The 72,089-nt window shown below is 33.7% G+C and overlaps 3 pseudogenes; 1 reads left to right on the top strand and 2 right to left on the bottom strand.

Annotated features, from left to right (window-relative positions):
- Positions 1-20,653: 20,653 nt before the first annotated feature.
- LOC107019804 lies at positions 20,654-22,764 on the bottom strand (annotated as a pseudogene).
- Positions 22,765-24,863: 2,099 nt separating this feature from the next.
- On the top strand, positions 24,864-37,931 carry LOC107019813 (annotated as a pseudogene).
- A 24,815-nt stretch (positions 37,932-62,746) lies between these two features.
- LOC107019823 lies at positions 62,747-64,978 on the bottom strand (annotated as a pseudogene).
- Positions 64,979-72,089: the final 7,111 nt, after the last annotated feature.

Raw genomic sequence — 72,089 nt, forward strand, 5'->3', positions numbered from 1 at the left:
TCTTGCTCCATTGGGGTTCAAACCTAGGTGGAAGCAATGAATTAAATTATTTTTCATTTAAGTTGGTAAATTAATGTAATTAATTTATATTTATTATTTATAGTTGATTTAAAATAAAAGGAAATCATTTTTTTTAATAATTAAATAAAAACCTTATTTGACTAAATCCTAAACTAGACTCCTAATCATAAGAAAACTCTTCTCTCCCACGCTCATCTCTATCACTGTCACTCACGATTATCTCTACCAAATAAATTCAAAAAATAGTAGGTAAACCAAAGTTCTTCACACTTGAAGAACTCACAACGAAAATATAAGTAAACAAACGAAATCAATCACGTAGGCAAAGAGAAGTTTGAGGGGATTTGGACGTGATTTTCGGAGAAGATTTTGGGCAGAAAGTCGACGTTTGAACGTCATAAATGGTATGGGTTTTCTTACTCTTGGTCCCTTTCCCAAGAGAACCTTAAGGCTCAGATGAATCTACTTGATAACTAGGGTTGTTCCCGTTCTTGTCGAACTCCTTGTCCCTAGTATCCGTTCGATCTCAATGTGAAATAGGTTAGAGATCATGTTGTTGGTATTTTTGTTGGTAGTTTAAGTATGAAGTTTGATTTTCGTGATAATGTGTTCTTGATCATGTGTTTGGAATTGTAAGCATGTTAAGTCATGTCAATCGAAAGTATGTGAAATTATTTTTATGGTTGAATTTTATGTACGAATGTTTGTGTAAATCAAGAGGTATAAAATTGTTGTAATTTTGCTGGATGAAATGATAATTTTTGACTGAATATAATCATAAAAACATTAAACTTAAAGATACACCAAATGATTTAAGAAAAGCCTTAAGAATTAACGTATGAATGATGATAAAAAGAAGCTGGAAATAGGGAACAAATTTCCAACATTTGGTAGGTTGGGTTCGGCCAAACAAAATGGTACAAAATGCAATGAAAATGAATTTAAAATAAGTTAGATCACTAATGATATAACCCAAGACATCATTACATGGAAGGTACAGAAAAAATCAACAAAAGATTAAGACAAAAAATGGATTGGAAGAGAATAAATTTCCAGCCAGCTGGAAATTGTAGTCTCGGCCAACTTTTAAAAAAATAAGCTTCGTTTAAATTTTTAAAAAAATGTGAGGTCATTGGGAATTTAAACCATGACCTCACTAAATAAAAATTTCATTAAAATTTCGTGAGAAAAATGCAAGGAAAAATAGATGTGGTGAGTGGGGATTGAACCCACAACCTCTTGAATCAATTAAAGAGTTAGGAGAAAAATAAAGGAGAAAATAAATGTGGAGAGTGGGGATTGAACCCACAACCTCTTGGATAGGTGAGAAATTTAAGAGATAAAATAAAACAAAAATAATGAGCTTGTGGGGGATTGAACCCACAACCTCCTGACTTAAACGAAAAAGGAGAGGAGAAAAAGGAAGGAAATATTATGGGGTTGATCGGGATCGAACTAGGGTCCCCCAAATCTGAAAAATGCGATTATAAACTTTAGAATAAGATTAAGTGTTGTCAAAGGGATTCAAAATCGGGTTCCCTTACCCAATACTTTATTGACACATAAGTCATACGTAAGAAAATATTTAATCAATGCTACCTTTAAAGATCGAAATCAATATCTTGGCATATCTACAAGATACATAAGTCTTGTACCACATAATCTTGGGTAAATATGAATCACTTAGACAAACTATGAATGAAGCCCCATGACTTGTATTTATTGACCCATAAGTCTATCATATATTTAAAAGTAAGTGAACCTAAGATGTATGTAATGATATAATGAAACCCTAGAAGGGTTAAGTACGAGTGTAAGATACACTAAATGGACAAGTGAATTGGCATATGATAAAATAAACAATGAAATGAACAATAAAATAATGAAATGATGAAACCCTAGATGGTTTAAGTAAGAGTGTGAAACACACCAAATGGCCAAGTGCATTGGCATATGATGAATTAAACATTCGCGTAAAAAGGGGTGAGTAACTATGAAGAGCAAATGTGCTAATGATAATGAATGTGGTGACAACATAATATGACGCTACTATAAAGGATGAGAGCAATCTCAAATGAGCCTAAGTAAATGTTACCAAAACATACTCACCTATGAGAGTGTAAAGTTAATGAAGAGACCCGTCTCTACGAACACTCTAATGAAAGTATTGAGATTCACACACTTAATAATAATGATGAGATGAGAAATAATCTATTGAGATATGATTTCCTCATACTAGAAGCCAGCTTCAATGATGTATGAGTTGAATGTAATGAAACTTTATACTGAGCACCGATAGACTAGCTATGAGCGGTGATGCCTTCTTTCGGGAAGGGCGGAGGTTCACGTAACTCTAATGAGATGAGACTGTTCGGCATGCCGGGTATGGCTCTCCTTATATCTCCTAGTCTTTGACCCTATACTTCCAATACAGGGATCAGGCAGAGTTTAATTCCCATGTACGCTAGTATGTTTTGGGTCACTTTGGGCGGTGATTCCACCTCTTTTTGGTGTGGGGTTTCATGACACTGGATTTCATAATGCTCACATGATATGTGTCGGTTAAAGTTAAAGTTACCAATTAATGAATGAGGCCAGCCTTAAATGATGCACACAATGAAACGAATGATACCAAAGGTGTAAGGATAGTATAATTAAGAGGTGAGTTAGATTCAAGTAATGACATTAGGTCATTCTTCGTCATTGCACACGAACCTGATGAAAGTGTTAAACTACATCCTAGGTATAACAGGTGTTTACACTGGCCCATGAATGAAATGTAACAAAGTACGTATGAATCAATGAAGCATACTTTGTGTTTGCTAAAGCAGACTCCCTAATTGAGGTTTCATCTGTTGAGCAGTCATTTCTGGAAAATCTTAATGTTAAGTCCATGATTTCATGGTCTCATGGCATATGAATTAATGATAATAAAGACATTATGTTCTATATGATTATGATATGTGCTATGTGTACGGTGTTGTGGGTTGTGTGCAAAATGTTAAGTATGATGATGCATGTTACTCTCATGGCATAACTTTCCTAATCCAAATTTGGAAAGCTCACTCACTTTCCTAGTCACAATTTGGCAAGTCCATTGACTTGATCTTCTACAATCATGTTTTTAGGAAAGAGAAATTCTTTCTCATGCATGTCTTTGGTGTGTGCTTGCATATACCCATACTTAGAATAAGTGTGTACTAACCCTCTACATCTCTAAAATTTTAGGTGCAGGCATAGGCGGACGCTAGAGCTAGACGTTGACGCTGAAACTATCCGGACGTGGAGCATTTATCCGGACTTGGTAGGCCCTCATCATTTCGATGATGCTTTCCCATTATATTCTAGCTTAGTTATAGGATTGAGCTAGTGGAGTATGCTCCACTAGCGTTTCTTTCCGCTTTTGTTTACAAATTATATTGGTGCCATTTGTCAAGTATATATTTCATGCTATACTAAAATATATGTTTCATTTGATAATATTAATGTTAGATGGTTGATGGTTAACAATTAAAAATCTAATAGAATGATTAGTATGTATGTTAAGAAACTAAAAGTTTAAATTTCCGCTAAAATTAACCTCGATAAAGTAAGAATGGCGTATGTAGGCTTGTTTGTGACCTCTTAGAGGTCAAAGACACCGGTCTCATCTGGGGTCCAGATTTCGGTCATGACATAAAAAATAAGACCAAAGGAGTTATTGAACTACACAACAAGAAGAATATAATGACTTAAATATTATAAGGGTACAAAGAGGAGCTCTCGGCCTAAAAGGATCAAAATCTCAAATCTTCGCCCGAGTTGTTCTAAAATAATGTTGATGATACTAATATATTATAATCATATAGAAAATGAGTTGTGTACTTCGAATGAATTAAAATACATCATTGTCATACCACAGTTCACAACCAATGAATTAAGAAAGTCTAGTGACTAGACTTTCAAGAAATAGCATGTCGTTTAGGGAGAGCTTTCATTGATCATGCATATCTTTATGTGTATGTGTGCATACATCCACACTTAGTACATGTGGTGTACTAACCCCCTACTATTTACTATTTTTATAGGTGTATGTCAGAGGACATGTTGACGACACTTGAATTGGTCTTTAGCGTTTCTCCAAACCATTTGGTAGGTCCTCATGATTTCGAGGATGTTACAAATTTAGTCTAGCCTTAGTTTTAGACATATCTATTGGATTTTTTCCCTAGCATTTCTTTCGCACCTTCATTTCGAGGCTTTGTAATAAGGCTATGTCCGGCAAACTATTTATGATATATTCATCTTAACTTTCAAATTGATTCTTTATGTTAGATGGTTGTTCTCTTTTGTTGATATTAGTATATGATATATCTAGTTAATAATTATATGAAGTCTATTTTTACTACATACATATAAAAAAATTTAAATTTTCCCCAAATTTAACTAGATGAATGTGATGAATGCAAGATGAGTCTTCTCTGCGACCTCTGAGAGGTCAACGATGCCGGTTGCGGTCCGGATTCAAGAATTCGGGTCATGACAAACTTGGTATCATAGCATGAGGTTAAACTACCTAGGATCTAAAGATCAAAACAACCACGTTACGTAGTTTCTATCTTATGGTTGTAAAGCGCGCTACAATCATTACTTAGAGACTACACGATTATAAGAATTTCTCCCTTCTTCTACTCTTTATCGTGCTATCTAGAGCTTTGACACTTTGTTTCAATGTTAGTATCTAACATCCTTATAGTGTGAATGCGTAGAAGAATACACACAATAATCAGAATGGCCAAGTGTTCTAAGGCATTAGGCTCAATACCTGGACTTCCTAGGAAGGGGCCATAATGGGATGCCTAACGTGGACGAAAGACGTGTGGTGAGTGTGGTTGTTCGCTTGGAGGTGAATGCATGGTAATGTCTAAAAGCCTGCTATGAGTATTGATGAGGAGGAGAAGGCTAAGTTGGCTGCATATCAACTCAAAAATATGGCTTAGACATGGATTTGCTTCATAAGTGTTATGCTATAATAGACTATAGAAACAATGTAGTATGGCTTCAATTTCCAAATAAGTTGGGCTAAAATGAGAACGGCGTGGTTCGAATCTAATAGGGCAACGCAAATGCTCAACCTCGGCCGAATTTTGTAGCTGAACCCCCCAAGAGAAACCGGTTCTATGTGTTGAAAGAAAGAGAGGAACAAGAGAAGTCCACTGATGTGGATAATGGTAACTTGCTTGTCTCCTCCTTTCCTGTTTATGCATTATTAGATCCAGGATCTACCTTGTCTATGGTAACTCCTTTTGTGGCTAATCAATTTAACTTACTTCTTGAGATCTTACATGAATCGTTTCTAGTTAGTACTTTTATGGGAGACAGTGTTAAGGCCGAAGGGGTATGTAGAGAAGTAGATGGCATAGTGGCATGTCCCTTTGAAATTAAGTTGGGCATCATTAGGTTCAATTATTAAGGCTAACAAGATGTTATCTAGGGGGTTAGATATACTCTTCCTAAGTCTGTTTATGTTCAATAAACTCTAAGTTTAAGTGCTTTAGTTGATTTGGTGTAATAGGTCACTAATCGCATATCTTATTATAACACAATGTGAGTTAAAATTTTGCATTTCATGTGCTGTTTTTGTGTAGCATAGACCTGTTTTCTATGTTGCATGATTTGTGATGTGCATTAAGTTAAGTGTGATTGAGAATGAAATTCCTCAATCAAAAAAAAAAATAAAGCTTCAAAAAACCTTGAATTATATGCATCATCCAAATAAATGTGAATCAGATATTCACAAAAGAGAAACATTTAAGCATAATAGAGTAACTTTCAGAAATCACCTTCTTTGTTTAAATGATGTATAAGTGTCATTCGGGGATGAATGTTCCTAAGGGGGGATAATGTAACATTCCGGAAAATTACATGACTAGTGAAGAGACCAATAGGTCTTTAAGAATGCGTATTGGGGATACATAGGCCTTCCAATGCCCAATATTGAGAAATAATGGACATAGTATAGAAAATTTGCTAAGGGGTATTAACCAATTTCTATATAATACCCAAATAAGAACAATATTGGGAATATTAGAAAATATTGGCTTAAAGGGTGTTAGAAAATTTTTCTAAATGTTAATGAGCTTGTTTAAGAGATGTACCTGCAATAAAGACCCTAAGCTAAAAATCTTCATTTTTCATTTCTCACATAAAAGGTATGAGGCATCCAAGTGTCAAGCCTAGATACCATAGCACATGATCAATTAAAATGATCATGTAGATTAAGCAGTGCTCAAGGACATAGTGAGGGTCCTAGGACAATAAGTAAACATTCACAAATGAACCATAAATAATAGTTAGTTAGGATAATGCACCCAACCCATGTGTATTACATGTGCAAGACATATGAAGAAGCTGCAAAAGGAGGGGAAAACCCTAACCGAATTCGGTTAGGCTAGTTATGGGGGAAAACGAGCACCCAACAACCTAGGACCAATATCGGGTAGACACTAACCTAATACTAGTTAAAGAGACAACCTAGTACCTAACCTAGGATGGTCGAAAAGGTAAGTTATGGTCCTAAAATATCAGGGGTACTTTAGTAATTCCACTAGGTTACCTAATTAATTAAATTAGAATATTAAATAATTAATTTAAAAGTGCAAAAACCGAAAATAAAAAGGAATTTTTCTGATTTCCGTTAAGACAAGAAAGGGACAACCTAGTACCTAACCTACGATGGTCCAAACAGTTAGTTAAGATCATAAAGACTTAAGGGTACTTTTCTTATTATCCTATGCTACTTAGTTAATTAATTTAGCAACTTAATTAATTAATTTAAAGGGGCAAAACCGAAATCACAAAATAATGTCCAGATTTCAGTTAAAACAAGAAAAAGACAACTTAGTACCTAACCTAGGATGGTTCAAAGGATTATTTATGGTTATAACGACTTAAGGGTACTTTAATAATTACCATAGTTCACTTAATTAATTAAATTATCCATTTAATTAATCAAATTAAAGAGGTCAAATCGAAATTCTTACACTAACCTAGTACAACTCAAGAAACATCCTACTACTTAACCTAGGATGGTTTAAAAGAGTTAATTTTGGTTCCAATGACTTGAGGGTACTTTAGTACTTACCCTAGGTACCCAAATTAATTAGATTAAGGATTTAATTGATTAATATAAAGTCAAAATATTGACCAAAACCATAGTCAACACCGATTTCAAAAATTGACTAAGTGTTATGTTCCCTATGTTTAGTCAACATATGAGGGGTTTTTTAGTAATTAGTTAATTAATTTATTTAATTAAATTATTAATACCTAAGTTGAATAAGTCAAGATCAGTTCATAAATCTAAAAACAACGTTCAAACTCAAACAAATACACGACTACAACCAAAAAAAGCGTGAGAAAAACAGTGAACAAAATGCAAGAAAAAAAAACAGAAAATTTCTTATATGATTTTCAAGGTTTCTTCTAGGTTTCTTCAAGGTTCGTTCATGGTGGTATTTGTAGATTAAGTTCTAATTAAGGTATGGGTTTTCTCTCATGGAATCTTTCTCCAAGAGACTTTTCAAACGTTTCAAACTAATGAATTTTCGAAACTAGGGTTGTTTCCCAATGATAATGTTGAACGTCCATCTCCCTAGTTATCCTTGTTTTCGATTCTTTACCTATATAGATGTACTATTGAACATGTTGTTGGTATGTGGTTCTAACTGAATTGATAATTTCTTGATTTATTAATGATTAATGAGGTCTATAGATTGGATTCAGATGATTGAGTGATTCATTACACAGAATAAGGAATGACATTATGCTTAGTTCTGTGTTCGAGAAAGATGAAGTTTTTATGAGTTATTTATGAAGTTGAGTATACTGTTATAGGATTTTCATTGAATGGTAATTATAAGTTAATTGAATGTAAAAAGTTTGGCTTACAACAAATAATGTTTAAATGACAATCATATGTGAAAGTTTAGTTTATGCCAACAAATTGTTCTTGTAAGTTAATCAAAGATTAAAAGTTCAAGTTTAGTGAAAGTTTGGATTATGCCAATAGATTTGTGTACAACATTATTTTCAAAATATGTAATAGAATTGGCTAATGATTCCATGAAATTATACTTGAATGAATTGCATGTCTCATTCCAATAAAATGGCTAACAATACATCGTCTAAGATTGATGAATTAAATTGGCTATAATGTTATATTTAAATAATTAAAAGATTAGATAATGCCTAAGGTATATCAAACTAAACATGAATGAGTGTAACTTTGGCTTGTGTCAATAAATTGTCTGTGCAGTCAATTTTCAAATTTTCTAGGCCAATACTAATTTTGTGTCAATCATATCTTGCCAAAGTATTGAAATTACAATATAAGAACATCTAATGTAATTCAATGAATCCATATCCAAAGGCATGCCAATCATTGGGACAAGTCCCAACATGCCTTAACCAAATGAACTATGAACATATGTAATTCATTGATTGAAGTTCTCATCGTCCATAAACGATGACATGAAGCTATCAAACAAAAGTAAGCAAGTCACGTGAGTAATAAAAGAACTAAATATGTCTAAGTTAACAAAGTGACCAGAATGAGGTGTTAAAAGATGTTAGACAAGCCTCACTTACACCTAAGCTACTATGTTAAAAATGCTCACGAATGAAGGTGTTAGAATGTGTGAGAAAAGTCTCATTAACACCAAAGATGTTATGTAAGGACAATTCACATTTCATCAATCTAAAGAAAAGGATGACAAATCATCAATAGTGTAAGTAAATGTTACCAAAACGTACTCACCTATGAGAGTGTAAAGCTAATGAAGAGACCAGTCTCTATGTACACTTTAATGAAAGTATTGAGACTTATGTATACTTAATACTAATGATAAGATGATAAATCATATATTGAGCTATGATGTCCTCATACTACAAGCCAGCTTCCATGACGTGTGAGTTGAATGAAATGGAACTTTATACAGAGCACCGATAGACTAGCTATGAGCGGTGATGCCTTCTTTCGGGAAGGGCGGAGGTTAACGTAACTCTCATGAGATGAGACTGTTCGTCATTGACGGGTATGGGTCTCCTTATATCTCCTAGTATTTGAACCTATACTGCCAATATAGGTATTTGGCGAGGTTCAATTCCCATGTATGCTAGAATGTTTTGGGTCACTTTGGCCGGTGATTCCACCTCTTTTCAGTGTGGGGTAGACACTGGATTTCATGATGCTCACATGATCTATATTGGTTGAGGTTTGAGTTCATCAATGTATGAAAGATAATGAAATGAACGAAACGGAAGGTGTTTGTGCAAGACAATTAGGCGGTGAAATAAGATTCAAGTAATGACGTTAGGTCATTCTTGGTCATTGCACTTCATTATTCCGATGAGAGTCTTAAACTTCATCCTAGGTATAGCTGGTGTTTACATCAGCCTAAGAATTAATGAAATGAATAATGTGAAGTACGAATGAACTAATGAAGCAGACTCTCTGTTTGCTAAAGAAGGCCCTCGGGTTGAGGTCACATATGTAGGGACCTCACATGAGATGTCTTATGCTACATAAACGATTCCAAAGTTTCATGTATATAAAATGTATAATATATAAAACATGAAAGTAATGAAATCAATGGCGTGATCAATAGAGAATTTCTTATGAAAGGTAATCAATATATAGAGTAAAGAATGACTCACTATAAGGTAGGAAAATCATTCCTTAGTCCTTGGATTGCTTACATCGATTCATTATGGGTATGGGACTATTATGGGTATGGGACTATAATGAATCATTGCACTTGTATGTAAAACATAGGACCAAAGGATTTATTGAACTACACAACAACAAGAAGAAAAAGACTGAAAAATAATCTAAGGGTACAAAGAGGAGCTCTCGGCCTAAGAGGATCAAAATCTCAAATCTTCGCCCAAGTTGTTCTAAAATTATGTTGATGATACTTATATATTGTAATCATATAGAAAATAAGTTGTGTGCTTCTAATGCATTAAAATACATCATATTCATACCACAATTCACAACCAATGAATTAAGTTAGTCTAGTGACTAGACTTTCCAGAAATAGCATGTCGTTTAGGAAGATCTTTCATTAATAATGCATAGCTTTACGTGTATGTATGCATACGCCCATACTTAATACAAGTGGTGTACTAACCCCTTACTATTTAGTATTTTTATAGGTGCAGTTCAGAGGACAGGTTGACGACACTTGCTGCTGTATGGACTTTAGCGTTTCTTCAAACCATTTGGTAGGTCCTCATGATTTTGAGGATGCTACAAATTTAGTCTAGCCTTAATTTTAGACATAGCTAGTGAATGTTGTCCCTACCGTTTCTTTCGCACCTTCATTTCGAAGCTTTGTAATAAGGCCATGTTTGGAAAACTATTTATGATATATTTATCTTCAGTTTCGAATTGATTCTTTATGTTAGATGGTTTTTCTCTTATGTTGAGCTTAGTATATGATGTATCTAGTTAATAATTATATGAAGTCTATGTATACTTCATACATATAAAAAGTATTAAATTTTTCGCAAATTTAACTAGATGAATGTGATGAATGCAACATAAGGCTTGTCTGCGAACTCTTGTCTGCGAACTCTAACAGGTCAACGACGCTGGTTGCGATCCAAATTCCAGAATCCGGGTCGTGACAACCCCAATATTTTTTGGTTGATTCGCACAAAGAAATCAGATCGTATTCTTTTATTCTAATGCCACACATAAGAATCGTCTTGGCTTCGTAATTTTTTCGAATTAGTTGCTTGTCAGAGTAATTATACTATTTTCTAGTTCTAGGAATGACTCTTCTTATCTCTCCAACCTTAACCTCCACGGTTGGAACATAAGGACCTTCACATAACACGTCCCACATTTCAATATCCTCAGTCATGAGATAGTCTCTCATTCTAATCTTCCACAAACTATAGAATTGACTATCAAGAAGAGGTGTCCTTGTGGAGGACTGAATACTTTGCACGCTCTGTGCTATCACCATTCCTTTCAAGAATCTCTGTCTTTGTGTTAACAAGATAGAGAGTCCAAGCTCTGATATCAATTGTTTGAAAGTATGTGTCCACTTATATATATGGGACTAGGTCCTCAAAATAGTAAAGTCAGACAGTAAAGAACAAATAAAGAAATGTATAAGATTGACAAGCAACTTTACGTGGAAACCTCTTTGCTCAATGGAGGAAAACCACGATTTGTTCTCAACAGGACTTTTTAAATCACTTCACTAATCTTAAACAAGCAAAAGTAAAAGTTAGTTACAACAAGAGATTAGCATGGTAATCTTCCCCACTAAATAATACTCCCTATCACTTAGCTGAGCCTGAGCAGATGCAACACTACTCTCTATAGTAATCCTACCCGATTAATATATACTTAGAGTAAGAACCTAAGTTACCCTTAACCTAGCCCTTATAATGATTCACCAAGATTTGAAACATTTCTTTCACAGTTGAAATGAATCCTACAATTTAAGAATGATTACAAGCAAATAGAATACAACAAATACATAAAGTAATAAATGCACATTGATGAGTTCTCTTCCTGTTCTTGAAGCTTGAATTTCTCTTTTTGAATTAATGTATGAGTTTTGTATTTGTTTGTTTGGTATACACCAAGAAAAGTTATTACAGATCAAACAAACAACCTAGTCATCCCTGATTAGTAAAGTACTCTGCTCCTTCACTAACTTTCCTGAGGCATACAACTTTTACAGTTGTCCAACACTTTGAAGCCTGGACGAGTTTCATACTCTGCGAGGACCAAGTCCCTGCACTTGTGAGAAGATTATCAAAACATTTATGAGCATAAACACATATCAATTTCAACATTTTTGATAATGACATACAACCTGCATACCTCCCCACATTAGTGTACAATCATTCATTTATATGGCCATAAATAACAAACATTATTCATATGGCCAGTGAACTCTCCTTCACTCTATTCAGTCCCATTGTTGAGTTGAGCAGAGTTCTTCCTTGAAGATGTCTTTCTCTTTGTAAGCTTAAGCCAAATCTTGAGTTTGTGTTATGTGTTAAGAGATTATATCAAAATGAACACAAACTCCTTAGGACCTCCCATTAGCTGAGAGCCTGCCTTTTTGAAAGGACGTGCACCTACCAATTCAGAGGTGGCAGCTTTTCTGACAGCTCTCTTGTCATCCTTTCACATACATAGTCTTGCAGGGACCAGGTCCCTTGCAAACTTCTTAATGAATTCTCTAAAGGCTTGCTGGATGACTTCCTTCTTTGAATGAAAAAATTTTTAATATGGTTTTTGTCATGGTGAAAATATCAACCATAAAGTGTTATTATCTATTGGACAAACACCTTCCCTATTCTGATTGGCATAGTACGCTAACACCTCACCAACCTCTGACATGACAACTTTACAGTTGTACCCCATTATAGATCTGGACAAGTGAACTAAGACATGGACCAGGTCTCTTCATTTGTGAGGATTATCAAAACACCTAGAATTTAACAATATCCATATCCTTATTTTCAAAAGAAGGTTATGGAGCAGTTAGTGTAGGAAATTCTAAAAGAAGGGATAATAAGAACAAGTGCTAGTGCATTTTCCTCTCTAGTATTGTTGTTTCTACAAAATGATGGCACATGTCTGATTTGTATTGACTATCATGAATTAAATGCAATCACGATTCTTGATAAATTTCCAATTCCTACCATTGATGAACTTTTTTATGAATTGAATGGTGCCCACAATTTTTCCAAGCTGTATTTATTATCTGTAGATCATAAAATGAAGTTCCGCCTGGAGGACTACTCATGATAGAAATTATGAATTTCTCTTTAAGCAACTATGAATGCGATATTCATATCTTATTGTGTCTATATGTCATGGTATTCTATCATAATACTTTTTTACATAGACTGATTAATTAAAACATTTGGTCTCGATTCTTCAATTATTGTGTCAACATCCGTTGGTAGCCAAGTGGTCCAAATGCTTATTTTTTTATTGGAATCAATTGACTACTTGGTACATATTCTCTCATCTTAAGGACTCAAGGATTATCTGTCGATACAGAAAAAGTGGAATCCATCCAGTAATTAGCACCACCTCGTACAGTGAAAGAACTACTAGTTTTCTAGGCCTTACATGCTACTGTAGATGAGTCATCCTCCATTATGATTCCATAGCAAGCTCAATCATTGATTTGATCAATAAGAAGGTTTTCCATTTGACAAAAGAAGCTCAAAACACATTTGAAACATTAAAGACTAAATAAGGTTGTTCTCCAGCATTGACATTGCCATATTTAAATTAGGAATTTCAAGTAGAGACTGACACTTCGGGAAAGGAATTGGTGCCATTCTATATTAAAAGGGGCACTCAATCGTTTATATTTGTTAGAATTTCCATGCAAGGACGCAACAAGATGCGACATATCATTATGAGATATTTGCCATTACTCAAGTTGTTAGTAAATGGAGGCAATATCGTCTTGGTAGAAGGTTTACTATACTAATAGATCAATAGTGTTTGAAGAACCTCAACAATCAAACCATCCAAAATTGCGAGAAACAAAAAGAGCTTACTAAATGTCACAACAAGAATCTAGACCCCAGATGAGACCGGTGTCGTTGACCTCTCAGAGGTCGCAGACAAGCGTATATACATCATTCTTACTTCATCTATGTTAATTTTAGCGGAAAATTTGAAATTTTTTGTTTCCTAACATGCTTACTAAACATTCTATTACATATATAATTGCTCACCATCAACCATCTAACAATAATATCATCAAATGGAAGAAGCAGTTTATTATAACTATAAAGATTTACTTGCCAAAATGGCACCAATACAATGTCTGAACAAAAATGGAAAAGAAATGCTAGTGGAACATACTGCACTAGCTCAATCCTACAACAAAGCTAGAATGTAAATGGTAAAGCATCCTCGAAAGCATGAGGGCATGCCAAGTACGGATGAATGCTCGACATCTGGATAGTTGCAGCGTTGATCCTGTAGATCTAGCGTCCACTTGTGCCTGCACCTAAAAGTTTAGAGTTGTATAGGATTAGTACACACTTGTACTAAGTATGGGTATACGCAAGCACACAGGAAGGACATGCATGAGTAAGAATAGCTCTTTCCTAGCAACATGATTATATCAGGTCAAGTAAGTGGAATTGCCAAATTGATATTAGGAAAGTGAGTGACCTTACCAAATTTTGATTAGGAAAGTTATTCCATGATAGTAACATGCACCATCATAATTAACATTTTGTACACAACACACAACAGCGTACACATAGCACATATCATAATTCATGTAACATATAACGATGTTCATATCATTTATTCGTATGCCATGAGACCTTGGAACCATTGACTTGACATTAAGACTTCCCAAAATGGGGGCTCAACATATGGGACCTCAACTAGGGAGTCTCCTTTAGTAGACGCACAGTCTGCTTCTTTCATTCATACGTACTTCATTTCATTTCATTCATGGGTTACTGTAAACATCAGCTATACCTAGGATGTAGTTAAAGACTTTACTCGGGTTCGTTCGGCAATGACCAAGAATGACCAAATATCATTACTTGAGTCTAACTCACCTCTTGATTAACCTATCCTAACACCTTTGGTATCATTTGTTACATTATGTGCATCATTTCAGGCTGACCTCATTCATTCATTGGGAACTTTAACTTTAACCGACATAAAACATATGAGCATCATGAAATTCAGTGTCATGAAACCCCACACCGAAAAGAGGTGGAATCATCAGCCAAAGTGACCCAAAACATGCTAGCGTACATGAGAATTGAACCCTGCCATATCCCTATATTGACAGTATAGGTTCAAAGACTAGGAGATATAAGGAGACCCATACCCACCATGCCGGACAGTCTCATCTCAAGAGAGTTACGTGAACCTCTGCCCTTTCTAAAAGAAGGCATCACCGCTCATAGCTAGTCTATCGGTGCACAGTATAAAGTTCCATTACATTCAACTCATATGTCATGGAAGCAGGCTTTTAGTTTGAGGACATCATAGCTCAAAAGATGATTTCTCATCTCATCATTAGTATTAACTGTGTTAATCTCAATACTTTCATTAGAGTGCTCATAGAGACTGGTCTCTTCTTTAACTATACACTCTCATAGGTGAGTACGTTTTGTCAACATTTACTTAGGCTCATTTGAGATTGCTCTCATCTTTTACATTAGCCTCAAATCATGTTTTAACCATATTCTAACATCAGCACATTTGTTCTTCATAATTACTCACTCTTTTTTACGTATTTGTTCAATTCATCATATGCCAATAAACTTGGCCATTTGTTTGTTTCACACTCTTACTTAACCCTTCTAGGGTTTCAGCATTCATTACATAATATTAGTTTCATCATATGCCAATGCACTTGGCCATTTAGTGTGTTTTTTACACTCTTACTCAACCCTTCTAGGGTTACATCATTTCATTGCATACATCTTAGGTTCACTTTTTTTAAAACGTATGCTAGACTTATGGTTCTACACATACATGCCATGAGGCTTCATTCATAGATCGTTTAAATGATTCATGTCTTCCTAAGATTATGTGGTACAAGACTTATGCATCTTGTAGATATGCCAAGATCTCAATTTCGATCTAAGTAGGCAGCATTATTCTTGAACATTTTAATTCAAGTATGACTTATGTATCAAAACGGAATTTGGGAAAGGGAACCCGGTTTTCAAATCCCTTGAACAACAGATACAATTTTTATTCATTTTAGTTTGATCCATATGGCTTGGGACCCAAGTTCGAATCCCAATGCCTTAATCTTATTTTTTACTTATTTCTCTCTTCATTTTTTTGCTTAATGGAACTAAGAGGATGTGGGATCGAACCCACACAACCTCATTTACTTTTTATTTTCATTGCCTTTTAATTTCTATCCATTAGCAAAAGGGTTGGGGGTTCGAACCCCCACAGACCCTCTTTAATTTCTTTTATTTTTTTCTCCTTAAATCTGCCTAGGAGGTCGTGGGTTCGTTTCACACGCCTCACATCTCTTTTCTTTCATTTCCTTTGACTCTCCTTTACTGCCTAGAGGTCGGCAGTTCGATTCCCATGCCTTACATTTTTTTTCTTTTACTCTTCCTTAAATTTTATTGAGAGGTGGTCGGTTCGAATCCCACTCCTCTCATTTCTTGTTTTTTTCTTTTAAGTTACATTTTCCAGCCAATACCATGGTTTGAATCCCCTTCACCACATTTCTTTTTTACTTCTTTATTTTCATGGTTTTTAACATGGGGAGGTTCACGGGTTAAATCCTCCATGACCTTACTTGTTTTAGTTCATTTTTTTCAACATTTTGAACCCTCTTTGCTGACCGAAATTCATCACTAGAAACTGAAAATTTTCTTTTATATTTTCAGCATCCTTTCATAGAGTTACACCTTAGTTCTTAGGGGAATTTCGTAGTGCATTTAGAATGTTTTAGTTGCGTCGTCATGTATTCGTTTAGCCAAGAAACTATCCCTCAAATCAGACATATTTCAACTCATATGAACATAACATTTACATCAACATGTTTACATGAAATATAAAGAAGTATCATGCTATTTCAAGTCCTAAACCATGAATAATAGCCACGACAACACACACATACACACGTAGCAACATTTTCGGAAACATCAACATAAGTCATATAATTCTAAACATACATATAAACATATAATCATCACAAAAACCACGTTTCATCCATAGTTTTCTACCAGCAAATATAACCAACCTATGATTCAAGGGGAGCTAGTGTCAGGGACATGCAACAGGGAACAATCCTAGTTTTTTGAATGAATATTCTAAACCTTAAGGGGTCTCTTGGGAAAGAGATCAAGATATAAGAAAACTCATACCTTTTTGACGTTGAAATCTTGAATTTCTGCCCAAAAACTTAACCCAAGAACACGGCTAAGCCTCCTCAATATCAACTCCACTCGAATGACAAGCTCCCCTAGCGTAGTGTGCGATTAACATTTGTTTTCTTGTGAGTTCTTCAAGTGTGAAGAACTTGGTATATTTTTCTACTTTTGTATCTTATTTTTGCAGAAAAAATACAGAGAAAGAATAAGAGAGATTGAGCGTGAGAGTGGGGAGATAAACGTGAGAGAGTGGGAGTTGTAGGAGGCTTAGGAGTCTACTTTTAGGACTTAGCCAATAAGGTTTTGTTTATTAAATAAAAATCTGATTTTTATTTTGTTTTAAATCGTCTAATGAATATTTATTATTAATTAATTACATTAATTCAATAGCTTAAATAAAAAAATCACTTTAATTCATTGCTTCCACCTAGGTTTGAACCCGGGTGGAGCAAGACTTCACTTCAAGAGCCCAATTTCGGCCCTCTCTCCACAAAATACTCCTCCTTATTAATTAAATTATTAATTGTATATTTAAGGTAATTACGATACTATCTTTAGGCTGGAAAAAGACCATTTTACCCCTAGACCCTCCAAATTAAGATTTTCCCTTTTTAAGTCCGGTAAAGACTCCTTCAAGTAAATCTTCGTATTAAAGAGCCCTACATGGTTGGAACCAACCTTTTAAAGATCAACAAACTCCCCAAGTTAGTTGTCTTGACTTTAGCAAGGGTTCCGAGGTTTGGTTCTACGCGAATCAATCCGTGTGAACCCTGGTCTAACGATAGGCATTCTTGACACATTAAGCATTTCTTATCTTATCAATATTTAGGGTTGTTACACTAAACTAGTACGTAATGATTATCATATCATATATAGTAGTTGGAAACAAAATTCAGTTGTTGATATCTTCTCTCGTAATTCAGATGGTTCTATTCTGGTCATTTCTTTCGAGATCATTAATCCAGAACAAGAATTGAAATCCTTGAATTAATTACATCCTGAAATATTATCTATTCAGCAAATTCTGCAAAAAGATGTTGAAATTCACATGGATTTCCAGTTCAAGGATGCGTTGTTATTTTTCGAAGACAGGCTTGTGATTCCATTAGATGGACCACTACAAATCAAGCTAATATTTGAATTCGATGCCACAAATATCAGACGAAAGGTTGTTGTGGCAAGAACATTTCATCGATTAGCTTCAAATTCTTATTGGCGACAGGCGTGCAAGGATGTGAAATCATTTATCAAAACTTTTCAATTATGTCAACATATTAAAGACACAAACTTGCATACACCATGTTTATTGAAGGCTCTCCCTATACTGGATCAAGTCTTTGAAGATATTTCAATCGAATTGATAACGGATAAAGTCTTTGAAGATATTTCAATAGACTTTGTCAATTTCTTCAATGTTCTTCAGGGAAAATTACTATCCTTACCGTGGTTGTTCGTTTGCCCAAATATGGTCAGGTTATACTCCTACCTTCCACTTTATCTACTCAACAGGTAGCTGAAGTGTTAGTAATAGGTGTAATTCGCCTTCACAGCCCTCATCACACTAATATCACTTATCGTAACCCACGATTCCTCCCATTCTTTTTGCAAGAAACAAATCATTTACAGTGTCCGACATTGGCTATGAGTACTACATATCATCTCTAAACTGATGGACTATATGAAGCCTTACATAAGCGTCTTGAACAATATCTTTGTTTTTATTTTCTATGATCCAACCAAGTGGGTCACCATGCATGCTGCCTTGGGCTAACTTCTAGTACAATAGTTCATACCAAACATCATTGGGAATAACACCATTTAAAGCATTGTATGAGAGAGAACCTCTTACTATTGCCCAATTTATATTGGGGAGAACTACTAATGAATTTGTTGAGGCCTACTTCATTTATCTTGATGAAGTTCTGGCGTTGTTAAATAATTATTTTCTCAAAGCTTAAACAAGGATGAAGAAAAAATACAGATAAACATTATACTTAGCTAGTATTTACAGTGGGCAATTGGGTTTATGTAAAATTGAAACCATAGTGACAACTTTTTACGCGCCTGAATAAAGGGTCATAAGTTTGGACAACTATACATTAGCTATTTCAAGGTCATCAAACGCATTGGATAGGTGTACTATAAATTGGAGTTGCCTGTCGAGGCTAAGATACATCTTGTGTTTCATGTTTCAGGACTTAAGTATTGTTTGGGGGAGCCCATCCAACCAGTAACACCATTGCAACTCCAAGATTGTCATGATCAGACCGAGATAGATGACTTCAACCATAAGGATAAAGTTGATTTTCATCGTGGGAATAATGTTGTGAACTCGATGGAGACATCTGCTACTATAAATGATAAGCAGGATGCAACTAGTGATATTCGAATCGACAAGTTGCATCGGAGTTCTAGAAGCGTAACTCCACCTAAAAGACTGCAATTACTTTTGTGAATGAAGAAAGTTACATGTGTAAGGCGACAATTAGTTACATAAATTTTATAAAAGTGTGAGAATGTGGGTAGAAAAAGGCAGGCCGTTTATCATAATTCTGAATGTTCTCTCCTCTTCTTCTATCTTCTCAACCAAATTCTAGGCTCCTAGATTCCGACTTGACATTGTTCATGGAAATGTGAAAAAGTGGACAAAAAACTATTTATTTTAGAAATAAAATAATACACCTTACGTTTGTCATTGACCACGAGTTAGGTGACAAGTTGATGAGATATTGATATTTTGAGATTGTATATGGACTGACAGTCCTCTCTGGTCTTTTTGTTATTAAGGTCATATTGTTTGTGAAATAATTTAAAAAATATTAGTCAAGAAATATCTTTAGATATCTATAAAAGCATTGTTTGTAATATTGTTATGAAGAGTGGGGGTTCTATCTCTCTTTCATTTGTTCAAACAAATGGTTTTTGTTTTTTCTTTTCTCCTATAATTAAATTAATTTTAGTTTGATTCTTATGATATCTGAATAAATACATGTAATCTTTAATTAGATACATTACTTAATCATAAATATATTATGTTGAGTGTGTATTGTTACTTCATACTCGACATCAATGAGATTCTAAAAATAATTCAAATCTAACATACTTCAAACCAACTTGAGCTAATTGAAGAATAGACATTGTGCATCTAATAGAATAAAAATCAAAAGAACAATTCACATTTTTGTATTACTCAATGAAGTTCTATCAATAACAAAAATATTCTACTCTTCAACACATGTCATTCTAAGTAATACTTCATGCATAAATGTTTTATTTTCTCTTTGTATATCCTTGAATAGTCATAAGCCTCTTCAGCAAAAATGTTGAAGTCTTCATCTTTAATCAACATATCTATCGTGACATTTCTTGTGTTCTTTAGGAAGCTTTTCACAACCCTCTTCTTCACACCCTGTTAAAATTATCCATGCAAAACCTGTTTGAAAATAAAACAACGAATTTTAAATTCAAAATAAATATTTTTTTTCAAATATATATACATAATATATTTTAAAAAGTAAAGAAATCTCATGTATATGAGGTTACATTATTTTTTAAATTAACAAAAATGAAAATGTTACGGTGTAATATTTTTGTGATTACAAGGGTGTGATTCACACAAGTCTTTTGTAAAGAGGTAACACTGGGGAGGATAATTTTGGATGACAAAAAGGTCATTTTCCAATAACAACTTGTCTTAACCTCTAACATCTGTCAGTCATAAGAGACTGACTATATTTGGAGATGTAATCAACTCAATATAAGGTCCATATTTCTCAAGAGTTTTTGCATCTCCTGCTCATTTGTGTAGTCTAGACCTAACAAAATCAATCACATCAGGATATGCCTTCAAAAAGACAAAATATATTATGAAAGATCGAAAAATATCACTTTTAAATTTGACGTATTAAGTCACACGATGTTTCCCGAGAACTGTTGTTCATGTTTTGTATTTAAGGGTGTGACCTAGTGATTCTTGAAGTTCATTGTGACTCCTGAAATTTCGAATTTAAAATTCAGCAAAGGAAAAAATATGTTATATATAATGGATCTGACATGTACAAAGAACCATAACTTCAGACATCGAATTTTATGTGGGGAAAAGGGTCTCATATACCCCTGAACTTTGTCATTTAGAGATGATATACCCCTTGTTATGAAAGTGACTCATATATACCCCTACTTGTAAACAAATGGCTCACATACACCCTTTTCCTCTAACGGAAATGAAAAAAAATAAATTTTAATCTAAATTTTTTATTTTTTTCTAAAAAATATAATCCTATATGAGTAAATTTAATCCTCGTCAAACATACTTTTTTTGACTTTTTTTTTCAATGACTAATTTATAATTATTATTTTGATAATCAAATTTATTTATGTTTCACTAATATTCTTGTAAAACTTATTGTAGATGACCAAATTTTTTTTCGAATACGAAATTAAATTACAATACACACAAAAAAATAGTTTATTTTTTTCTTTAAACTAAGGAATGTAAGAAAAAAATAAAATAAAAATAAGAAACTCAAATAACTATAATAAAAGAAGTCAAAAAATAATTTATGTATGAAAAAGTTTAAAATATACCTTGAACTTTGATAGAAGAATCATATATACCCCTAAATAACTTTTTTAAAAAATTAGAAGTAATAAATATAAATTTAAAACTAATTTTTTAACTTCCGTTAAATGAAGGGTATATGTGAGCCATTTTGTAACGGCAGGGGTATATGTGAGCCGTTTATATAACGGTAAGGGCATATATGAGCCAGTTTTATAACGAGGGGTATATCAGCTCCAAATGACAAAGTTGAGGTGTATATCAGACCCTTTTCCCTTTTATTTGAACATACCATTTCCTTTACCATTTAATAAAAAATATATCGTGTAAATGTGCACCGAGTAAAAAGGTGTAGCTGAACCTACACTTATTGGTTCAAGTTGATCAGATGGAGAAAGAACTTAAAGGGAAGCCTGCACAAACTGGCTTGATCCAGTGGTAACAACAATATAATTGCATTTCAAACTACATTGCGTAGCCTCTTAATTTGTTCCTCTTGTTTTGACTCCAAGAACCAACACAAGCTCTTATCATTAGAAAAATAACTCAATGAATCATCACCATTTAACGTTATCTCACACTTCTTCCCAATTTTTCTCTAATGTAACTCATAAATTCTTGGATCACCACTATATACACACAAAAAATGGAATCCCAAGTCAGTATTCCAACAAAGAATTGAGCATTTCAACAAATTGTAACAAAATGGAACTAACATTGAGAGAGATTTAATCAATCTCAAAAGCTATCTAGTTCATTAGGGAAGGATTCTATAGGAACACAATGGTTTGCACTGTCTGATCATATCAAGGAAACTCCATAAATTTTGTCCCACCTTTTATCTCAATGGTTAAACTATTCTCTAAAATTAGGTAGATAAATATTTTTTGTAGAAAAATTTAGTCCATTTATCTAACCAAAGACATTTTTTAAATGATCATTTGAAAAAGGCCATTGGAGAAAAATTATCTCATTCTGACACATTACAATCCATTACATATTGAGGGAACAAAATACAATAGATCATTCACCATTGAGTAAATCGAAAATGATGATATCATATATAAAAAAAGTTACTCATGAGGAACAAATAAATACAATAAACTTATAAAATACATGAAAAATTCTAAGAAAAATGATTTAAAATTGTAAAATAAAACTCACTGATCCAGAACAATAGTTTGGGAAGTGTCCCTTGTGTCATTTTCTGGAGTTGCACAAGGGAATGAGGAAAACTAGACAAGACAACCATCAGTTACACTCATCTTTTTTTTTTCTAATCTAAAATATTAAATTAGTCATAAATAAATCTATTGGAGAAGAAGACAGATTTAGGGTCAATATATAGGGGCGAAGACAAATCTTTATACTTCCATTATAGAAAGGAAATATTTTGTGAATGTTGGGTTTTCAAAGGTGTACATAAAAAATGAAGAGTTATGAATTTGATGAAGAATTGTGACTTTTATGAAGAGTTCTACGAAGAATAGTGACTATTATGAAGAGTTTTAACATTTATGAACAATTGTGACTTTTATAAAAAGATAGTGACTTTTTCATATGAAGAATTTTGACTTTTATGAAGAATTGATACTTTTACGAAGAGTTGTAATTATTATTACGAGTTGTAACATTTTTGAACAATTGTGGCTTTTATAAAAAAAAAAAGTGATTTTTTCATAGTATTGTGACTTTTATGAAGGGTTATGACTTTTGACATTTCCAAATGAGTCCTGACCTTTACGATAAGGCATAATAAATATTTTTTTCACACCACTCTTTGTTGTCTATTAGTAGAGGGTTTCCTGTTATTTTTTAACAATGTTTTTTGGACTTCTTCTTCTTCTATTAAATCTAGTACTAGTATTATAAGTTTACTTTACTGTTGCAGTTATTCATTGGAACCATCCTTTTAGGTACCAATGCAGTGGTGAGTAGCTTCATTATATTATGGGAGGAATATTTCATTAACTTTTGGTATTTGAGGGGAATAATTTCTTGAAGCACATACTATGCTAGCTTTCATATTGAAAGTGTCTCTTGTTGCGACAGTATTTGGATGTTATGCCTATTGAAAAAATATTCGTGATAATATGATCTTACCGAAGGACCTAATCATACCCATATTTAAGCCAAGTTAGAAATCAATTCGTGTTTGTTTATAGTCGTATCGAGTCATTTGAGTTCATTGCTACTAACCTATATGATGAGTTGTGTAGGTGAGCTTAAATGGAGAAATGAGCACTGAAATGGCATGGGAATTATTTCATCATTTTTAGGGTTTTTCCTGAACTCTTTTAATTTCGATCTCTTTATGATAATTAATCATTGTTTGATTGAAACTATTGTTATGAGTAGTTAAATACCCCAATTCTAAGATTGTGGCTACATGATGATTGTTATTTATTGAGTTTTTATGGGTTAATATTGATTATCATATGAATCTTTCTTATTTTCTTATTTTTTGTATGTCGTGCCCGATCACCTTGGAAATAAACACATTGTCCAAATTTAACTCAAGAGAGAAATAAGAGGATAGAACATGGGGCATAAGGAGCATGATTTCTCTTAATAATTATGGTTACCTTGTTTCTAGGACATGTATATATCGAGAAACCATGGTTGTTCATTATAAAAAAGAAATTGTACTCGGTACTTTTTCCAACCTATCACCTCTCAACGATGTAGTTATGTTGTCATATATAATAGAAGATTAGAGGTCGAGAGACCATAATCACACATTTAATCCTGTGATAGTTGACTCGGTAGTTTATTCACATCCATTTTAAATAAGATAAATATCAAGAATCCTAATAAGAGCTGCAGCCCTTGACTTTCCTCAATCATTGATTGAAAATCTTGAAATTGAACGACGCTTTTTTGATTTTTGTTAACTTTAATATTATAAAATAAATCACTCTTGAAATCTTGATAACACTTGTGTGAAACGGAAATTTTTGGAGAAATGGAGTGATTCTAATCGTAAATCCCTGTGGGTACGATACTCGACTCTTTGTAAGATCCACTTTAATACTTAAATGACCGCATACACTTGCATATGTGATTTGGGGGCAACAAGTTTTTGGCGCCGCTGCAAAGGACTTTGGAATTAGGAAGTATGTGATTTTTCTGATTTCTGAAGCTAGAAAGCAAGTGTTGACAACTTGATCTTAGTGATTAATTTTGCAGGTTGTACGGAAATTCAAAACTGGACGATGATTAAGGATTGATAGGGCCTCTAGCTGAACTAGAAAGATTTGTTCACTATTGAAGAAGTCAAAGATTATTCACTTACCCAGTACCTCTTGTTGCTAGTGAACCAACATCTCCAGTAGCAAGAGTTGAGCAAGAGGAACCTGCAGCAATGGCTCAGACGAAAGTAAGAGACGTGGCAATCCCACTTACCACCAATGTGACTTTATGCATTGAGAAACCTAAAGCTGGTGGAAGGTTTGAACGGAAGTAGAGTATGGTGCAAGTATTACACTAATGGGCAATTCACTGGTTTGTCGCACGAGGATTATAGTGCAGTGGAATGTGGTGCAAAACCAGATTCTATAAATTTTGTAGGGAACGCACAACGAGGAGGAGGCCTACAGAAGTATGGAAACTCTTATAATTTGCCTTTGTGTAACCATCTGAATTTTTCCTGGGGTGGTTATCATAATCAATCCCAAGGCCAAAATCAATATAGACCGAGGGATATGCACATGGGTATCAACAACATGACCTATGGAAGCAGCTGAATAAGCAAACCAATAATAGGAGCATGGAGGAGATTTTGCAGAAGATTATGGATGATCAAGTTGATTTAGCTGCTGATGTGAGGAATAATCAGTAAAATACCCAGAACAATTCAGGCAGTTTTACAAGTTCCCAGAACTCATGACTGCAACAAGGTTTACTGGGAAACACTGATCTGAATCCGAAGCAGGTAAATGCAGTATGTACTTGCAGTGGTTTGCAGAAGATTATGATAAAAAGTTAAGGATTCAAAATTGTGTTGTTTTTGTATTGGATGAAAATGATGAAGATATTGAGAACCTTAACTACTAAGGAGTCTTAACAGATAATAATTGAGTTGCCATTTGCCATGGATAGAAGACTGGTTTTATTTTGATGCAATTAGTTTGATGTGTATGATGGAATAAAAGGAGTTAAAAGGATCAATATGATTTTGTGAGTGTTAATCTGAACAGATTTTTGAAACCAAATGAGCCATTTGTTTTAGTGGATTAAGTACCTCAAGTATTTTATGCTAATGACAATTCCACCAATGGTTAGAAAGTAGTGAGGAAGACTCAGCCCCGTCATTCCGATGAGATTATGGAACAAATGGATAATGATATTGTAGAGTTAGGAAGTCCTTCACAAAAGAAAAGAAAAAGAACTAATGAGGTGAAGTATATATTTATGAATTCATTTTTTTATTGTTAAACAATATGATGGCCCAATTTATTTTATAACTAAATTGCTACATATATTTAAGGTTCAAGATGAGACCATTGAAAACTAAAAATGAGCTCGGTTCTAATATGAAGAATACTATAAAATATAAGTTTTTTGTGCCTGGTGCTATAGGAAAGGGACAGGGATAAGGTCTTAACTCTTTGGGTGAGAAAAGAAATACGTCATCTAAGAGTTTTTTGCCTCAATCAAGTGACCTAGTTAAAAATACAATAAAGAAATTGAAACAAGTAAGATATTTTGTATTCTTTTACTTAAGACAATAAGAAAAATCTTTAATTGTATTGAAGAGAGAAACCTTTTCTTGGTTTCTGAATTTTATCATAGAGATGGAGGTGTTGCTGTAGTTGTATTACCAAGTGGTTTGTTGTGACTTCAGCTTTTTGTTCCTGGTGCATCTCTTACTCGTTAAGTGCACTAGAAGCTTTGTCTTAACAGTAGTATAAATGAACTAAGATGGACTGTTCTGATGACTTTCTTTTTTAGATAGCAAACTGGCTGTTGTTTCATTATTTTTTTTTTGGGGGGAAATGAGTGAAATGCTTGGCTTCCTAGGTAGATGATTTAGCTATTATGAAAGGTTGGGAAACTGTATGGTCAGTGAGCAACTTTTTGGAAACTGAGTTTAGCCTAAAACTTTCTGGTTAGTGAGCAAACAATCTTTGATGCTTTCTGGGTAACACCCATCTGAGTCCAAAAATAGAAAAAAAAAACAAGCATCCTCCAGATGTCTGTAGCAAACAATGGAGGAAAAGGTGTTTATTTGTTTCAATATGCTGATGGCACATATAGCTTTTGTGAACTGCGTCAAAGGCCCTTCTGCACAAGTTATCTTGAGTGCGGCAGGCTTTATTTAGAGCAGTCCACTGTAGCAGATGACTTTAAGGGGCATTTTTGACTGATGTTATGTAGGTCACATGTCTTGAGTCTTGACTGTATAACCTTCCAATAGACTTGTTCCCTAGATGAACATGTCTGAAAGTTGCTCATTGACCATACAGTTTCCCAACCTTCCATAATAGCTAAATCATCTCTAGCAGCCTCAATACCATGGGAGTGAACATCTGGACTGAACATCATTCATCTAGTTTCAAAGTTCTCACCCTTCAAACATTTTAATCTCAAGCAAATGACTGTTTTTTTTTCAGGTTCTATAGAAAAGAACAGAGGACAAAGACTTAAAAAAAAGTCCATGGTTCATGAGAAAGATAACTTGCAAATTAATACTTCATTTCCTAGTTATTCAAGTTGGGAAATAAACTCAAGAAGTTGAAACGATCTGGATCTTTGAGCTCCTCTTTAGGATTTTCTGGATCTAAGGTTGGATCTTTTAACAAGAGTGGTGTTTGTGCTAATCAACATATCTAAATTCTTTCTAACAGCAAAAAATTGAGTTCTACCTTCTCCTCTAGTCAAGAAATGCAAAAGCATGAAAAAAATTGTTCTTCAGAAATAGGATATGCAATCCAATGTTTCATCGCCTCAATCTATTGATGAAGTTATGGAACACTCTCAAAAAACTGAAAAAGGTATGATATCTTAAATTCATATATTATTACGTTTTATACTTGATTTTGATTTCTATAGTTTTTATCAAAAAAATGCTATTTTAGGTTCATCGAATCCAACCAAGGTAAAAAAATTTGAGTAAGCAACAAGTGCAAAGAAGTTGCTTCACTTGAAGATGGAAAAAAGCAGAAAGTAACAATCAACAATAATCCAACGGATGGAACAAATAACAATCTTTTTTCTAGGCATTTGAAAAAAATTGTTCATGATCCTAATATTTGTCCCTTGGGAGTATCATTGTGGCATGATATTAAGCAAGAATAGTTGAATCATATGTTGGCAGCCGTTGAGGTAATAAATATACACATGATTCATATTATTTAGTGCTACCTGATGTGTTCTTGTCCATATAACTAATGTTTCTTATTTTAGAAGTCAATCTACAGTAGCTAGTATCGATAATCAATTGTAATAGATAAAGAATCTATAATAGAGTACCTAAAATGTTAAGAAACAGAGATCAAGCTTTTAGATAATAACTCAACTCATGTTTCAATTGTTATAGCATAAATTTGAAATTGTTGATATGAATGATAATCGTGATCATATATTGGGATTGATTAATGAGTTATGAAACAAATTGAGAGGTCGCTTGCATGCAAAATATTTGACGGTCAAGCAAATCCAACAGTCTCTTAAGAATGTCCGAACGAGACTATGCAAAAAAGAATGGAAATGGTCAGTGTAGGAGAATTTTGCTTCTGAAAGTTTTCAAGTATGCCTACTGAATTAATAGTTTACTTTGCTAGGTTCTCTTTTCTTTAGTTTGTTTTACCTACTTTACTAGTCTACTGAACATCCAAGAAAGATTTTGGTGTCTTGGCCCACACCCATTTTGTCAAGAGGGAATCCCTATATGGAGAGTATATATACAACTATAATAGCTTTTCTATGGTCTATTATTTCCATTTATCCTCCTAGAATGCAACTTCTTGTTGAACAAATATAGGCAAGAAACTTATTGTTGAACAAATACAAGCAAGATGCACCAGGAATGCAACAAATCGAACAAAGTTGAAGATGTTTCATCATATTGGTAGCAAGGCTGTTAGAAAGATTATCTATGAAAAGGTAATATCATGAACTTAATTTTTCCGAAATAGACTTGTTACAAGGTGTGTATTATTTGACATGTTTTACTTTTATGTAAAGGGAGGGAAAGATGGCAATCCACCAAATCTGGCGAGTATTGTTTTTGAGACTCCTAATAAAGATAACAATCTTCTTGAGACTGAAGCAATTGAAAAAATGTACATTTTGTAAATATAATATATTAATTAATTAAAATTGATGTGTTATGATAGAAAATGTTCTTTGATATATTTTATAGGCACAACTCAGAGAAATTGTTCAAGCAGATCCATCTCTACCTATTATAGATATTGTTAAAAAATATTGTGGACCTCAAACTTGTAGCCATGCATTTGGATTAGGGGGTGGAGTAAAGGAAAAAGACTTGAAAGGTGGATCTTCTTCGTTCAATTATTGTTTGCGTTATGTTCAACTCGCGAGAATATCAAATCCTTGAATGAATAAAACAAATTCTTGAATGAGAAAAACAAATCTTTGAATGATCGCTTGTGTACCATAAAATATAAGAAGAAAGAAATACTTAAAATGAAAGAACTCTTCGTTGCACAACAATCACATGTCTGACCTACATCATCATCTATTTCAATAAAATAACCATTGCCTTTTCAGCTGACCAAGTTAGTAACAAATTTGCGGAGGTGGTGATCAAAGTGACTGTAGAGATGGGATCTGTTTTTGAATATCTGCACTAAACAACTTTCTTTAATTTTTATGGGCTCTGTTTTTCATTTTCTGCATAACGGCAAAAACTTTATATTAAAATTTTCTGGACTTCTGAAAGACTGCTGCCAGCTTCACTATTTTACCATGTTTTGCTTGATTGTTGTTCATCCTGCTCGTCACTTAACATATCCCTTTTGCACTGCTGCATAATATTCTTCGAGCTTTTCTGTTTTATCGTGTTCTGCCCAATTGTTGTTCCTCTGGCTTAACTTGTGTCCAATTCATCATCAATGTTCCCCGATTATTGTTTGAATCTACTGTTAGACACCGATATGCAGTAGGGGTTTTCCTATGCCTTACATGCTACTTCTGCAAGTCCCATGTATAGGAACTGTTGTGCTCGACGATGTGCACCCTTGGGTCTTCTCACTTATCTCTATTCCATTGCTCTTCAGAACTGGTGTTGTTGTGCTTGACTCTTTTTTTTAGTTTCATTTTTTTTCAATGTTAATTTAGATTCACATAAGTGCCTGTGCGTGTATCCTATGTTGCTGTAGCAGCCAAAAAACTGTCGAGATCCTCCAAAAGTATTGTATTCTTGAGGGTTCGAGTAACACAATATGTGTCCCTGTGTGTAGTCTTTGAATGTTGAAGGAGGGATTAACTTCTAATCTAGTTTGGGATTTATATACGAACTTTGTTTGGTATTTGAGGCATTGATGAATGGTATTAACTTTGCTTTTTCTTTCCAGAAATACAAGTACCTTTCTTTTAAGTGTCATTGTTAGTTAGATATTGTCTTTGTTAGATTTTTTAATTATTGGGTATTGATGGTATGATCTTCTACCAGCTGATAATTTGTTGTATATGGTTTTCTAAAGCTTTTTGAATTTACTTTGATCTTTGTTTTTTGGAGTTTTCGAGGGGAGGGGCAATTTTGACTAGCTTCCTTAGTTTACCTCAAATCTTTTTTCTCCTTATGATAACTCTCCCTTGGATATGAAATTCACGTTTATCGTGCGCCTAGAGAGGCTTATTTGTAATTGTCGGTGTATATATCTACTTAACTTAAAATTTCCCACACAACTACAACATAACATTGCTGCAAGTTCGTATGTTTTATACTTTTCTGCCAAGTTGTTGTTCGTCCAGCTCGTCTCTTAAGCTACCTTTTTATCTATTTATTTCTATCTTTACTAAACATATTTAGGTGTGGTTCTCAAAAATAGATGTTGGATTCTTGATTGATGTATCAAAAAATTTTTCTAATAGATTTTTTTCTTATTTCTTGCAGCTTTTGTAGATGTTTCCGGATATTACATGACAATGACTAAACTTACGTTTTTTTGCCCAACTTTTGTTTATTATCCGATGAAGATACTAGCTTAGAAGATGGACTAAATCATTCCTACTTTGCTATGAATGTTATGCAAAACCTTGGATGTTATCTACGTTTTTTATTAAGAAAATATTGAAACTCACATCATGTGATGCTCACAAACGTATTGTAATCAATCGTATTATTTATTTCTATCACCATGCACCCTTTTCTATATAATCTTTTGTATCGAGATTTATATTTGTAATTAATTTGATATTTTTTAGATTCTTGTGATAATTAGTGGTTGTAAGATCAATATTGATTAGTTAGAGACCACAATTATTTACTATTTATAAAGGTCAATCTAGGACCAAAATTGTTGCACGTCTCTAATTCATAAGATAGGACTAGAATTGAAGCTCGTCATTAAAGCAATTTTAGAACCATGTTGTTGTTCTTCCCTAAAACTACTCTTGGGACAGTTTGTTATGGTCGCTAGAGCTAATCTAGGAGAAGATTCTTAATGGTCTCCAATGCTATTTAAGGACCAGGTCACACTCATCTCTATGGTGTTAGTAGTTCTCAAACACGTGCATCGCACGTGTATTTCATGCTAATTAATTTTTTTTAAAAAATAACAGTAGATTAAATGTGCAATGAGTTATGTGAATTTGAAAGCGAAGATTATATTGTCTAATTTAAACTTCCGAGTCATTTCTTCTTTATACATATACAAATATATATAATATCGAATGTAGCATGTCAAGCTATTAAAATCAATGTATGTCATGCATTGCAACACCACATTAGACTAATAACTTCATATATTTTTTTTATTAAACCTCTAAATTATATAATGTCATATATAACATTTTTTTCAATAATAATACATGCAATTACATATTAAAGTGTAACATAAATTAAATTTTAACAATATAAAAAACACAACAATTTTAACGAATTAATATCACCTGAGAGGTAAACTACCATGAAGTGGTTCTTTGACATTGCTGCCTAAATTCTGAATTCGGTTATAAGAATATGTAGCTTTCAATTGTATGATATAATTTGAATAGTAATACACTTATCTAAATTACTGTGCAAATCAATTGGAACTACATCCTATACTTTTTTTAAAATGTTAGTTGTATTATATAAAACCTATAGAGTACATGAAAAGTTTTCTAACAGATGAAAATTAAAAGAATTAACAAATTTAAAATAATGGGATATGTACTTATAATTATATAGTAAAAGATGAATTACACTATGGGCTTGACTGATTCATGAACTTAACATTAATATTTTACAATTTTAGGAAGTTAAAACGAAATAAAAATATTGAATAGAGGATAATTTTAAGAAGATGAAAAAGCTAGCAATTCCAAGACATTGAATATAGGTAGTTGTAATTTTGTGATAGTTAAAATATTACTCTTATTTATTTAGTGTAGATATTTTTTTATTACATTATTATGTAACAATTTAAATATTAGTACTAATAAGATTAGATATATTTATTTGTTTAATATTTTTATCATGTAAAAGGGTAAAAAAGTGATTCAACTTTGAAAATTGAGCCTCCCACTTATTATGAGTAGGACTAGGTTGCAGAAGCTTGCAAAAGAGGTGTAACGACTTGAACATCAATATATCAGTGGTCCATTTGATACTAGATATGCAATCTCTAAAAGTATTTCACGACTAGTGTTTATTGTCATCTCAAAACCATTCAGGGACCAGTTCTTTTGAAATCGTCCTTATTGACCAGTAGCGACAACACTTTCTATGACTAGTGTTGACAAAACTTTTCAGGTGTCGATTACTCGTTTGGGATCAGATTTAAAAGTTCTCGGACTAAATTTCCCATCCTTAGAGACTGATTTTCTTGTAGTGTTTTGAGGCTTTCGAAAGTCTTTGATAGGCAACTGCTTGTCATCCCAACAGAATCTCTTGTTCCTAATTTTGTGCTTTGTGCTTCAATTTCGTTTGACAATCTTTACAAAGTATCAAAGTTCATTCCACAGAGGCGCCCATAGCACACACTAAATCGCTAACTTTAGTCAAAAAAAAATTAGTATTCTCAATACTAACAAAAAAGGCTGAATCTTTATGAAATGTGTTTCTATCAAATGAGGATATTCTTTAGCGATAAGACACAAGTACCCCCTAGAATATGAACGAAATTCAAGAGACACACCTAATCTTTACTAGGGTCCTATTATAAACTGCCTCCTCCCTCCACCCTGGAAACTAATTTATAATGAAATAGATATATGATAAATGCTGACATGACATAGAGAGTTTGCATAATCTCCCGAAGGCAAATGATAAGTTCACAAATTGAATACATGTTATTTTTTTGATTTGTAGTTTTATAATTAGTTAATAGATATATTTATTGTTTTTAAAATCTGTTTAACTATTTTTATTTTTGTGTATCATTTTTGAAAAATAATTTAAAACAGTATTTTAATTTTAACATTTTGTATCTCCAGAAATCAAAAATACAACACCGGTTCTAGTTAGCAATGAAGTTTATATACTCTTTAAATCATTTAGCCTTAATATTCATGGCTACGTTGTATATTCTTTGAACCAAATGCACCTTCAAATATTATATGGTGAATTTCTTAGATCCATCAAATCAAAGGATTAGAAAATCAAAAAATTTTATTCTCCAAAAATCCGACACAATCAAATTTCAAGTGTAGTTGAAAACTACAAAAAAAAAAGTGTCCAAATAGAACAAAATTGTGTTCTTAAATCATCGCATAATGAAGATCTATCCTAAAATTTATGAAATATGTCTAATAAGATATAAAGGGGAAAATGAAATAAATAAGGAAAATAAAGATAGAACTCAATTTTTACTCACATTGAATCATATCTATGTGACAATAATGATGATGGCATACAAGACACTTTTCTTGCTCTCAAAAGTCACTTGGGTCTTTATCCATGATCAATTTCATTGGAGTAAAATCAAAAAAATATGCTTGCACAATTGGATGTAACACAAAAAAAACATTTCTCTACCAAAATTTACCACAATGGAGAATTAAACTATTAAGTCAATAAAAAATTATATAAATTTACGTGAATTTGTTCAAGGTTATAGTCAAAAATAATAAGAAACTACTGTGTAGTATCAAGTTTCAGATTCCTTCATCATGAATATACATGGATATACTAGAATCATATAAATATCATAACAACCGCGTTTACGATATTTTGTGCCCCAATCCAAAAGTCTGACCAAAACAAATTATAAGAACACAAATATCTTCTTTCATGATCTATTTCCTTCAATAAAAAGAACCAAAAAATATACAAAGATAAAAGAATTTCGTTAAAGTTGTAGTTAATCAAATATTACTAAGATACATATAATAATAACTTGAAGAACATGGTAAGGAACAACAGAGTTTAAGAATATATAAAATGGAAACTTAAAAATAGCAAAGGAAATTTACTCAAAAAAATATTAGAAATAATATTAAAAAGATATTTTCTCACAGAAGAAAATTGAGCTAGCATATTGCGTCCTTTAGGAAATTATTCCCTTGAAGTACCCGAGGTTAACGAAATATATCTTCTCATAATATAACGATCTTAGTCGCCGTTGTATCGGCATCTAAAAAGATAATGTCAATGAACCACTTAACAATAGTAAATAAAGTATACTTATACTAAGAAACCCCTCTATTAATAGAAAATAAAGAGTAGTGTGAACAAGTGTTTATTTTGCCTTATCGAAAAGGTCTCAACCCTTTATGAAAAGCCAAAAGTCATAACCATTCGTAAAAGTCACAACCTTACGAAAAAGTCATGGTTTTTCATAAAAGTCACAATTGTTCAAAAATGTCACAACTTTTCATAAAAGTCACATTCGTCATAAAAGTCACAACTCATCATAAAAGACGTAAATTTTCATTTTTAATGTACAACTTTTAAAATCCAATTGTCATAAAAATAATTCCTTATATATGCCTGTCTTGTCAAGTGTTCTTCATTCCCTTGTGCAACTCCAGAAAATGGCACAAGGGATTCTTCCCCACTATTGTTCTTGAGCAGTGAGTTTTCTTTTACAATTTAAATTCACTTTTCTTAGATTTTTTCATAAAAGTTATAAGCTTGTTGTCCGACCTATCCTCGTGAGTCAATTATTTTTATATATGAAATCATCAGTTTCGATTTACTCAACGTTGAGCGCTCAACTATATTTTGTACCCTCCAAATGTCATTGGGTGTAATGTGTCAGAATGAGATAATTTTTCTCAAATTGACTTTGTCGAGCGATCTTATAAAATATGTCTTTTATTAACCACGTGGAATAAACTTATCTTAAAAAAATATTCATCTACCTACTTTTAGAGAAGAATCTCTCCGTTGAGATAAAAGGGGGACAAAATTTATCGAGTGGCCTTATAAATGATCCGACGGTGCAAACCATTGTGTCCTTATAGAATCCTTCCCTAGTGAACTAGCTAGATTTTGAGATTGATTAAATTTTTTCAATAGTAGTTCCATTTTCTTATAATTTGATGAAATTCTCAATTCTTTGTTGGAATATATACTAATTTGGGATTTCATTTTTGTGAGTATAGTGGTGATCCAACAATGTATGAGTCATATTGGAGAAAAATGAGGAACAAGTGTAACATAACATTCAATGGTAATGATTCATTGAGTGATTTTGCTAATGGTAAGAGCTTGTGTTGGTTCATAGAGTCAAAACTAGAGGAACAAATTAAAAGGCTGCACAATATAGTTTGAAATGCAATTGTGGATAATAATTATATTGTTGTTGGCACTGGATCGAGCCAGCTTGTGCAGCCTTCCCTTTATGCACTTTCACCACCTGATCAACTTCAACCAATCAATGTAGTTTCAGCTTCACCTTTTTATTCGGTGTTGTTCATCTTGTATTCCAAACATACTTAGAACAAAAACTTTGAACATCTTTATAAGACAACAAAGTTTAAGAACATTTTGACAACTAGAAAATTAAAAATAGTAGCGAAACTAGAATTAGAAACATATTTTTTTTTAAAAAAAATATACGAAATATTTTTTTTGAAGAAAAATTGTTGCTAATATGTGTCTAAGAAATCTTACTGGTTCCAACAAACATTGTAGAAACACAAAGTTATCAAGATTAATTAACCAGTGAAGAACAGAAGAATAGAAGAACTGAAATTAATTCACAAATCTAATATTTGTAAAACACGTACCAGTATCTAGAAAATTTTTAATAGGAAAAAGATCAAGTCCACTAAACTCACAGTGTCCCCTTAATGAAATTATTCCCCTATAGTATCCGAGGTTTGATTTGGAATATGACCTCCTAGGGTAAAATGATCTCAACCACCAGAGTATAGATATCAAAAACTCCGATGTCAGCGAACCACTCAACGGCAGTAAAGTACACTTAGAATTCTAGATTAAGTAGTTGAAGAAGAAGTCCATGAATTCTATATTAAAATGAGAGGAAATCCCTCAATTTATAGAAAACAAAGGGTAGTGCGAAAAGGTTCTTATTGTGCATTACCGGAAAGGTCACAAACCTTTGGAAAAGTCATAATCTTTCACAAAGGTCGTCACCTTTAATAAAAGTCACAAGTTTCCATAAAAGTCACAAAATTCACAACTTTTCATAAAAGTCGCAACATTTCATAAAAGTCACAACTCTTCATAAAACTCGCAACTCTTCATTTTCCATTTACACCTTTTTAAAATCCAACATTCGGTACATGTTTATACTATATATATTTTATTTAAATTGTGAAGGATAAGCCATGCTCAATTAAATTAACAGTCTGACGTTTTGGTTCTTGGTACATGTTAGATCCATTTAATACAAAATTCTTTTTTCCTTCGCTAGATTTTAAATTTTAAATTTAAAGATTCACTATAAATTTCAGTAATTACTTGATCACACCCTAAAACATGATCAATAGTTCTTGGAATACATCATGTGACTTAATAAGTCAAATTTAAAACTGACACTTTTTGACCATTTATAATATTTTGTCTTCTTTCAGGCATATCCTGATATGACTGATTTTGTGAGGTCGGGACTACATAAATGGGCTTGAGATGCAAAAACATTTGAGAAAGATGGACCTTATATTGAGTTGATTATATCTCCAAATAATCCTGATGGAATTATTAGAGAGCCTGTAGTTAATAGAGGTCAAGGAAAATTAATATACGATTTAGCTTATTATTGGCCACAGTATACTTATATTACTTCACCTGCCAACAATGATGTTATGCTATTTACTATTTCCAAATGCACTGGTCATGGTGGTTACAGAATTGGGTATGTTTTTTAACATAAAATTTGAAGAGAGATCACTATCTCAAAATTAGAAAGTATTTCAGTTATAAATTATTATAATTTTATTTGCATGTAGTTGGGCACTTGTTAAAGACAAAGAGGTGGAAGGGAAGATGACAAAGTTCATGGAGATTAGTACAATTGGTGTATCAAAAGAAGCTGAACTTATAGTTGCTAAAATTCTTGAAGTGGTCTCTGATAGTTCTTTGGATTTTACATTGGAAAATTTCATTAAATATAGTCGGTCTCTTATGAATGACAGATGGCAGAGGTTAAGACATGTTTGTACGGACAATGACCTTTTTTCATCCAAAATTACCCTCCTCAGTATTGCCAGGGGAGGACCCACATGGTGTCCGCCGGGTGCTCGAGCACCCACTAACTTCGTTACAAAATATATATATCTATGTAGAAATCGATAGGTATTTGTATAAAATTAACATAGAGAACCCAATTAATAAATCATATAGTTGACCCAATGTTTCTAGGATGGGTACTTAAGCGTCTTTTAATGTTGTTGTATCAAGGTTCGAATCTCATTGTTAACACATATTTTTTATAGTTTCACTTCAGAGCACCCACAACCTTAAAATCACACCCTGGTAATCACCAAAATATTACAACGTATCATTTCCATTTTTGTTTATTTAAAAAATATTGTTATTTAATATACTTGAATTTTCTTTGTTTTTAAGACTTTATCATCAATATGTTTTTGAAAAAGTTTTCTTTTCTGTTGAGTTTTAAAATTAATATTGTTTATTCGAAAAACATTTGCATGGCTAATTTGCAAAGGAGGTGAAGAGGAGGATTGTGAAAAGCATCTTAAAGAACACAAGATTCAAACAAGGAGTGGAAGAAGATTTGGAACTGACTCAAGAAAGGTTAGGATAAGTATGCTGAGTATAGATGAAGACTTCAACATTTTTCTGAAGAGGCTTATGACTATAAAAGGATCTATAAATAGAAAATAAGACATTTATGCATGAAACATTACTTTGAGATATTATATTGTCATTTTATTTTTGCAGCAATGAAGCCTTGATTCTGGATGTGTTGAAGAGTTGAATAATTTTCCTTTCATTGATTAATGCAAAAAAGTGATTTGCTCTTTTGATTTTTGTGATATTACATGTGAAATTTCTATTCTTGCAATAACTCTAGTGTGTGTTGAAGTATGTTATATTTGAATTATTTTTTATAATTTTATTATTATCAACTATGAAGTAACAATACATATACTCAACATAATATATTGATAATTGAGTAATGTAACTAATTTAAGATTACATGTAGTCAATGAGATGTCGTAAGAATCAAAATTAAAATTAATTCATCATATATCATATATTATTATAAGTGGTAAGCTTCAAACTAAAAAGTTGAATTACTATTTTCCCCTTTTACTAAATTAAAAATTGATTAATTAGTTATTTGATTAAATGCTAATATTTTTATCACATAATGATAGAATTTAAGTCCTTAAGCCTTTTAGTAATTAAATTATTATTTTATTAATAAATGAGTAAATTAATATTGTTTATAATTATAATCATAATTCTCATAACGGAAGAATTGTATTCAATAAGATGATCACACAACCTATTGTATACACCTCGCCAAGATTTAATTTCCGGAAAAAGACCCATGGGGACTCACAGTCCATATAAAAATTTCAAAATCTCAATATCTCATCATCTTGTCACCTGACTCGTGGTCAATAATAAATGTAAGGTGTCTCATTTTCTTTCTAAAATAAATAACTTTTCTCCATTTCTCATATTTCCATGAACAATGATATGTCAAATGAGGATTAATGCATCATAATACATACAACACAAATTCATAATCAATTCATCAAAGATTTTAAATATCTAGCGATGCTCGAAATTAAAAATATTGACTAAAGGCAACCATACTATTAGTTCTCAACTCAAAAGGGTCAAAATCACCAAAAAGAACATTCGATTGCATCCGAGACCACACAAACTGTCACGTCCCATGACTGTCTTCTTGACATAACACGAGACATAGGATCATGATAGAACCCAAGCTAACACTGTGTCTTGCATATATCAAGCGTTTTGATAATGAACGAATAAAACATGTATTATGTAGAATCTAAAGCAATAGATAACTGAAAAAAGGGAAGAGTCAACCTAGTTTGAATATATAAAACATACAATTAGTTTAATAGCAACTTAAATATAAACTTAATACTTCAAGCATTGAAAGATAAACTTAACATTTAAATATGATTCTACTACTATGTCTAAAAAGCCTCTAATTGAGTTGAGTTGCTGGTACATACCCCAGCTAACTCAAATAAAAATTGTGAACTGAAAGTAAAACCTAAAATGAAAGCATGTCTATTGTCCTTGGATTATGAGGACTCACCACTTAAGCTACTGAATCCGACCTAGAATCAATCTAAGCATGATCTGAGTGCTCATGTCGACATACTTGTAGGATGTGAGTACTCTACATAATTAAAGGATGTATCACAGATTATCCGTTAGTACTTGGAAAGTAAAGAGCATGCATGATATAGATAATAAGCTGAACAAATAAATATAAGTTGTACAAAGCATAACCGAGCAATGACATAAGATGAGGAAGAATGTGTATATTAGAACATAACTAAGAAGTTAAACTGAATGCAATGACCAACTGTTAATCTTGAACCTGACATGCTAAACTGAATGCTGAAGTATATACTGAAAACGTGGTAAAATGCACTAAGGGATGAATGTGGGAGCTACTACTAATCGACATAACATCACGTGAGAGAAACATGGAGTCCGGTGTATACGCCCCATCCAAAGGACCCAATATACATTGTTAGGGATATAAAGGCATGAATACAGTGATCACTAACTCTAATGCCCAAAAAAGGGGACTTATACTCCTATAGGGGCACATACTATTGAGACTATGAGGGTACACTTAACCCTAGTCCAACTTGGGTCTAAGTCCATTCGCAACTAAATATGTACTCAATTGTGAGTGTAATACTTAATAGCTGAAAAAATAGACATGCTAACTGAGAATGCAACTTTTATATAATGATAATGTGACATTCATAATCTAGAGCATGATTATCTGTTTAACTGACGTAGAAAGTATAATTCCTGAACTTAAAGAATTTATACAAACTAGGGTTCTAAGTTCATAAAACGAATCAGGCAAACTTTCCAAAGAATAAGCTATTTCGATTTAGGATACTACAACATCTTAATCACTCGTAAATATCCAAGGTTTTTGCCCGCATATTTTCATGCCCCAAACCTACACACTGGGCGGGACGGGAACTCAGTTACCATTGCTGGGCTCGAGCGAATCGTTGTCCTGACTTATTTAACTCAGTGGAAGACAACAATCATACTTATAAGAATGAAAGAACTTAACTGAACTGAATCGAAACACTATTTGGAGTGCTTAAAAAGTTCAAACATTCAAACTGGCCAAAATGACAACTAAACTCTTTAACATAAAAATGAATATTAAAATACTACTGAACTACTAACTGTCTAAAAATACTCTAAACTGATTGAGATGAATGTTGGGACAAGCCCCACAACATTCTATTGAACTAATCTAAAAAGCAATAAAAAATGTCCTTGAGAATGCAAGGAGGCTCACCAATTGACTCTAGAGTGCTCAACTAGATAAACAGTGCGCTGGATGTCGATCCTCGTTACCTGCGTCTGTATCATGATACTATGCAAGCCAATTGGCATCAGTACATTGATTGTACGAGTATGCAAGTTCGAAAACTAAATATCACATAAGCTTAAAAAAAAGAAACAATGAACACTTACCTTGGCTCTGCTCAACTCATGATTTACTACTCTTATTCAATTTACACAATTTAAAAGTAAATTCAATATAATGAAATGTTGACTTAAATCATGTTATCAACTCCGAATGTGTACAAGTACACAAATAATATTTGATATATATGTAAAACTACAAATAACTGATGTATATGAAAATACAATACTTCTATGGGAGCTTCTCTAACAAACAACTATCACTTAAGAGCTATAGTTATGATACAGTGTTACTCGGCCCATGCTGCCCGGCCATCCTAACCATGCAAGAGAATAGGACCTGAACTACCTATGGATCCACTAGTAAACTATGAAGAGCGTTCGTCTAAAAATTATGACCCTTTTCTACCCATGATGGCTAATGGTTTAAATAGAGACTTGGGTTAATCTGAACTCGCATCCCCACATCGATGCTAATACTACTCCTAATATATAATATATATATATATATGTATGTATATATATATATATATATATATATATATATATACTGGCTCTTATGTTTTTAAAACATACTGATTCTATGATTTGAGATTAGTGCTAAAAATTTAGCTTTTAAAAAGCTCCCTTGGAAATCGTAGTTTCCTCTTTCTTCTATTAAAGCTAGCCATAGGCTCTGTGGAAGTCTAGCTTCCTTTCTTCCTTAAAAGTTTGAAAACATTTTAGTTTAAGCTCTGAGGGACTACTTAGTTCCCTTAAAACTAATGAGAAATGAACTGAAATTTATGCTCTTTGCTTACTCGAAACTTAAATCTTAGGGAATACTTAGTCCCCTTATACCGTTTGAGAATTTAACTCAACTCTTCATTTGAACCTTAAAATAATGTTAAAACGTTTGTGTAAGACTCTTGAATGCTTCATGAACATACTTTGACTTTCTTCTTAAATTTTAGACTTGACTCCTACACTATTGACTTTGATCTTAACTTTCCTTGAATTGGATTATGGATTCAAGGAACATGATATCATGTTTATTGATGATTTTATGATGTTTAGATGTACTTATTATTGTTGGAATCAACTAGAAATGATAGGTACATAACTTAGGAACTCGTACGGAAAGATAGGGAAAGAACGGGGTCTCCATGGGTTATTGGCGCTCTGAGAGGCGTGGAGTGCCAGGTTCTGTCAGGATGACCCTGGTCTGGGGTGCTCTTGCCGGCGCGCGCGCCTGGGCTGGCCAGGAGGCGCTCTGGCAGGCGGCGCGCCCCAAGGGGTGTTTGACGGGGCTCCGACTTTTCTTCTTCATTTTTCATCTCTATACCTTCCAAAACCCCATGGATCCCACACCAAACAGTTAGGATCCTAAATAACTCATTACCCTATAGTTTAGACCAAAATAGTTCAGAAACATGAATCAAAACTACTACAGATCAACTACAATTCAATCAACAAGGAATTCACAACTTTTCATCAAAAAATTCAAAATTTTCATTCAAATAACTCAAAGTTGTTGTGTTAAATAAAGTTAGAGGATGGGTAAAAGTACCAACACTGAATGATCTCACATACCTTGATAGGGATCACCTCGATGAAATCCGCGCAACGATCTATGCATTCTTGGATGATTCTTGGTCTTCCTCTTCTTTTCTCCTTTTGTCTCAAACCCTAAGCGTTCTTAAAATTGAAAAATTGATTTGGGAGTTGTTTTTACCCCTATTATAACCTTAAAACGGATTAAGAAATACTAGGGTCAAAAGAAAACTTTGCCCTTAATAAAATCCTGATTAGACTTTCCTCAGTCCAACAACCCAACTTTCGAAAGGCATTTCTCCCTCATACAACATCATATTTGTGCAAACTAGGGTCGTTGGAAAGATCTTTTCAAGGATTTCAAACCATATAAAGAACTTATCCAAACTCCTCCTAAGTTGGAAATGATGACACTTTGAAAATGACAAAACTCACTTTTAAAAGCTGGAAATTTTCCAGATTTCCCTACTTAATTCCAAAAATAATTATTCTTGGTTTCTTAGCTTTTTCTTAGTTACTTTAAGTGATGAGATGATACAATATATCCCTTTGGAATCATTCATCCTCGAATGAGAACTCCTTCACTAAGCTAAAGGTAGTAACATCGTTTCAACACTCAGCAATAAAAGCCAGTAATCACATGCTTTCAATAATCTTATAAGGTACCAAGAAGAGAATTTAATACCTTTATTCGCATTCTCTTCGGATTCAAATTGATGTGGATATCTCTTCTTCATATCCTCCTCAGCTTCCCAAGTCGCTTCCTCAATGAATTGGTTCTCCAAAGGACCTTGACTTAAGCAACTTCGTTAGTCCTAAACTTGTGAATTTGGCAATCCGAATGTGAACTGAAATTTCTTCATAGGATAGGTTATTGTTAGTCGGAATTTCTTCATAGGATAGGTTATCCTTAATCTCAATTAGAGGTATATGATCATCCCAGTTTCCCTTGAAGTCGATCACACAATCTCTCAATATATCTTCTAAGATCAGGATAGTACGCTCTGCTTGTCCGTCTGTCTGAGGATAAGAAACAGTACTCAAATTTATCGTCGAACCAAAATCTTTTTAGAATGATTTCCAAAATTATGCAGTAATTGTGCACCTGTATTTGAAATAATGGATATCGGAACTCCCTGATGTCTTACCACTTCTTGAAGGTACAACTTAACATAATCCTCAGCCGAATAGGTCGTCTTTACCGGAAAGAAATGGGCTGACTTTGTCACTCTGTCGACAATCACCCAAATAGAATCATGTTGCCTTCGAGATTTTGGCAAGCCTGTGATGAAGTCTATATTAATCATCTCACACTTTTATTCCGGAAGTTCTATATTCTGAGCTAAACCTCCAGGCCTTTGGTGATCAACTTTTACTTGCCGACAATTTGAACACTTGGCAACAAACTCAACAATATCCTTCTTCATACCTTCCCACCAATATACCTCTCTCAGATCACGGTACATCTTGGTAGAACACGGATGAATGGAATAACTGGATCTATAAGCCTCCTCTAAGATCGTCTCTTGGAGTCCATCCGCTCTAGGTACACATAATCTGCCTTGGTACTTCATCGCACCATCTCCCCCTTGTTCAAAAGCCAATACTCTTTGGTTATGCTTACTTGCCTTAAGATCAAGAAAAATAGTGTCTTGGTCTTGCTTCTCTTTCACCTCTGACACTAAGGAGACTCAGCCCCATTGATCAGCACTATTCCTTCTTTTATAGAATCCATAAGTCTGACACCCAGGCGTGCAAGTATGTGTACATCCTTACGTAGCTCCCTTTTTCTTCTTCAACATGGCGGTACTACCCATGGACAACCTTCTTAAGGCATCAACAACCACATTAGCCTTACCAGGGTGGTAAAGAATACTCATGTCATAATCCTTGAGTAATTCCAAGTAATACCTCCTATGTCTGAGATTGAGATCTTTTTGAGTGAACACATATTGGATGCTCTTGTGATCAGTGAATACATCAACATGAACACCATACTAGTAGTACAACCATATATTCAAAGCAAACTCTACTGTAGCCGATTCTTAGTCAAAAGTTGAATAATTTTTCTTATGAATCTTCAACTGTATAGAGGCATAAGCTATAACCTTTCCATTCTGCATCAACACACAAACCAAGCCAACTCTTGATGCATCAGAATACACCGCAAAACCTTGAGTACCTTCTGGTAAGGTCAAAATTGGAGCGGTAATCAATCTCTTTTTCAACTCTTTAAAGCTTTTCTCACAAGCTTCAGACCATTGAAACTTGACCATTTTCTCAGTTAGCTTGGTCAAAGGAGAAGAGATAGGTGAGAATCCTTCAACAAATCTCCTATAATAGCTAGCTAAGCCCAAGAAACTCCTAATTTCTGTTGGAGATGTGGGTCTAGGTCAACTCTGAACTGCTTCAATCTTATAATTGTCAACTCTAATCCCTTTACCAAAAACAATTTGGCCTAAAAATGCCACAGACTTAAGCCAAAACTCACACTTGTAGAACTTGGCATATAGCTCCTTATTATTCAATGTCTGCAGAACAATCTTGAGGTGACTAGCATGATCTTCTTCATTACTTGAATAAACCAGTATGTCATCAATGAAGACGATGACAAACAGATATAAATAATGTTTGAAGACTTTATTCTTTAGATCCATGGACTGCAGGTGAATTAGTCAACCAAAGGACATCACAAAAAATTCATAATTCCCATACCTTGTTCGAAAAGCTTTCTTCGGAATATCACATTCCCTAACTTTCAACTGATGATATCCTGATCCGAGGTTAATCTTGAAAAATCAAGGAGCACCCTGGAGTTGATCGAATAGGTCATCTATATTTGGAAGAGGATATTTATTCTTGATGGTCACCTAAACATCCTAAGGGGCCCATCCTTCTTCCTTACAAACAAGACCGGTGTGCCCTAAGGTGAGACATTTGGTCGAATGAAGCCTTTATCTAACAAATCTTTCAATTGATCTTTTAGCTCTTTTAACTCTGTTCGTGCCATTCTATATGGCGGAATAGAAATAGGACGAGTATCTTGGATGACATCTATGCCGAAATCTATCTCTCTTCAAGGAGGAACTCTAGGCAGATCATTAGGAAAGACTTCTGAAAACTCACTTACTATAGGAACTGACTTAAGGGAAGGTTCCTCAACACTTGAGTCATTAACTTGGACTAAGTGAGAGATACATCCCTTAAAAACTAACTTTCTTGCCTTTAGGTACGAAATGAAATGAACTTTAGGCACTGCTAAACTACTATTCCACTCTATAACTGGCTCATTAGGAATATCAAAAATTTGACAACTCGAGTTCTGCAATTATTGATGCATAACAGGCATAGAGAAAGTCCATACCTCTAATCACATTAAAATTCTACCATGTCTAACTATATTAAATTGGCCATGGTACTATTGTGATTGATGGAAACGGGAAAATAACGATAGACCCTTTCTACTAAAATAGATTCACCAATAGGTGTGGAAACACTAAAAGGTTCACTATGTTACTCAATAGAAATCTCAAAGTTCATAGAGAAACAAGGAGTTACAAAATATAAACTCACTCATGGGTCTAACAATGTATAAACAGTAATGTCAAAGACTCGAATCATACCAGTGACAACATCTGGCGATTTCTTTTGTTCATGGCGATTTTTGAGAGCATACAAACGGTTTGTTCATCCGCCAGTACCACAAGTAGCTCCCCTATAGGAAGACCTGTATGGTGGAGCAGCTGATGAAGAATGATCCCTATTGCCCCCATTGTCACCGCTTTGCCTACTCTTTGGACATTCTTTCATGAAATGTACGGTCTGACTGATCCTTAAATAACCTGTGGAGCCTTCACGACAGACGCAAGAGTGATTCCTACCACACTTGGCGCCGCAGGAGGCTTACTACCTCCTTGTGCCACACTACCTTATGAATATGCATGCCTAGCTTAGTAGTTCTGACAATAATGCTCAACGTTGTCTCTGGTCACAGGTTCACTAGCAGATGATGGTGCATGCCCCTTCTGCTTCTGATATTGTGGCCGATTTCAAACAACTTTTCTGGTGCCTACTCTCTTTCCCAGTCATGGATTTCTTGTTCTTGTAATTTTCTCTATCCCTCAGCTTTTCCTCTTCAACTTGCTGCACATAGACTATTAGCCTGGATATGTCCATCTCATGAATTAACATTGCAGTCGTTCCTTCCTTGCTTGATGCATGACTCAAACAAGAAATAAACAAACTCATTCTGCTCCTCATGTCTTTCACCATTTCAAGAGCATAGCGGGATAGCTGGTGAACTTTAGCGCATATTCGTGCTCACTCAAGTAGTCCTGTTTCATACTAAGGAATTGCCTTACTTTGGCTTCCTTCAGATCTTGAGGACAGAACCTCCACAAGAAGGCTTCTTCGAAACACGCCTAACTTTGATGTGGTCCATCCTCAGCTCTACCGTCCTTCCATTGATCAAACCAGGTTCTAGCTACACCCTTCAATTGATATGCATCCAATTTGACCCTCTCAACATCAACCACATGCATTACCTCAAACACTTTCTTCAATTCTTCCACAACGTTTTTCGGATCCTCAATGGTGCTTGATCCGGTAAGACTAAAAGGATTCATTCTCAGAAATTCACGAACCCTCGAGGTGTTCGCCCCCTCTTGTTGAGATCCTCTCTTTTGCCCGACCTGGTTGGTAACAACTTGACTTAACATCCGGATAGCTACCCATAATTTGGCATTCGTAACCTCTCCTTGGGGCTGCACATTTAGTGCATTCGGAACCTCTTGTTACTATACATTTCTTCGGGCTGGTCAACCTCTGAGTGCTCTTCGTGGAGGCATGATGATCTAAAAAAATGCATAAGCACAAATTGGAAAGAGTCTTTTAGAGATAAAATCTTAGTACGAAAAGAATATGAAAGATAGTAAACATTCCTAAATGTTGTAGCCTCCTAAAGTTGCACGAATTACACTGATGACTAAGACTCTACAGACACAACTTCATGGACTCCCTAGGACTCTTGAACTCTATCCTCTGATACAAAGTTTGTCACGCCCCAAGCCTACACCCTGGGCAGGACTGGCACTCTGTGACTATTGTTGGCCTCGAGCGAACCCTTGGCCTGTCTTACTTAACTCAGTGGAAAACAACAATCATATTTGTAACAATGAAAGAACTTACCTGAACTAAATACAAACACTATACGAAATGCTTTAAAATTTCAAATGTTCAAACTGTCCAAAATGACAAGTAAAGTTTTTCACATAAAATTGAAAATGAAAAGACAACTAAACTACTAATTGTCTAAGGAGCCTCTAAACTGACTGAGACGAATGTTGGGACAAGCCCCACAACGTTCTATTGAAATAATCTAGAAAGCAATAAAACAATGTCCTCCGAAATACAACGAAGCTCACCAATTGACACTGGAGTGCTCAACTGGATCAACGTGCACTGAATGTCAATCTTCGTTACCTGCGTCTTCATCATGATACAATGCAGACCAACTGACATCAGTACATTGAATGTACAAGTATGCAAGTTTGAAAGTTAAACAACACATAGTCTTAAAAAGGAGAAAGAATGAACACTTAATTTGGATCTTCTCAACTCGTGATCTAGTACTCTTATTAAATAGATAGTTTAAAAGTAAATGCAATATAAATAAATACTTAGTGAAAACATTTTATAAACTCTGAATGTATAAATGTATGTAAAATACAAATAACTAATGTATATGAAAATACAATACTTCTATGGGAGCTTCTCTAACCAACAACCATCACATAAGAACTATAGTGATGATACAACGTTACTCGGCCCACGCTACCGGCCATCCTAACCTTACCAGAGTGTAGGACCTGAACAACCTAATGGATCCACTAGTAAACTATGAAGAGGGTTTATCTAAAATGTATGACCCTTTTCTACCTTTGATGGCTACATGGTTTACATGGAGACTTAAGTTAATTTGAACTCGCATCCCCACATCAGTGCTTATATTTTTAAAATATACTTATTCTGTGATTTGAGATCAGTGCTCAAAAATTAATTTTTAAAAAGCTCTCTTGAAAATCATACTTTCCTCGTTCTTCTATCAAGCTCTATGAAATTCTAGCTTCCTTTCTTCCTCAAAAGTTTGAAAACATTTTAGTTTATGTTTTGAGGGACTATTTAGTTCCTTTATATCTCTAGATAATGAATTCAGCTTTATGCTCTTTGCTTACTCAAAACATAACTCTTCGGGAATACTTAGTCCCCTTATAGCACTTGAGAGTTTAACTCAACTCTTCACTTGAATCTTAAAACAAAGTTAAAAAGTTTGCTTAAGACTCTTTAATGCTTTATGAACTTACTTTGACTTTGTTCTTAACTTTTGGACTTGACTCTTAACTTCCTTGACTTTGATCTTAACTTTCCGTGAATTGAATTATGCATTCAAGGATCATGATCTCATGTTTATGGATGATTTCGTGATGTTTAGATGTACTTTAGAGTGTTGTAATCAACTAGGAATGGTAGATACATCACTTAGGAACTCGTACAGAAAGATAGGAAAAGAACGTGGTCTCCAGGGGTTATTGGCGCTCTAAGAGACGTGGAGCGCCAGGTCCTGTCGGACAAACCCTAGTCTGGGGTGCTCTGGCTGGCGCACCGCGCTAGGGTATGCTTTGAAGCACTTTGGCAGGTGCGGCACCCCAAGGAGTGTCTTACTAGACCTATGACTTCTCTTCGTCGTTTTTCATCTCTAAACCTTCAAATCTCCCATGTATCCCACCCCAAACAGTTAGGATCCTAAATAACTCATTATCCAATAGTGTAGACCCAAAAACAATCCGGAAACATGAATTCAAACTACTAGAGATCAGCTACAATTCAATCAACAAGGACTTCACAACTTTTCATCAAGAACTTCAAAATTTTCATTAAAATAACTCTAAATTGTTTTATTGAATCAAATTGGAGGGTGGGTGAAAGGACCCAACACCGAATAATAACACATACCTTGATAGGGATCACCCGCGATGAAATCCACCAACGATCTTGGCATTGTTGGACGATTCTTGGTCTTACTCTTCTTTTCTCCCTTTCTCCCAAACCCTAAGCATTCTTAAAATATAAAAACTGATTTGGACTTATTTTTACCCGTAATATAACCTTAAAACGGATTAAGAAATATTGGGGTGAAAAGATAACTTTGCCCTTACTAAAATCCGAATTAGAATTTCCTCAGTCAACAGCCCAACTTCCGAAAGGAATTTATCCCTCATACAACATAGGATTTGTGCAAAATCAGTGGCATTGGAAAGATATTCTCAAGGGATTTCCAACCATATAAATAACTCATCGGAAATTCTCCTGATCTATTAGTTATGGCTGTTTGAAAATGACCAAAACTAACTTTTGAAAGCTTGAAATTTTGCAGACTTCCCTACTTAATTCCAAAAATGATTATTCTTTGTTTCTTAGCTTATTCTTAGTTACTTTAATCTAGAAGATGTTGCACATATACGGTGAAATATTTCAATTTCGGGGTTGAAACTTGAACCTTTTGACTGATCTTTGGAAACTAGAGCCTATTTATTCTCATTATGGGCTTAAAACTGAGTAATAAAACGTAATTTAGTTGCCCAACACGAAAGAGAAAATATCAAAATAACCCTGACTTAAAAGCTTTGGAGTCTAGACCACAGAGTAATTGAGGGACCGCCAAAGGGACCACGACCCGTCAAGTGAGTCATGATTGCTGGACAATGTCTACTAGATCTTGTTACCCCCATCCGCAGTCAAGTTCATGAACCATGAAGGCCACCGTGGTACTTCCCTTGGGCTACAGGTCTGCTCGCTTCTTGCTCAAGACGACGGACCCATCCACGACCCATCATCTAGATCACAGTCCATTGTGGGATTCCATGGTTTAATGTCTGAGCATAATGGCTCTGCCTCGCCTCTACGATCCATCACACGACTCTTTTAGGGATACACGCCCCATGGAGGGTCCATGGTCCTTTATATTTTTTCTAGTTTTCCCCCTTTTCCTACTTAAGCGCTTAAGGTAAGTACTGAGATTTATAATATCTCCCCTTTGGGATCATTTGCCCTCGAATGAAGGCTAACCAAGCGGAGTATGGAGGGAAGGAGCTGGAATCCCTACAACTAAATACTAGAAACAAATATCGAACTGATATGAGTTCCATAATGTTTAAAGAGGCTGAAATGTATGGATAACTAAAGGAACAACATATTGAGACTTAATTACACAAGAGTAAACAGAGAGACAGGAGAGGAAAAACAAGTCCCTACTCAAAGTAGTATGATTATGATGAATTAAGGTTACCTAAATAAGTATCGTAAGTGTTTTTATATGGGAATTGCTTATATGATGTATGCTTAGCTTTGATTGTATCTATAGTTTCCTTTCATGATATGATTAACTAAAGGTGAATATTCCCTTGTCTATGAGAAATAAGCTAAGTAGGATATCAAAACATGATGAACATAAATGGTGGCATAAAGTTGTTTACTTAGCATGGGTGAGTTTTATGGGTTCTTATCCATTCCTTGTACAAGTATGCTTTTAGGTTACTTTTGAAGTGTTTCTCTTATATTATGATGATCTAGATTCCTTCATTGTGCCTAAGTGTATGTTGTTATCCCTTTTGCATACATCTTATGTCATATGTTGACTTATATTTATGTTATGCTCTTGATGAGGTTATGCTAGCTATCATATTTTGAACATTTTGTAATACATACTCTTGCGTAGATTCTTTTCAAATGTAGGGTCTAGCGATATTGACTTCCATACTCGTTGCTAGGATCATAGTAGAGCTAGGATTGAATCTTTGGTTACTCCTAATAGTACCAGAAGATTGTCACCAGGTTCTTATGTTTTCTTTAAAGTTCATCGAAGAATCCATACGGGTGGTGAAAGAATCATTATTGAGTGACATCTCTAAAATTAATTTTTTGCAGAAAGAGGTGGTGGGTCATGTGATGGCGCTGCGTTCTTAGAATAATACTCCTGTAGTTGAAACATCTCGAACACATCAAAATACTTAAGTAAGTAGAGGACAAATACCGACACCTCCTACTTTGCGTGACAAATCTACTTCGGCTGAATTAGGTCGATTCTAAGGAGTAAATCCGAAATAATGGGTCTTTCAAGTAGAGCATTACTTTAAATTTTATAGAATCACAGAGGATCATAAGTTAACATTAGGATCATTCTACTTGGATGGTGATGGTTTGGAGTTGTACTAATGGTTGTTTCGCAATAATTAGTTAGTTAATTGGGAGCATTTTTTCTGAGATACTACATGTTCTATTTCAGATACGAGATCTAGCGGCACTAGAGGCTCCACTTGCTTTACTTCTACAGACCACTACGGTGGCAGGATACTAGCGTCGTTTTGAAGTAGTTTCTAATGAAACGATGTATTTTCCACCTTAGGTGTTAGCACATTTTTTTAATTATGGCCTGACACCTCATATTAAAACGATTGTTTAAATTCATGAGCCCACAAAATTAAATGAAGTTATACATTTATCTCATTTATACGAGCAAACAATCAAACTTTAGTGGGACTCCTTTATGCTTGCTTTCAGTAAGGCTCCTCCACTTCTTCCAACTGATCTCACTCATGCTTATTCAGTCTTAAATCCAACCCTTTTGAATCAGATAGCTTCAGTTACCCAGCCTGCATCAAATCATCCTCCCATGAGACGCCTTTCCCCCTACAAAGTTACAAAGTCGTGTGGAAGGTATTCGTTATTATTCTTGTGATGAAAATTACTCTCCTTATCACAAGTGTATGTTACTTCCCCAACATCTACTGTTATCTATAGAGTCTGAGGTTGAAGAGGCCTTATCAAATCAATTTGTAGTGGATGATGTCTTAGCAGAGGAATTACAATTTTTGGAGGTTTAAGAACAGTAAACTATTTCATATCATGCTTTATATGGAGAAAATTCTTCAACTAGTCTCAAATATATTGGTCATTTTAATGGATAACCAGTACAAGTGCTTGTGGATAATCCTATTAAACATAATTTAATTGAGGTGAGCATGGAAAACTTTCTTCAATTGGAGACTGAACCAATGCTAAGCTTAGGAGGTAGTAGAAAGTGGACATCGACTACGATGTGAGGGTGTGTCTAGAAAAATTCCTATAACCATACAAGGCAAAAAAATAGTGGAATATCTGTATATTTTATCCCTTCATGGTACTGATATAGTACTTGAAGTTCCGTGGCTTGCAACATTGTAAGATTTTGTTAAAGGAGATGCACCTACTGATGTGAAATAAGTGCAATTATATAGTCTGAGAAGAATGGTTGCTACAAATGAATTTCCTCTTATTTTCACTTAATATTGGTATTTGATTCAGTACCTTCACGTAATCCCCCCGCTAAATTAGAAATGGTTCTCAAAACATATGAAGATGTCTTTCAGAAACCTTTAGGTGTGCCTCCTTCACGAGATATGGACCATGCAGTCCATCTAGTTCTAAATATAGGACTGGTTAATGCGAAACCATGTCTGTTAGAATGTATGCGTCCACTTATATAGATGGGACTAGGTCCTAAAAATAGTAAAGTCGACTGTAAAGAACAAATGCTGAAACGTAAAGACTGACAACATTTTACGTGAAACCTTCTTGCTCAAGGGAGGAAAACCACGTCCTATTCTCAACATGACTTTTCATATCACTTTAACTAATCTTCAACAAGCAAAGGTAAATGTCAGTTACAACAAGAGATTAGCCTGCTAATCTCCCCACTAAGTAATACTCCCTATCACTTAGTTGTGCCTAAGTATATACAACACTATTCTCTGTAATAATCCTACCCGATTAATATAGACTTAGTGTAAGAATCTAAGTTAACCTCAAGCTAGCCTTTACAATTATTCACCTGGATTTGAAACTTTTATTTGATAGTTGAAATGAATCCTACAATTTAAAGAACGATTACAAGCAAATACAATACAACAAATACAGAAAGAAATAAATGCACTTCGATTGGTTCTCTTGTTGTTCTTGAAGCTTGAAATTTCTCTCTTTGAATGAATAAATGATTTTTGTTGTTGTTTGTGTGATATATAACAAGAAAAGTTATTACCCATCAAACAAACAACCTAGTTGTCTCTGGTTTGTTGGTGAAGCACTCTGCTGCTTCACCAACTTTCCTGACGTAGACAACTTTTACAGTTTTCCAGCACTCTCAAGCGTTAACGAGTTTCATACCCTCCAGAGGACAAGGTCCCTGCACTTGTGAGAAAATCATCAAAACATATAAGAGCATAAACATATATAATTTCCACCTTTTTGATGATGACATACAACCTGCATACTTCCTCACATGAGTGTATAATATTTCATTCATATGGCCATAAAAAGTAAGCATTATTCATATGGCCAATGAACTCTCCTTCACTCTATCAAGTCTCGTTGTTGAGTTGAGCAGAGTTCTTCCTTGAAGATGGCTCTCTCTTTGTAAAATTAAGAATTATGTTCGCCAAATCAGTAGTGATATGTTAAGAGATTATATCAAAATTAATGGTAACTCTTTGGGACTGCCCATTGGCTGAGAGACAGAATTTTTGGGAGGATGTGCATCTACTACATCAGAGGTGGCAACTTTTCTGACATATGTCTTGTCGTTCTTTCACATACACAGTCTTGTAGGGACCTGATTCCTTGCAAACTTCTTCATGAATTCTTCAACGGCTTGTTGGTTGACTTCCTTCTTTGAATGAAAAAAATTAATATGGTGTTTGTCATGTTGAAAATATAAACCATAAAGAGTTATTATCCGTTGGCCAAACACCCTCGCCCATTCTGATTGGTATAGAACATTTACGCATCACCAACCCATGACATGACATCTCTACAACTGTACCACGTTATACATATGGACAAGAGAACGTAGACAGGGACCATGTCCCTTCATTTATGAGGATCATCAAAACATCTAGAATATAACTTTTTCCCCGTTTTTAATGATAAAACTCAAATATACCTCACACTGAGTTTATCATTCATTTCAACATCATCAGTCCCAATAACAAGGATCTGGTTCCTTGTTAAATGTTTAAGTTTGTTAAATCAACAAAAAATTAATATCAGCTCTGGACTAACATTTTCCCCCTGTTTGATGATAACAAACTTGTTCAAAGCTCCCCCTATGAACAAGAACTCTTGGGGTAACTGGAGTTTCGTCATCACCGAAGTTTGTCACCTTATCAAAACATCAAGATAGCATTTTCCCACTTTTTGATGATGAAAAACATGTTCAACTTCTTCCCCCTGTCGGCAGGACCATGTCCTCTTTACTTTGCTAGAATTGATTCCCTCTATCGACAAGACCATGGTCTCATCAAGTAGCTAACATTGATTCCCCCTATCGGCATGACCCATGTCTTCTTCGAATTGCTAACATCATTGATCTCATACTTTAACAATTTCCCACTTTCGACATCATAAAAAATCGTAAAAGCAGTAAACTAAGTTGAAAATGTAGTTCCAACATATTCATGGCCACAAAGTCTTCATTGATAAACAAAAGTCCACCCATCAAAGCATTTTAAATATAATTAAGAATGAGAACTAGAACAATGACCAAAAAGAGGAATGAGGACAGGCAAAGAACGTTAGGAAGAGAAGGGATGGCTTAGAGGAAAGTGATTGAAAGAAAAAAATTAAACGAGTATATCCCTTAGCATGAGATTTTCATAATCTTCTCTTAACGCTCAACATGTTGTGTTTCCCAACCTTTATGCTGAACCTTCAGGGCTGCCCCTTTTTTATAAATAGACACCTTCCTTTTCATTTTACTTAGAGTTCTCAGAATATCAACTTCGGAAAAGGGCCTAAAATACCATTAAAGTATTGGAAATGTTACAAAATTACCCTCCATCCACCTATTGGCTCCAAAATACCCTTCTCACCCACCTATTGGGTCCAAAATGCCCTTGTCATCCACCTTTTGGTTCAAAATTGACCACTTATTTAACGGTTTTATATTTAAACTATTCAAATATTTTTTAAAATAGTTTATAAATCAATCCACTACCCATTCATTACTAATCAAATCCCTCTAAATTAATGAATCCGTCACATTATTAATGCAAGCTACTGCCAATTGAGTGTTTTTAAAAATTATAGAGGTAAATTATCATACATTCAAGTGGCTAAATAAAAATCACCGATAAACTTAAAAGTCTGACTATGTTCATTTTAATTATTCTTACGTCTCAATTATGTGATGTTACTTCATAGGTAACTATTTTTCAAAATAATATATTAAAGGTTTTAAAACAAATCATAAATATTTTATAAAATTATATTTAAAAAAAGTGCATGAATTAATTCGGGATGTATTACTTCTTTACCTTTAATCATAAATTTCTAATTCAATTTTGAAAGAAAGTGTCCTCCTAAATAAGCGGCTCAACCTAAATTTAATTAGGGCTTTGATTCGGACTCGAATAATTTTGAATGTCATTTTCAGGAATCTATAATTTCATCGTGTTTTAGTAGTGTTTATGACGATTTTGATATTATAATTGGATTATTAATTGGGTGAGGTTTAATTAGTAATGAGTGAGTAGTGGGTTGGTTTATAAATTATATTAATAAATTATAATTATAATTAATAGTTGAACGCCAAGTATTTTAAAAAATATTTAAAGAGTTTAATTTTAATACAATTAAAAAAAAGTGGTCAATTTTGAACCCAAAGATGGATGACAAGGGTATTTTGGAGCCAATAGGTGGATGAAAAGGGCATTTTGGAGCCAATAGGTTGATGAAGGGTAATTTTGTACCATTTAGAATACTTTAAGGGTATTTTAGGCCCTTGTCCGTATCACTTTCTCCATTCTTGAACATCATGTTTTCCACTTTTTCAATTTTCTTGGAGGACCAGGTCCCTCTTCACACCTAAAGACATCTTCATCAAAAAATTCTCCAGTAAGAATAAAAGGTTAACAATTTGAAGTATGGTTTGAGAGAAGAGAAAATATAATTTGGAAACACCTTAATAGTTGGAAGGTAATTTGATTTTTCTTTGGAATAGAAAGAAATATGGAATATAAAGAAAGAGAAAGGAAGTATCATTTTGCTACTCAAAATATGGGACAACAGTCAGATATCTGAATGACATACATCTGGCAATTTCAAGGTTCTCATGCGTAACTCAAACTGTAATGTTACGAGTGCTAACCTTCGAAGAGGACCATGTCCCTTTATGTAGTTTGAATGTTATTGCCTAGATCTATCCTGACCTCCCTTTTCCTTCAGCGCTCTTTCAATGTGTGTATACCTATGAAAGGTATGATGTGGTAGCCTTGTATGATTTTCTTTCTTCTGATCAGCCTCATCAATCAGATTTGTCCTCTTGTATTTGCCCTTCAAAATGAGACAATATTTTTTTCTATGCAAATCAAAGCTTGAAGAATCTCAAATAGTGTATTTAGAGTCGCCTCTTTGGGTCCCTTTGTATCATAAGCAAACACATATTCATTTGTCCAAGATTTGAGAAGAATTTCCAATATCTCAGAGACTTGTTTGCACATCGGGACAAGTTCATCAATAAACAAGAGCTCATTGATGATGGTGGAGAATTTTGTCTACATTTCATGAATTTTTTCACCTTCTTACATGGTTAAACTTTCAATCTATGCAATAAAAATATCAACATTAGATTTCTTTGTTTCTTATGTACCCTCCAAGGTAGTTCTCAGCCGACACCAAGTTTCTTTAGCTAATTCGTGCGAAGAGATCAGATTGTAATCTTTCATTACAATGTCACACATAAGAAGCTTCTCGGCTTTGTAATTTTTTAGAAAGTCAATAGTCAGAGTCATTATACTATTTTCTAGTTCTGGGAATGACTCTTGTTATCTCTCCAACCTTAACCTTCATGGTTGGAACATAAGGACCTTAACATATCACGTCCCACACTTGAATATCCGCAACCATGAGATAGTCTCTCATTCTAATCTTCCACCAACTATAGAACTGACTATCAGGAAGAGGTGTCCTTGTGGAGGACTGAATACTTTGCACGCTCAGTGTAGTCTCTCATTCTAATCTTCCACCAACTATAGAACTGACTATCAAGAAGAGGTGTCCTTGTGGAGGACTTAATACTTTGCACGCTCAGTGCTATCTCCATTTCATTAAAGAATCTCTCTCTTGGTGTTAACCATATGGAGAGTCCAATCTCTGATATCAATTGTTTGAAAGCATGCGTCCACTTATATAGATGATACTAGGTCCTCAAAATAGTAAAGTCAGACAGTAAAGAATAAATAAAGAAATGTAAAGATTGACAAGCAACTTTACGTGGAAACCTCTTTGCTCAACGGAGGAAAACCACGATTTGTTCTCAATAGGTCTTTTTAAATCACTTTCACTAAACAAGAAAAAGTAAAATTCGGTTACAACAAGAGATTAGCATGCTAATATTCCCCACTAAATAATACTCCCTATCACTTAGCTGAGCCTGAGCAGATGCAACACTGCTCTATATACGAATCCTACCCGATTAATATATACTTAGAGTAAGAACCTAAGTTACCCTCAACCTAGCCATTACAATGATACACCAAGATTTGAAACATTTCTTTCATACTTGAAACGAATCCTAAAATTTAAGAATGATTACAAGCAAATAGAATACAACATATACAGAAAGCAATAAATGTACTTTGATCAGTTCTCTTGCTGTTCTTGAAGCTTGAAATTTCTCTCTTTGAATGAATGTATGAATTTTGTTGTCGTTTGTTTGGTATATACCAAGAAATGTTATTACCCATCAAACAAACAATCTAGTCATCCCTGATTAGTAAAGTACTCTATTGCTTCACCAACTTTCCTGAGGCATACAACTTTTACAGTTGTCTAGCACTTTGAAGCCTGGACGAGTTTCAGACTCTGCCGAGAACCAGGCCCCTGGAATTGTGAGAAGATTATAAAAACATTTAAGAGCATAAACACACATTAATTTCAATATTTTTGATGATGACATACAACCTGCATACCTCCTCACATGAGTGTACAATCATTCATTTATATGGCCATAAACAACAAGCATTATTCATATGGCCAATGAACTCTCTTTCACTCTATTCAGTCCCGTTGTTGAGTTGAGCAGAGTGCTTCCTTGAAGATGGCTTTCTCTTTGTAAGCTTAAGAATTTTGTTTGCCCAATCATGAGTTTCTGTTATGTGCTAAGAGATTATATCAAAATGAACACAAACTCCTTAGGACCGCCCATTAGCTGAGAGCCTGCTTTTCTGGAAGGACGTGCACCTACCACTTTAGAGGTGTCCACTTTTCTAAAGTTGTCTTATCATCTTTTCACATAGATAGTCTTGAAGGGACCAGGTACCTTGCACACTTCTTAATGAATTCTCTAAAGGCTTGCTGGATGACTTCCTTCTTTGAATGAAAGAATTTAATATGGTGTTTTTCATGGTGAAAATATCAATCATAAAGAGTTATTATATATTGGATAAACACCCTACCTATTCTCATTGATATAGTATGCTGACACGTCACTAATCTGTGACATGACAACTTTACAGTTGTACCCCATTATTGATCTTGACAAGCGAACTAAGATAGGGACAAGGTCCCTTCATTTGTGAGGATCATCAAAACACCTAGAATATAACAATATCGATATTCTTATTTTCAGATGAAGGTTATGGAGCAGTTAGTGTAGGAAATTCTAAAAGAAGGGATGATAAGAACAAGTGCTAGAGCATTTTCCTCTCTAATATTGTTGTTTCTAGAAAATGATGGCACGTGTCTGATTTGTGTTGACTATCGTGCATTAAATGCAATCACGATTCCTGATAAATTTCCAATTCCTACCATTGATGAACTTTTTTATGAATTGTGTGTTGACTATCGTGTGTTGACTATCGTGCATTAAATGCAATCACGATCCCACTATTTTTCCAAGGTGTATTTATTGTCTCTAGATCATAAAATGAAGGTACTGCTGGAGGACTACTCATGATACAAATTATGAATTTCTCTTCAAGCCATTCGCGCCCCTCTACATTTCAAGCAACTATGAATGAGATATTCATATATTATTGCATCTATATGTCGTGGTATTCTATCATAATACTTTTTTACATGGAATAATAAATTAGAACATTTGGTCTTGGTTCTTCAATTATTCTGCCAACATCCGTTGGTGGCCAAGTGGTCTAATGCTTATTTTTGATAGGAATCAGTTGAGTACTTGGTACATATTCTCTGATCTTAAGGACTCAAGGATTATCTGTCGATCCAAAAAAAAGTGTAATCCATCGAGCAATGGGCACCGCCTCGTACAGTGAAAGAACTACTAGTTTTCTAGTCCTTACATGCTACTGCAGATGAGTCATCAACCATTATGATTACATAGCAAGCTCAATCATTGATTTACTCAAGAATGAGGTTTTCCATTGGACTAAAGAAGCTCAAACAACATTCGAAACTTTAAAGACTAAATAAGGTTGTACTCCAGCAATGCCATTGCCATATTTCAATTAGGAATTTCAAGTAGATACTGACACATCGGGAATGGAATTGGTGCCATTCTATATCAAAAGGGACACTCAATCGCTTATTTTTGTAAGAATTTCCATGCAAGGATGCAACAAGCTGCGGCATATCATTATGAAATGTTTTCCATTACTCAAGTTGTTAGTAAATGGAGGCAATATCATCTTGGTAGAAGGTTAATTATACTAATAGATCAGTAGTGTTTGAAGAACCTCACCAATTAAACCATCGAAAATTGCGAGAAACAAAAATAGCTTACTAAACTAGTACGTTATGATTATCATATCATTTATAGTCCTGGGAAACAAAATTCAGTTGTTGATACCTTCTCTCATAATTCAGATGGTTCTGTTCTGGTCATTTATGCCGGGACCATTAATCTAGAAGAAGAGTTGAAATTCTTGAATTAATTACATCCTGAACTATGTTCTATTCAGAAAATTCTGCAAAAAGATGTGGAAACTCACATGGATTGCCAGTTCAAAGATGCGTTGTTATTTTTCCAAGGCAGGCTTGTGATTCCATTAGATGCACCACTACAAATCAAGCTAATATTTGAATTCCATGCCACAAATATCGGAGGACAGGTTATTGTGGAAAGAACATTCCATCAATTAGATTCAAATTCTTATTGGCGACAGATGTGCAAGGATGTGAAATCATTTATCAGAACTTTTATATTATGTCAACATATGAAAGACACAAACTTGCATACACCATATTTATTGAAGGCTCTCCCTATACTTGATCAAGTCTTTGAAGATATTTCAATAGAATTGATAACGAATCAAGTCTTTGAAGATATTTCAATAGATTTTGTCAATATCTTCAAAGTTCTAAAGGGAAAATTACTATCCTTACCGTGGTGATTCATCTGACAAAATATGGTCAGGTTATACTCTTACCTTCCTATTTCTCTACTCAGTAGGTAGCTGAAGTGTTAGTAATAGGTGTAATTCTCCTTCACAACCCACCTCATACTATTATCACTTATCCTAAACCACGATTCATCCATTCTTTTTTGCAAGAAACAAATCATTTACATAGTTTGGCATTGGCTATGAGTATTGCATATCATCTCCAAACTTATGGACTATATGAAGCCTTAATTAAGCGTCTTGAACAAAATCTTTTTTTTTCTATTCTACAACCAAGTGGGTCACCATGCATGCTGCCTTGGGCTAACTTCTGGTACAATAGTTCATACAAAACATCATTGGGGATAATGCCATTTAAAGCGTTGTATGAGAGAGAACCTCCAACAATTACCTAGTATATATTGGGGAGAACTGCTAATGAATTGGCTGCGGACTACATCATTTAGCGTGATGTAGTTCTGGCGTTGTTAAATAATAATTTTCTCAAAGCTTAAACAAGGATGAAGAAAATTACAGATAAACATCATACTTAGCTAGTATTTACAGTGGGCGATTGGGTTTTCGTTAAATTGAAACCATACTGACAACTTTTTATGCGCCTGAAAAATGGGTTATAAGTTTCGACAACAATACGTTACTTATTTCAAGGTCATCAAACGCATTGGATAGGTGTCCTATAAATTGGAGTTGTCAGTCGAGGCCAAGATACATCTTGTATTCATGTTTCAGTACTTAAGTATTTTTTGGGGGAGCCCATCCAACCAGTAACACCATTGCAGCTCCAAGATTGTCATGATCAGATCGAGATAGATGACTTCAACCATAAGGATAAAGTTGATTTTCATCGTGAGAGTAATGTTGTGAACTCAATGGAGACAGCTGCTACTATGAATGATAAGCAGGATGCAACTAGTGATATTCGCATCGACAAGTTGAAGCGGAGTCCTAGAAGCGTAACTCCACCTAAAAGGTGGGGCAATTACTTTTGGGAATGAAGAAAGTTACATGTGCAAGGCGACAATTAGTTACATAAATTTTATAGAAGTGTGAGAATGTGGGTAGAAAAAGGCAGGCCGTTTATCATAATTCTGAATGATCTCTCCTCTTCTTCTATCTTCTCAACCCAATTCTAGGCTCCTAGATTCAGATTTGACATATCATTTTTCATGGAAATATGAAAAAGTGGAGAAAAAACTATTTATTTTAGAAAGAAAATAAGACACCTTACGTTTGTCATTGACCACGAGATAGGTGACAAGTTGATGAGATGTTGATATTTTGAGATTGTTATATGGACTTACAGTCCTCTTTGGTCTTTTTTAAGATGTTAAATATTGGTGCATACAATAGGTTCTACGACAACTTTGATTCAACCACATCATTTCCTCATCTTATTGCATTGCATTGGCTAGATTTATTATATTGTGTGACTTTATTATCTATTGATATGAGTATTAACTATAGCCCTAATTGTTAATTTTATTGAGGTTGTTAGACCTTAGCCATACTATGCATACCTTTAGTTTTATTTTGTTACTAAGGTCATATCGTTTGTGAAATCCTTTATAAAATATTAGACTAGAAATATCTTTAGATATCTATAAAAGCATTGTTTGTAATACTGTTATGAAACAGTGGGGGTTTCTATCTCTCTTTCATTTGTTCACACAAATTGTTTTTGTTTTTCCTTTTCACCTATACTTAAATTAATTTTAATTTGATTCTTATGATATCTTAATAAATACATGTAATTGTTATTAGATATATTACATAAATATGAATATATTATTATGGGTGTGTATTGTTACTTCATACTTGACATCAATAAGATTCTAAAAATAATTCAAATCTAACATACTTCAAACACACTTGAGATAATAGAAGAATATACATTGCTCATCTAATAGCATAAAAATCAAAAGAACAATTCACCTTTTTGTATTAATCAATGGAGTTCTATCAATATGAAAATTATTCTACTCTTCAACACATATCATTCTAAGTAATATTTCATGCATAAATGTTTTATTTTCTCTTTGTATATCCTTGAATAGCCGTAATCCTCTTCAGAAAAAGGTTGAAGTCTTCGTCTTTAATCAACATACCTATTGTAACATTTCTTGTGTTCTTTAAGAAGCTTTTCACAATCCTTTTTTTCACACCCTATTTAAATTATACATGCAAAAGCTGTTAGAAGAAAAAAACAATATGAATTTCAAATCAAAATAAAGAAATCTTTTTCAAATATATATCAATAATATATTTTAAAAAGTAAAGAAATCTCATGTATATGACGTTAAATTATTTTTTAAATAAACAAAAATGAAAATGTTACGTTGTAATATTTTGGTGATTACCAGGGTGTGTTTCATACAAGTATTTTGTAAAGAGGTAACACTGGGGAGGTTAATCTTGGATGACAAAAAGGTCATTTTTCATAACAACTTGTCTTAACCTCTATTATCTGTCAGCCATAAGGTACTGACTATATTCAAAGAAATTTGCCAATGTGAAATCTAAACAACTAATATTATAGACCACTTCAAGAATTCTAGCAGCTCTAAATTGAGTTTCTTTTGATACAGTAATTGTATTAATCTCCATAAAGTTTGTCATCTTTCTTGCTGCTACTTTGTCCTTAACAAGTGTCGAACTACATACGAATCAAATTACAATAAGTGATTAATTGAAATATGTTCTAATTTTGTGATTGTAATCTCACATGAAATTAATTTTTGAAAAATGTACCTAGTTCTAGAACCTGCATGTCTAGTGCATTTGGAAATAGTAAAGAGCATAACATCATGGTTGGCAGGTTAGGTAATAGCAGTATACTATGGCAAATGATAAGCTAAAAATAGTAGGTTAATTTTCTTTGATCTCCATTAACTAGAGGCTCTCGAATAATCCCGTCGGGATTATTTGGATATGTAATCAACTCAATATAAGGTCCGTATTTCTCAAAAGATTTTGCATCTCTTGCTCATTTGTGTAGTCCTGACCTAACAAAATCAGTCACATCAGGATATTCCTGCGAAAAGACAAAATATATTATGATAGATCGAAAAAAATCACTTTTAAATTTGACGTATTAAGTCACATGATGTGTTCCGAGAACTATTGTTTATCTTTGTATTTAAGGGTGTGACCTAGTGATTTTTGAAGTTGATTGTGACTCCTGAAATTTCGAATTTAAAATTCAGCAAACGAAAAAAGAATGTTATATTTAATGGATCTGACATGTACCAAGAACCATAACTTCAGACTTCTAATTTTATTTTAGCATACAATTTCTTTTACCATTTAATAAAAAATATATCGTGTAAATATGTACCGAATAAAAAGGTGTAGCTGAACCTACACTTATTGTTTCAAGTTGATCAGATGGAGAAAGAACTTAAAGGGAAGCCTGCACAAATTGGCTTGATCCAGTGCCAACAACAATATAATTGCATTTCCAACTATATTGCGTAGCTTCTTAATTTGTTCCTCTAGTTTTTACTCCAAGAACCAACACAAGCTCTTACCATTAGCAAAATAACTCAATGAATCATCACCATTGAATGTTATCTCACACTTCTTCCCAATTTTTCTCCAATGTAAGTCATACATTCTTGGATCACCACTATATACACAAAAAAATGAAATCCCAAGTTAGTATTCCAACAAAGAATTGAGAATTTCAACAAATTGAAAAAAAATGGAACTAACATTGAGAGAGATTTAATCAATCTCAAAAGCTAGCTAGTTCATTAGGGAAGGATTCTATAGGGACACAATGGTTTGCACTATCTGATCATATACAAGGCAACTCTATAAATTTTGTCCCCCTTTTATCTCAATGGTTAAACTATTCTCCTAATTAGGTAGATAAATATTTTTTGTAGATATATTTAGTCCATTTACCTAACCAAAGACATTATTTAAACAATCATTTGAAAAAGTCCTTAGGAGAAAAATTATCTCATTCTGACACATTACAATCTATTACATTTTGAGGGCACAAAATACAATAGATCATTCAACATTGAGTAAATCGAAAATGATGATATCATATATAAAAACGTTACTCATGAAAACAAATAAATACAATAAACTTATAATATACATGAAAAAATCTAAGAAAAATGATTTAAAATTTTTAAAAGAAACTCACTAATCCAAAACAGTTGATGGGAAAGTGTCCCTTGTGTCATTTTCTGGATTTGCAGAAGGGAATGAAGAAAACTACACAAGACAACCATCAGTTACGCTCATCTTTTTTTTTTTCTAATCTAAAAAATTAAATTAGTCATAAATAAATCTATTGGATAAGAAGACAGATTTAGGGTCAATATATAGGGGCGGAGACAAATATATATACTTTCATTTTAGAAAGGAAATATTTTGTGACTGTGGGGTTTTCAAAGGTGTACATAAAGAATGAAGAATTATGAATTTTATGACTTTTATGAAGAATTGAGACTTTTACGAAGAGTTGTGACTATTATTAATAGTTGTAACATTTATGAACAATTGTGACTTTTATAAAAAGATAGTGACTTTTTCATATGGAGATTTGTGACTTTTATCAAGAATTGAGACTTTTACGAAGAGTTGTAACTATTATTACAAATAGTGATATTTTTTAACAGTTGTGGCTTTTATAAAAAATAGTGATTTTTCATAATACTGTGACTTTTATGAAGGGTTATGACTTTTGACTTTTCCAAATGAGTTGTGACCTTTACGATAAGGCACAATAAACATTTTCACACTACTCTTTCTTGTCTATTAATAGAGGGTTTCCTTTATTTTTTAACAATGTTTTTTTGGACTTCTTCTTCTATTAAATCTAGTACTAGTATTATAAATTTATTTTACTGCAGTTCAGTTATTTATTGGAACCATTCTTTTAGGTACCAATGCACTGGTGAGTAACTTCATTATATTATGGGAGGAATATTTCATCAACTTTGGGTATTTGAGGGAATAATTTCCTGAAGCACACACTATGAGGGCTCGTTCTTATGTTAGAAGTGTGTCTTTTATAATAATTCTCATATGTTCTAGATTTTATTCCATTTTTTAGTTTTAAGTTTCTTGTTTTTAAATTATTCTTAAAACATTGTTGTTACTTACCATGTTCTTCAAAGTTATTTTTATAAGTATCTTATTAATATAGGTTGAACTAAAATTTTAAGGAAATTGTTATATTTTTTGTTTTTTTTTTCTTTTGATTTAGGGAAATAGATCATCGGAGTAGGAGTGTATGTTGATGAATCCACAAATTGGACTCATTTATGGCTTTATTTGGTTAGAAATAGTGTCCTCAAATGCGTATTTAGTGTCAATATCTGATGAAAACTCTTAATGTTAGGATATTTGAAGTTTGAGTTCAAGCATGGAGACTTACGCACAAACGGGAACAAAAAGACTGGGAAAAAAACGAAATTAAAGCTTGTGCATCGCCTTAAACACTTGGAGAGTCTTCAAAGGGACATACTCCACCTTTTATTTCAACATACGAAGCCCAGAAGGAAGATGATCAAAAAGGGGATGAAAGGAGTAGTCGCGGCTTCACCAAATAGTTCTGCGAAGCAGTGCTATATCGCCCAATGCTCAAGAACATGAACATGCTGAAGGCAAGCACAAAACGACGATGAAACAAAAGAAGGGAGAGTGACTGAAAGCTATATATACTAACCTTAGTTATTATTTAGAGAAGATCTAAACATTAGAGTGTGATTTTGCAATTATTTGTTGATATTATTGTTGGGTCTTGCTTGCTGATAGGTTAGATGTATTTTAATGGTGATTTCACCTAGTAGTTGTGGTTTAATATAATGTGTTTGTAGTTGCAAATACAAAACCACCCATGTGTTTTCACCTTGCCCGAGAGGAAGGTCATGAAACCAAGATCGATACATTGATGGCCTAATGGGTGGGTCAACATGAGGTTCAACCCGTGAGGGTGAGACATAGTCCCATATCCTAACACTCAGCTCGAGAGAATGATTGGGGTAAGGCGTAGGCTGGCCTTCATGTGACAAATGGGTATCTAAGAGGAACCCATTTGAAACGGGGTAAATTACTCAACAAAGAACTTATTCCCATTTAAAGCTTAGCCTAGTAATTATTATCTTGCAAAGTTCCTACAGAAAGCATGTACATAACGATTAATATTAGCTTGTATTGCGGTCACACCCCAAGAGCTTCTCCCCCTACTTGATTTTCCTTAATTTTTACCGCTTCGACTATACTTGTGACAAACCTCCTTTGATTATACTTGTGACAAACCCCCTTTGATATTTTACACTTTGGTGACAACCAATTTTAATTTATAATGTTTTTAATCGCAACACTCTTTAGCTATGACTAATTAGAACTAAATTCTAATTAACTACATATTCTCAAAATTGCTCCATCGGGATAGGACTCCAACCCTTGGTTTGTTTACTATATTATCGACGACCATGGATACTCAAACCGTAGGTTTGTGTCTTTGATCACAAATAATTCAAATTTACCAGAATGGAACCGCTGCCAGGGAGTGGTGTCACTTGATATTGTTGTTAAAAAGTTGTTTTGTTCTTTCTTAAACTTAGTTTTACGAACCGTATTCTATTAAGTTGTGTTTTGAAACAAGGTGCAACTAGGTTGAATAAGAACCCACAAATCTATGGTTTTCCCTTCACTAAAAGTAATGATGATCCGAGACTACGTAATGACCTTCAAGTAGTAGGAGAGAGAATATGTATATATAAATCATGGGCAAAATTTACAGGGATAAATATCTCAAGGAAAAAATCATGACATCCCTAACATGGTTCTTCTAGACTTCTTCAATAAGAGTCTCTGCCCCAGAAACAAGCAACTTGTAACACTTCGAAAATTCAATACGTGTCATAAAGCCTAACATAAGTTTTATGAGGTGTAAACACTTTTTAAGAACTATCTTAATGAATATAGGTCATTTAGGAAGTCTAGGAACCAAAACGTCGAAGAACGTCCATGACTTTCAGAAACTAATTCTAGGAGGTACTAGCGTGTCTAAGCCTATTTGATGAGCTTTTAGGAGTTGGAAATCCATGAAAATTGGTAGAAGGGTAGATAACATGTGTTTAAGTCGATTCATGGTTGAAACGTCCGAGTAAGACTCCCCAAGGACCAACTAAGGGACCTTGAGAAGAACCCTTGCAAGAATGGGAAGACATTGTAAAAATGACAGTGTCACCAACGAATGCCATAGACGGGCCGTTGGTGAATCACGGGGTGTCAATGCCACCATCGATGGTCACTTAGTAAGAATCATGGAGGGGTCATTTTGCATAGTCTCTGATCAAAACAACGTATGTGCAGCACGGAAGGGCACAGTGGCCGTCGACTGACCTACAGTCCGTCGATCGTGGTGTCATTGATCGTACTGCATTTTCTGCACGTTTTAAGTTAAGTCCTATATAATTAATTAATTTTTTTGGTGGTTAGTTAGGGGATTAGGGAAGCCTAATTAACTCAATTACCCCTACCCTATATAAAGACCCCAACCCCATTAGCCTAATTACAACTCTCATAACAAACTCTCTTCCTTCTCTCTTCTTTCTCTCTCTATTGGAAGACACCATTGAAGACTAGCTGGGGCAGGGATTTGGGGGTATGTAAAGGGACGAATTAACCATAAAATATTCATGAAACGTTGAGGTATGGGATCTAATTCACCTTTGAGACTTCTTTCCTCAAAGGGTTCCTTGAAAGTATTTTCAAAAGTTGGGTTTTCATGTGGGTTCTTCTCAATCTCGAAAATTGGGTTATGAATTTGTTTGTTTATTGTTTCTATTCGATAATATGAATAGATTAACATGTATTCTAACTTAATTGTGATATATATTGATTGTTTGGTATAGTTTGTAGATGATGATCCTTAACCCTAGGTTTGATATTATTACGAAATAGGTTGATATTGGTTCAATTGACTTGGTTATTTGTTGAATTTCTATTAAATGATTTTGTCACATTGATCATGAACAAATTAGGGTTAATTTTAGACTTTCGTGCTACTTCTTGAGAAGATGATCTAGGTTAGGAAGTGAATTGACCTAAGTATCTTATCTTGAGTTATGATCTAGTATTGAATTATGATGTAGTGATTCTTCTAGCCTTGTTATCATGTTGATTATTGATTTATGATTATGAATACCCAAATTGGGTTGAATTGAGTTTTTATGGTAAGACCCTGATGATGAGTTATGAAGAAAACTTGGTAAGTCTTATGATCTCTATCCTGTACTTCAAATTGTGGTTAATTGTGATTAAGTCATGATGTTTTATTGTGTATGCCTTGTATTAGGATAGATAGGGTGGTATGACGTTGAATTGAAATGTCTTGACTATGTTTTGAGGTTGATTAAGGTGTATATGTCATAAGGATGGTGATGACTACCAATGTGTCTTATTATGATCTGAAATCTAATGTGTTAACCTCACTTATATGAATTGTAATGACATGACTTATACTCATGCAATTATTATTGACCTATGATGATGATGATGATGTTATGCAAGGGATAGACCCTATGACCTAAACCAAGCTATGATTGATAATTAAAGGCTTAAAGACATTTCAAAAAGGGACTCTGGCATAGCACCGAGTGAACTGTAGTGAGGAGTGTCCCATCCCACATAGGGAATGTAGGAGAACTAAAGTACTCTTGGGTTTGAAGACTACAAAGTATGTAGCATAAAGAGAGTCCCAACTATATCTCCTAGTTCTTGAACTATGTTGTCTCCATAGGAATACTAGCTAGTGGATCCACGTACTTGCTATGTTCTATGTTTTGGTACTACCTGAGCAAGTAGTCCGCCTTCCTTCGGTGTAGGGATATATGACACCGTATTCCACACTAGCTCATGTGGTCTATGTCGATTAGGTAAATTGAATTAAAGAATTGCCTCTAACTAGGATAACCCGAGGGGTCTAGCTTAGTCTAGGTAGTGGTATGGGAATCTACCTAAGCATTGCACTAGTTAGCCTTGAGGGGAGTCTTAGAAGGATGTTTTGATGTAGGTTTATGTTTATAATGAAATATGATATGTATATGATGAACTTGCACTTTGTTAATACTTATGTCGTTTAGTCACTTACTAATATGTGTTGGTTTATATTGTTAAAGAAAGATAAAATGAATATCTAAATGTCATCTTATGTGAAGTAGGATGTTCGTCATGATTCTTGTTAGGTTACTTGATTGAGTAAGGTTATGCGACTTTGTTTGGTCATTGAAGTTGTTGACTTGATAGGGTTCATGGGTAATTGTCTTGATATGCTTATAATGAAATGTACTCTTATTCATGCTTATTGTTAGNGAAGCTAAAAGTGATTTAAATATATACTAAAGGATAAAAACAACAGAAATATAGACATTTTTTTAATTTCTTCCAACTGTACCGAAATATCTTCAAAGTGTATAGATTGTTGTGTCAAATACCGCAATTTATAGGACATCATTGAGTAAAATCAAAAGTCTCATAATTATGCCATCAACTTCTTGAGAGTGTGGAAAGATTATGAAGGTGTGAATATTAATGATGAGATAGTGGAGGTGTGGTATTAATACATATTATGACAAAATTACACCTAAAACTGATCAGATAGAGAAATGAAAAGTTTCTCTAATACATTTTCGTAATAACTTTATAATTATTTATTTTTACAACTATTCATTCTCCTACTTTATTTTAACAATAAGTGAATCAACTTAATTAACAATTTAAGCATATTTAATATTTAATTAATTAATTATTTTATAATATTTTAATTTAGTATAAGGCTAAAATGGTAATTCAACTTTTCAACTTGAGGCTTCCCACTTTTAATAATATACTAGTCTTCAAAACGTGCGTTGCACGTTTATTTTAAACTACTTAATATAAATTTTGTACTATAATCAATAATTTGTAAATGGTACATATATTGTTGGATTTGCTATATGTCATAACTTAAAAAATAAAATATACATAAAAAAGTAAATATACATGTAATTCATAAGCTAATGTTAGTATATCTTTCAAATANACTTAAAAAATAAAATATACATAAAAAAGTAAATATACATGTAATTCATAAGCTAATGTTAGTAAATCTTTCAAATCGATACATATATTGAATTGCAAATGAGTATTTAAAAGTAAGAAAAGAGGGGGATAAGAAGTACCTGAAACAGATACTAATTTATGAGATAATGAAGTAATTATAAATGCATGCATAGTCAGTCAACATATCTGTCAAATATTTCAAACATATAATAAAATATCTGATATATCATTGAGACAATTTTAAATTTGATTTGGAAATAAGAAATATAGTATTGTACATGTTCTACGCCAATAATTATATAAAGTCTAAATAAGTAACATCTATTTAATTATTTAAACATAAACTTCTTTATATAAATAGAGAACATATTTAACTTAAAATGAATAAGAAGAGAAACATTATAAAAGAACATTTAAAACTAATATGAAAATAACCTCAAATGGTAATAGCTATAATCATTTTACATAAAATAGTACAACATTCATTATTTTGTGATAATTCATATAACGTGATAAAAAAAATTATTTTCTTTTAAACATTCTTTACAATTAATCAATCAATTAATCATAATGTCTTCGATCCGAATACAACAATAATGTTATTGTNAGAACATTTAAAACTAATATGAAAATAACCTCAAATGGTAATAGCTATAATCATTTTACATAAATAGTACAAACATTCATTATTTTGTGATAATTCATATAACGTGATAAAAAAATTATTTTCTTTTAAACATACTTTACAATTAATCAATCAATTAATCATAATGTCTTCGATCCGAATACAACAATAATGTTATTGTCCTTAACAATTCTATAAAGATTGATGACAACTTTTCTTCAGCAGTCTGTGACTATGATCAGAAAGGAAATTAAAAAAGAAGAAAGAAATGATATACCAAAAATGAGAAAATGGATCTTAATTTATAAGAGAGAATTGACATATTAACATACTTTAGTAAGAAGATCAGATGAGATTTGTAAGGTAATTTTCATTTCTAGGTGACTTTAAATAGGAAAATTTTAGGTGAGGGGAGATGAAAGGAAAAAAATAAAAGATACATATCAGTTTCCTAATTAATTTTGTAACCTTTAGTCTTCACCTTTAATTCATTGAACCATATCATTAGGGGTCTTTTTGTCTTCTTGATAATAATTGTTTCTAACAATTTAATATTAATTAACCATCAACATAAATAAATTGTAACCGAAAGAATTTGATAAATTTGATATTGCTTAATGTGTAATCCTCCCTTATAGTAATTAAAATTTACTATTTAATATTCAGTTAACA

Source organism: Solanum pennellii, chromosome 1 (assembly GCF_001406875.1).
Source record: "Solanum pennellii chromosome 1, SPENNV200".
Classification (NCBI taxonomy): domain Eukaryota; kingdom Viridiplantae; phylum Streptophyta; class Magnoliopsida; order Solanales; family Solanaceae; genus Solanum; species Solanum pennellii.